Source organism: Bactrocera latifrons, unplaced genomic scaffold, assembly GCF_001853355.1.
Source record: "Bactrocera latifrons isolate USDA-ARS-PBARC rearing strain unplaced genomic scaffold, ASM185335v1 scaffold_116, whole genome shotgun sequence".
Classification (NCBI taxonomy): Eukaryota; Metazoa; Arthropoda; class Insecta; order Diptera; family Tephritidae; genus Bactrocera; species Bactrocera latifrons.
Genome location: NW_017534586.1, coordinates 1 through 72,089, shown reverse-complemented (window position 1 = coordinate 72,089; position 72,089 = coordinate 1). Strand labels below are relative to the sequence as shown.

General features: G+C 35.9%; 6 protein-coding genes across 12 annotated transcripts; 4 read left to right on the top strand and 2 right to left on the bottom strand.

The window, feature by feature from the left end:
• The first annotated feature begins 11,387 nt into the window (after positions 1 to 11,387).
• Positions 11,388 to 22,149, top strand: LOC108976897 (T-box transcription factor TBX6-like). Of its 2 annotated transcripts, XM_018946329.1 has the most exons (6): positions 11,388 to 11,849; positions 12,257 to 12,539; positions 15,136 to 15,292; positions 19,028 to 19,295; positions 19,482 to 19,619; positions 21,051 to 22,149. In XM_018946329.1, exons 2-6 carry the CDS (start codon positions 12,449 to 12,451, stop codon positions 22,029 to 22,031), a joined length of 1,635 nt encoding a protein of 544 aa, XP_018801874.1. In that variant the 5' UTR covers positions 11,388 to 11,849; positions 12,257 to 12,448; the 3' UTR covers positions 22,032 to 22,149. The 2 variants fall into 2 exon arrangements, with proteins under 2 accessions (XP_018801874.1, XP_018801868.1); XM_018946323.1 differs by having other exon boundaries at positions 11,388 to 12,539.
• An 8,484-nt stretch (positions 22,150 to 30,633) lies between these two features.
• Positions 30,634 to 35,255, bottom strand: LOC108976890 (ubiquitin-protein ligase E3B). Its single transcript, XM_018946311.1, has 12 exons — positions 34,948 to 35,255; positions 34,635 to 34,880; positions 34,509 to 34,579; positions 34,271 to 34,452; positions 33,914 to 34,198; positions 33,759 to 33,854; positions 33,266 to 33,698; positions 33,032 to 33,203; positions 32,853 to 32,971; positions 32,402 to 32,781; positions 31,538 to 32,335; positions 30,634 to 31,476 (listed from the first exon to the last, which is right to left on the bottom strand). The coding sequence occupies exons 1-12, from the start codon at positions 35,106 to 35,108 to the stop codon at positions 31,192 to 31,194; spliced, it is 3,228 nt and encodes a 1,075-aa protein (XP_018801856.1). The 5' UTR covers positions 35,109 to 35,255; the 3' UTR covers positions 30,634 to 31,191.
• A 563-nt stretch (positions 35,256 to 35,818) lies between these two features.
• LOC108977107 (protein Smaug) lies at positions 35,819 to 43,323 on the top strand. Of its 3 annotated transcripts, XM_018946642.1 has the most exons (7): positions 35,819 to 36,238; positions 37,882 to 38,627; positions 38,721 to 39,582; positions 39,645 to 40,356; positions 40,413 to 40,632; positions 40,706 to 41,408; positions 42,234 to 43,323. In XM_018946642.1, the coding sequence occupies exons 2-7, from the start codon at positions 37,963 to 37,965 to the stop codon at positions 42,273 to 42,275; spliced, it is 3,204 nt and encodes a 1,067-aa protein (XP_018802187.1). In that variant the 5' UTR covers positions 35,819 to 36,238; positions 37,882 to 37,962; the 3' UTR covers positions 42,276 to 43,323. The 3 variants fall into 3 exon arrangements, with proteins under 3 accessions (XP_018802187.1, XP_018802166.1, XP_018802176.1); XM_018946621.1 differs by lacking the exon at positions 42,234 to 43,323 and having other exon boundaries at positions 40,706 to 42,199; XM_018946631.1 differs by lacking the exons at positions 35,819 to 36,238; positions 42,234 to 43,323 and adding an exon at positions 36,536 to 36,976 and having other exon boundaries at positions 40,706 to 42,199.
• A 637-nt stretch (positions 43,324 to 43,960) lies between these two features.
• On the top strand, positions 43,961 to 45,619 carry LOC108977125 (UPF0193 protein EVG1 homolog). 3 transcript variants are annotated; one of them, XM_018946687.1, is made up of 5 exons: positions 43,961 to 44,092; positions 44,150 to 44,378; positions 44,455 to 44,829; positions 44,881 to 45,055; positions 45,555 to 45,619. In XM_018946687.1, exons 2-4 carry the CDS (start codon positions 44,204 to 44,206, stop codon positions 45,051 to 45,053), a joined length of 723 nt encoding a protein of 240 aa, XP_018802232.1. In that variant the 5' UTR covers positions 43,961 to 44,092; positions 44,150 to 44,203; the 3' UTR covers positions 45,054 to 45,055; positions 45,555 to 45,619. The 3 variants fall into 3 exon arrangements, with proteins under 3 accessions (XP_018802232.1, XP_018802223.1, XP_018802242.1); XM_018946678.1 differs by lacking the exon at positions 45,555 to 45,619 and having other exon boundaries at positions 43,963 to 44,092; positions 44,881 to 45,401; XM_018946697.1 differs by lacking the exons at positions 43,961 to 44,092; positions 45,555 to 45,619 and having other exon boundaries at positions 44,109 to 44,378; positions 44,881 to 45,401.
• LOC108977116 (protein phosphatase methylesterase 1) lies at positions 45,617 to 47,743 on the bottom strand. 2 transcript variants are annotated; one of them, XM_018946663.1, is made up of 8 exons: positions 47,640 to 47,743; positions 47,361 to 47,578; positions 47,081 to 47,279; positions 46,913 to 47,022; positions 46,549 to 46,860; positions 46,239 to 46,484; positions 46,023 to 46,180; positions 45,617 to 45,959 (listed from the first exon to the last, which is right to left on the bottom strand). In XM_018946663.1, exons 2-8 carry the CDS (start codon positions 47,432 to 47,434, stop codon positions 45,808 to 45,810), a joined length of 1,251 nt encoding a protein of 416 aa, XP_018802208.1. In that variant the 5' UTR covers positions 47,435 to 47,578; positions 47,640 to 47,743; the 3' UTR covers positions 45,617 to 45,807. The 2 variants fall into 2 exon arrangements, with proteins under 2 accessions (XP_018802208.1, XP_018802200.1); XM_018946655.1 differs by having other exon boundaries at positions 47,361 to 47,725.
• Positions 47,744 to 48,197: 454 nt separating this feature from the next.
• On the top strand, positions 48,198 to 65,775 carry LOC108976871 (the record flags this gene model as incomplete). The annotated part of the gene is made up of 4 exons (XM_018946255.1): positions 48,198 to 48,999; positions 59,449 to 60,312; positions 65,218 to 65,538; positions 65,614 to 65,775. Coding segments are annotated over exons 2-4 (1,263 nt in total), but the record flags the coding sequence as incomplete, so codon positions are not given.
• Positions 65,776 to 72,089: the final 6,314 nt, after the last annotated feature.

Sequence of the window (72,089 nt, the reverse complement as noted above, 5' to 3'; positions counted from 1 at the left end):
TCTTACTATGGATATTTCTTGAAGTAGTTAAGATAATTTTATTATTATGGCGTATTTCTCACTAATTCCATCAGCATATCGGACAGCAAATTATAGAAGAATAGTCGAATATTTAAAGACCAGTTGGTTCCTTCACTGCAGSGTAGCTACATAATCAAAGTGAGGTCAAACTTTGAAACATTGTTGAACTCTATTAAGSCAAGCTGAATTTATTGTTTACTATTGAATCCATTATTTGGTCAGCGACGTTACGACGAAACGAAAATTCGTCAGCATTTTTGCTTAAAGTGTGAAAATGCATTTGCATAATCAATAATCAACAATTTTGAATTCATAATTCAATGTTAAACAGCAATAATAACAAACAAGAACAAGCACTGAACCAACAGACCGACAGACCGACAGACCGATGATTTCGAGCACGGGCGCTGGCAGACAGTAATGACACCGCAAAAACTCATAAGGCTAAAGAGGTATTAGTGTTTATACTAGTGCTGTCGACGAAGTAACAACAAAAATTTACATAAAAAATTGGTAGTCACGAAACCGCGTCGCAGTAACGCAAATAGTACATCTTTCCAACGTAGAATAAAAATAATAGCCTCAGGCATATCTGCGCCCATTGCCCATTTAATGATGCGTCAATATGTCACAGTCGTTCAAATTGGTTTAACAAATAAAGCGTCTCGCAGAAGCCACAAAATAACACCAAGTGTGAATAAACAAGAAGAGAGATGCGATGCCACCGACCCGCAACCGCCAACTCGCGAATATAGCGCATATGGTAATAGAGTTGCCATATTCATTTATTTGTTATTCTACAAATTTATAGCGCTGATCGATCACCGTTACCACTAACATCAAAAAGTCAGGTTARGTTAAATCTCAGAATGTATTTTGAAAAGGAAAATAATTTTTCCTTCATTTATTCGGAAATATATGTCTGTACATATGTAAATGCGTAGACCATAAAACGAATGAGAAGCTCTACCAAGTGTCTTTAAAATATTTAAGAGAAATTTAAAGATAGAAGATAGAAATATGCTTACAATAAGAAGGACCGGACATACTTTACATTTGGATATGCCTCAAAAATGCTCCTACATAAACAAGATTGTTGAAACTCTTCAAATCCGATGTTTTTTTTTTAGAAAAGTATTTTGGTGGCAACTCTGCCCAAGACATCGAACTCCGATTTATGTTAATCCCCAGCGTTTTTTAAGTAAAAAATCACGAGATTCTGTTTACGTATCAATACTTTCTGGTTCCATTCGAAACAAGCTATTTAAAATAAATATTAAGCGGAACAAGTAAAGGAGGGCTAAGTTCGGGTGGAAGAATTTACAGAAGATTWTATATTCTTGCAACTTGTAAGAACCAAAGCTAGGAATATACCTTAAGGTGCAAAAARGGAACCAGAGCTTCGGAATMCAAGCAATTYTATATATRTATATCTATACCCTATATAACTSAWACACTGAGCGACATACATATKTATRTATTCTRAATAAGTTTCRTTAGAGAAATGAAAATCATTAAAYGTAGTAYGTGGGAGTTGGTMGACCCAATACCACTTACTAATAAAATGTTCTTTGGGTTTCCATAAGGTACATAGGTCAATCATTTGGAGTAAAGTCAGTCGGATGTTCGAAAATACTGATATTAGTTACATAGATATATGGGGGTTAGGTTAAGTTTTCACCCATTTTAGGCACAAAGATATACTGTTATGAGTAAACCACACTCTCTCATTTTCCCTGTGATAACTCGCACACTGGCTGTTATATGGAGTATAAAATACCCCGAAAGTTCGAAAATTTGTATATTAAGTACAAGTAAAAGAGAGCTAAGGAAAGTATTAACCCGATTTATTTTTTAAACATAGATACCATACCATTATTATAAACTGATTATAACTGAATTTCAATGGTAWACATATATCACACATTGACCAATATTTGCACGAAAAAGTCTATAAGTACTGAGGTCCGAATATTCGTATGTAGGGGCTTCAAAAGTTTTGGTTGGATTTGAACAATTCTTGGACATAAGATGGCATATTTTAAAGGAAAAACTGTTTCCTCGTTATATTAAACGCTTCTTKATTTGTACATTAGAAAGTGAAGGAATCAAATGGAATTTGAGATTGTGTTATATGGGAAGTAGGTGTAGTGCGTTTGGTTAAAACCGGACGAACAGGTTCCGTGATATGTGATTAGGGGCACTATTTTATCGGAATACATTGGTTGTGGAATACATTAACTGTGGTAGTTGTGCTTAAAAAAATTGTCCGAAGGGTTAGCCCTTAGGAGATATGAACAATAAACCTATTTGAGGGTGGGGCCACCCCACCGTTTAGGTGAAAATAAAATCCTTACCTCACGACCCACTAACATCACAGGTGCCCATCGCTACTTCGGTACATGTTATGCTACAGTTTTATAATATATCATAGTTCAGTGTTACTGCATTTTAGTAACGGAATTTTATAGCTTTTCGGTATTGTTACCGTCCATGCCGAGAATAATGAGTGACTTATAGAGTTTAGTGTTTGTTCGTCGAGAGAGGACTTTACTTCTCAACCTCAAGAGTTATATTGCGTTGGATTTCGAGGCTGTCAAAGATAGACGAAATTATCTTCGAAGTTATGACTGTCAAGAGATACTCGTCTTGCCCACGTTCACTAACAGACCAATTTGTTTTGCTCCTTATCCAGTCAGGGAAGAGCAGAACTAATCGCGCTGATGTTGAGGCCAATGATATCAATGTCATCGGCGTACGCCAGCAGCTAAACACTCTTATAGAAGAAGGTAACTTCTCTATTTAGTTCTGCAGCTCGAATTTTTTTCTCCAGGAGTAGATTGAAGAAGTCGCGCGATAGGGAGTCGCCTTGTCTGAAACCTCGTTTTATATCAAAAGGCTTGGATAGGTCCTTCCAATAGAGTATACCTACATATGTATATAGGAATGACCAGCATGGTGGACTGCGTCGATTTAGCCATGTTCGCATATACGTGAACAAGTCTCTCAGTTTTTAAGATATACTTATGTAGATATAAAATTTCGCAGACATTTTAATCTCCGAATAAATTGTTCAGATGRCTCTACTAWAGCATATAGCTGTCTTACTAACTGACCGATCAAAATCAAGTTTACGTACGGAAGTTTTTTTATTTGTGCAGGTTATTACGGGAGTGGGAAAAAGTGTCGTAGCAAAAAACCCTTTGATATCAAAATGTAAGATCAATTTATATATCAAAAACACGTGAACACRCAAACATTTGTAGTTACTTTTCCATTTGAATATGAGTACACCWGTGCATTGTGTTTATTTATAAATAAAATTAAATATATCGTTGTTATTTTTGAAGTGCCAATGCTTCCACGCTGTTTATTCAACATTAATGGAATTTTTATTCTATCTTGCACGAAATCCGATGAAATTTTCCATGTTGACGATAACACTTTAACCTATAAAGCTTAGGTGGATTTGAAATTTATTTATAATTTATATATTTGTATGTCTGTATATTGTAAAATAATAAGAATCTACATACTATAAATCGTATTGTGTTATTACACCTTCAAATCTATATTTAAGAGTGGAAATTTAAGTTATTTGTGAGCTAATTTGTGGTTCAAATTGTATATGAAAGATGTGTCGCAAAATTGATTTTACTTGATTGATCAAACTTAAACAGTATTAGAACTCCAAAAAGATACCAAAAAAATAAACAAAATAAATTATCACAATTTCCGAGAGACAGATGGCTTGAATATGCTATGCATATAGACTGTATACGCTTACGCTTATTCCTGTGAGCTACTGTGGACTTTGTGTGATGAGTACATGGCGGTGGAAGTAACGCTACATTAAGCAGGTTAATTAAACTAACTGAAAATAAGTGAAAGGCAAAGAGTTTTTTGTGATTTACAGTGTGACAAAAAAGTACCCGGAAATTGTAAATAAAACGCAAAATATTAAACTATTCRTAAATATTTATTTTGTCCCCTTCGCAGTAATCTCCAMCAGATGGTATACACTTATGTCAACAATTTTTCGAGTCCTCGAAACACTTTTCACAAGCACTTTTTGGGATGCCTTTCAATTTTTTCKGCGAATTTTGTTTTATCTCTTCGAACGATTTAAAACGGTTTCCACGGCAATTTCAGTTTGAGGARCAAGAAAAAATTGCACGGAACCAAATCTGGTGAACCACCGTAGATCGATAGTATTCATTGCGTTTTTGGCTATAAATTCGGTGACACACGTGATCCGATACGATGATGCATTACTATCCAAGAATTCTTCTTCCACAAATCCGGCCGTTTTCGACGAATGTTCTCACGCAAACGCCCCTATACGGCCAAATAGAACTCCTTATTGACCATCTGCCCCTCCGGAACAAATTCACGATGCACCGAACCAGGAATATCGAAAAAAGCATTGAGCATCACCTCGGCTTTTAAGTGRCTTTGGCGTGGCGTGGCCGGGTCGTCTTTTTTCCTCCACTCCGATGATTGTTGACTTGTKTATATGACATACTCATAAATCCATGTCTCATTGGCAGTTATAGAGACGAGTCGAGCAAGAACGCGTTACATGCCCAAAATATCCTAACAACATAGCAAAATATCACTTAGCCGGKGATTTTAATAACATTAATCAGTTTGTAACAACAAAAACCAAATATGAAAGGAGCTCAGAATGAAAAGACGACAAAACTTTTACTTGTATAATCTCTCCTATTGTTTGGAAGCCTAAAACATAGCGAAAACTCAAACTCAAACAAAAAAACGTTCCTTAGAAACTCAGAATGAATACGCAGTAATGTCCTTCATTAGTCTAATACAATGGCYCGATCAGACCATAACTTGGCCTTAAAAAGATAAGCTAATTTTCATTGCTTCATTTTTGAAGTTATCTTGAAATATTACATTGACGCTACATATATTCTTACAAATTGTCGGATTATCTAATTTTTGCTTCCACCCGAAGTAGGCACCACTTGCTCAATAACTGCGTGGTGAAATAATTAAATTTTGAGTTATTTTAAGGGGATATTAATATGAATGTACATAYGTACATATCAAAGTGTGGATTCAACGAATTGGGAGTATCTACATGTTTAATGTAACAACAAATGAAGTTAATAATATAAACAGCGGCAGGGTGAAAAGTGTGCTTCTGATTAGCACGGACCATGCCACGTGTTCAAAAAGTGTGTTTTAAGTGGAAAGCGAGGGTAGAGCGTTTAATTACTCTAACCAAATGAAACCCACAATCGCACCARCCATTTATATAAACATTYGAACACATGTACATACATATATTCTACACACATACGAGTACAATAAGCATAACAGTGCAACATGTTGCTGCGAGGGTATAATTTAAATTTGGATTAATGAAGTATATATGTATGTACATACAAGTAGTAGGGAGTTTTCAGTTACCGAAATTTTCTCCACATTTTTCAATTCTGTTGCTATTTATATTCAACACCAAATTTCGCTTTCATTTGTTTTGAACACAACTAAATGTTATGCTCACAACTAAATTTGACACACTTTCATTACAAAGTAAGGACGTTAAAAAAACTTTTCTAAGAACTGAATTATTTTTACAATGGCTGACTGCATCTTTAATCCCTGAAAAATAAACACTCCGAATATATTCTTTTACGATTCGCAGAACAGGTTCAATAGACTTGCTTTACATTTATCACCTGAACGGGGTATTCTAGCGTACGCCGATGAATATGATATCATTGGTCTCAACAACCGTGCCGTTAGTTCTGTATTCTCCAGAATGGATAAAGAAGCTAAGCGTATGGCTCTGGTTGTGAACAAGGACAAGACGAAATATGGATATCCTGTCATCAAACAAGCAGGCCGGATACGTCACTGTTGACAGTCATAACTTCGAAGTCATAGATAAAGTAAGTAAAGTGCTCTCGACGACCAAGCTCTGAAAGTATTCGACGCATTCAATACATGCCTCGTTTTGGATTTTGAATTTTCTTCGACTTCTTCAACTGGWGAAAATACTACTAAATTTGCATATCCTTCAATTGCTTGAAAATCGTTAGGAAAGTATTATAGAGATGGCAACAGAGCGCGACATATCTCGCGAGTCAGTTCGAATGATTTTGAGGAATATTTTGGGTATGARAAGCGTTCTTGCTCGACTCSTACCGTATAAACTGAATTTTTTTCAAAAAGAATGCCGTACACTGCTTAATCGGGCGAATTTCGAAGCCACATTGATGAAGAGCATTGCAACTGCCGATTCACTTGGATCATGGAGTCGCCAAACCGCATTCTGGCGACTGCTTCTCTGTCCATATACCGACGAGGGAATTGTGGGTGGGAAGAAGCCGTTCGAATAGAGGGGAAGTGAGCTACTTCGGGTCAAAGCTTAGGGGGAGGGTTGGTGGAGAGGTTTACTGTCAGGAGGTCTCTTTCAAGTCCACCTGCAGGCTTGCTGACTATTGCATTATCTTCCAAGCCGAGGTTGAAAGCACCAAAGTGCAGCAGCAGGCCAATAAAAATGCGTTCAGGGTTGGTCGAGTAGTGGCCTAACTCCGCTATCAATAACATCGAGTGCCTTTGTGACAGGAGTGGTATAGGTGCCAGGCCATAGCGGAATCACAGGAAACCGTAAAGTTGATGAACTAGCAAGAAAGGCACCCTAGAACCGCTATCGGTAAATTGGGAGCGGATCGGTGCTCCAGTATCCTCATGTGTTCTTTTATTTAGTAGGAAGCTTGGTAAGCGATGGGCCATCATGGAAACATGCGCTGTCGCAAATGCCTTTTGGCCCAAAGTCCTTTAAACATCCCACCGGCGGTAGTGGAAATTAAGCGTCTGTACAATTTTGTATTTGGCTTAACTTTCTTTCTATTTGTAGAAGATATTTTGAAAATGGTTATCTACAAAATAGTCGAAGTGAAGCTACCAATTAACTCTTGTGCAATATTCTTACATGGGGCATGTGTATGTATGTGGGTATGATAATTCTATAAATTTACAAATTGTGTAAATGCCTACGATAATAATATAGACAGTAAATACCGTTTTTGTTTTTAATAACAATCCTCAAGTGTTTCAATAATTTCTATGCACGAAGATGGTTGGTGAAAAAGCCAAGCAGTTGGTGGCACTTAAACATTACTTAAGTGACTCTCGACAGAGTAAAGCAAAGACTTACGCACTTAGCAGCGACGGCAGGACGGGACGACCTCCAGTAGTGATTTAGCACTTAATCTTCTCTTCAAGTGGTCAACGAAGATAACGACGGCCTCGTGGAATATGAAAATTTGCCATTTGGAACCGGTTCGTATTTGCCACCAATATACGCGCATATATTTATGTAAATATGTATGAATCTTACATACGTCCGATTTTAAAGGGTTTTACATTTAGAGCAAATTGTTGTTAAAACATAATAAAATAATAATATTCGGTTGACAAAAAAGTATTGCGGTATTTTCGCTGAGAGCGCGTAGTTCTAGTTTTATTCGTCGCATCGGGTCATGCTATACCTTTTTGGAAAGCTCATTTCACGCGCTAACACATGTTTGATTGATTGTCGTTTCTTTTAAGTCGTTCGTGAGTTATAGCGTCGCAAACAAGGAGCAAAATAAAGAGAAAATACGGCATATTTTACAGTGCTACTACGATAAAGGCAAAAATGCACCTCAAGCTGTCAATAAAATTTGTGCAGTTTATGGACCCGATTCAGTTTCCGTTTCCACCGCACAACGATGGTTTCAACGTTTTCGCTCTGGTGTAGAGGTGGTCGAAGATGCGCCACGCTCCGGAAATGCGTTAAAATCGCTGAATTGGTCGAAAGAGACCGGCTTAGTAGCAGCCGTAGCATCGGTCAAGAGCTAGGCATGAGTCATCAACAAAAATTTTATGAACAATTGAAAATTCAATAAAAATACCGCATGAAATACCGCAAGACTTTTTTGACAACCTAAAATGTTTTTATGAAACCCCCAAATATGCCTTTCATCGTTATTATGTTGTATAATTCGAGGCAAATGTATTTCATTCCTCTTACTGGAAAGGAATTTTAAAGCAGACATTCATATATAAAGCATTATGACAGTAGACCGATATTTATCCACTGTAATGAAAGACCCTGCGTGGCATTGAATATAGTGTAAAGAGCTGAGACAGTCAACATCAAAGAAGCAACATTGAACTTAACAACAGTATCAAGTAGCGCATTTTCGACTTTTACTATTTGTTTATGATAATTTGAGAGCGTGCATGGCCCTTGGTATTATCGACGTTAGCTATTTTGCCGGTCAGATATTCCCGCCATCAGAGCGAATGTTTATATGAAAATGCTCCTGGATTTATTTGTATGTGTACCTCATAAATAAAGTGAGCTGCGTGCGGTGTGCAGTTGAGCGGTAGTCATCGAAAGCATGAAAACACGATTGAACACCTCACAATTATTGGAGCCTGTTTATATGTAGGGCTGCATCTTAAGTATGTGAATCGAATTTGTAATTTCATATGCGTAAAGAGTTGAAGCTGTTAAGTGGCAGCAATTGGCGGAACGGTGGCAACAGTAATCTTTATGAACAATTGACCACACATTGTCATTAGCTGCTGCACACGACGCCGTATTTATTCTTTAACCCAAATGTACCTTTTAACTAAATTCATTACAAAGAATTATCAGAATGAACATTAATTTAAAGAGGTGTTCATAAAAGTATTGCTAATAAAAAATTTTAATGCTTAGTTTTCATAAGTTCGTAACATGTTGTTACAGAAGCCGTTATAACAGTTTTAACTTTCAGCAGTTACCGGGGGAAATAAAGCGGGAATATTTAAACGTATTTTAAATGCAATACCTTAATAGAGTTTGCAACTTCTCTCAGTTGAGCTGAAGTTGAAGCAATTAGATTTCAAATTAACACAACTCTTTTTTAGTATTAAGAACTTCAACTAGTTTCAGTCAAAGTCATTGGTGTTGCCAACGGATAAGATTTGACAGATAATTAAACAGGCAAAATTTTAAAATGATTAGCAAAAGAATTCAAAGCTCACGAAAGAATTAATAATTATTGATACCTAATATCAACTAAGACATAGTATTAATTGGATTTTCAATAACGTTTACTATCTCCTATCATCAAACAAACAATCGTCGCACCAGCGACTTAGCTCACACGTCACTGTTGACGGACACAACTTCGAAATCGTAAATAATTTCTTCTATCCAGTATTAACACCAACAACAGTGTCAACAGGTGCTACTTCGTACTGCGTAGGCAATTGAGAAGTAAAGACCAAACTCTACAAGTTACTCGTCATCCTCGCCCTACTATATGGTGTAGAGGCATGGAAGATGACATGATCTAAAGAGAGCTTTCGAGAGAAAGGTTCTGCGGAAGATTTGCGCATTGGCTACAACGAATACAGCACTCGATGTAACAATGAGCTGTACGAAATATACGATGACATTGGCATAGTTCACCGAATTAAGAGACAGCGGCTACGTTGGCTAAGTTATGTCGTCCGTATGGAAGAAAACGCTCCAGTTCTGAAAGTGCTGTAGCCACCGAGGGAAGCAGAGGAAAAGGAAGACCTTCACTGCATTGAAAAGACCAGTTGGAGAAGGACCTCACCACACTTGGAATCTCAAATTGGTTCCAAACAGTGAAAAGTAAGAACGACTGGCGCGCTGTTGTTAACTCGGCTATAATCGCAAAAGCGGTGCCTATGCTAGTAAAGAAGAAGAAGTAAGTGTTTCCCTGCTGGGTACTTCTACTGCAGTTAAATAGTTAGTAGGTATAACAAGACAACCAGCCAGGTAAAGCGAAAAAATGCGTTTCGTACATTCATGCAAACATATATAGTATAAATATCTAATATATATGTACATAAATACAAACAAAGAGGCACCTTTTATCTAATGCGGATATTTACTAGTCTGCCCGCACATTTATTACACTGATTGTCTTTGAGACGGGAGTGATTTGTTGTTAATTTCCTTGAATGGTTTCCGGGCGACACCGATTCAACACACATACATACATAAATATATATGTATATGCTACTTTTGTAGGTGCTCATATATACATATTTACGCATACCACCTACAGGCAACAAGGCGCACCACATAAACAATGCAATTCGTCAGCCGTACTAATTGTTCCGGATTTAACTATCTGCAGAGGTGGGTGTACTTCCGCTTGGCTGGATGTTCATGTCATGGATTTTGATTATTTTTTAATTCGTAATTATTTAAGGCTAACTGATCGTCCTCTTTTTGTTACATACAGACATGTACTGATCCTAAAGGATTTTAAATGGCCAATAACATTTGACTCAAAACAAGGAATATATTCAGTTTCCAGAACAATAATAGAAATACAGGTGAATTAACATAACTCGAACGTCCGTAACTCACTCGAACTCTCGAATTGGCCATAGAAGTCAAATTTCATACAAAATTTTTCCATGACTCGAAGACTCTCTAACTTGAGGCTTTTTTGTGCATTATGGTGATGCGTGTCAGGGAAGTTCAATAGTATGTAACTACATATAAAATTTCTTTATGACAATTAGGGTGTTGACATGAGCCTTTCACTAATTATAGACATTAAGCATCAGCATACAATTAATATGATGGAGAACCGTCGTTGGAAGGCAATTGTGACTATTTGAAAGATCTCTATTGCCTGTAGACATACATACATACATATGTAGTTAAGTATATACATATTCTTATATGTACATATGTGTAATTGTAAGGTGATACAGCCTKCTTGCTAATAAAAAACTGCAAAAAGAAATGCAATAACAGCTGTTGAAGAGGGAGGAGTCAGATAACGAAGATAGAGTGCTATTAAAAGAGGCAAACACGTAAAGCGTAACCGAGATGGGATTAACTACGGTGTCGGAAGTCAACAACTTCAAGCGTCAATATCACCACCAGCAGCAAGACGTGAATTTCAAAATGGCGACAGAAACAAGCCACCAAGCCAACTGCAGTTCGAACACAATGTTTCACGCGCACTCACAGTTATTCAATTTGAAGTCATAACAGCCAATCAGATCACTTTTCGTGMGCTCTCCGCAACGACACGTTCTCGAATCGCTCTCACACTTTTCAGTTTCACCGATCGTGTGAGCGTGCAGCGTTGTTAGTGGAGAAAACAAATATTGTGAAAAACAGCAGTTTACTTCTCGCTTCAAATGTATAGTATGTACATAAGTGACAACCTTTGCCTCTCAGCGTTTAAAAGTTGTGTAACGAAATGTGCCACTTCAGGTTGTGTTAAGATATTTGTACGCTCATTYGCACATTGTGGATTCATGTTCCCTTGATTGGAACCGGCTGTGAGCTACTACGACTCGACTCGACCTTCAGCAGCGTGGAAGCTCTTTAAGCGAGCATTGCATGCGAAAACTTACTTAGTAGTACTTACTCAGTTTTGAAGTCAACTTTGTTAGGGACGGGCACGAGTTTTTACCGGCGTAATAACACGTTATACACTTGTGTCATCGTGTATTGAATCGTTTGTGTATGTGTGCGTCACAGTATGTCCAAGAAAATCTCATACTAAGTCATTGGCGTTACAAATTGATTAACCAAGTGACACTGGCTATTTAAATTTGATTTCTCTAATTGTCATATAATTGCTTTATCTCGCGCGCTAAATATCTTGCAGACATTACTGGCCTGAAACTATGCTAAGAGCCACTGCAGCCAGCTAATTGAATTAACGCCCTCGCGCGATTGTCGAACTTCTCGTTGACATTTTTATTTATTTATGCGGTTATACTTATGTACATAGCAGAGCTTTCATTCAACGGTATTGTACACATTCGGTTGTATGTGCTTATAAAATACATAAACATGTGTTAATGTTTACCGTAATACGGCGAGTGTAAGAGGGTGCATAACTATTTACTGTGATACAGAAGACGCAAGCTGCACGATCTATTGCCAATAATATGAAGATCATTAACACGTTTTCAAATTAATATTGCAAAAGAGCAAAGCGTTTCGATAATTTAGCACCTGTTTCGCTAACGATAATGTTACACATGCGTATGCTTATATTATATATGGTACATATAAGATTTATCGCGCTAAAAATATCTTCCAAACAAAATGAGTACCGACGTGACTCTAAATCACTTGACATATTGCTCGTTTGAGAAAGTTGCGGAGAAGTGTTGTGAATCAATTTATGTATTTTTTTGTATTGTTTAACAGAAGCACTCACATAAAGTAACGAGACGTAATAGTATACAGTGATTAGAAAATATGTACGATTGAATTACATGAATTACAAGAAAAAACAAACTATTTTTTGTCAATTATTGCTGAGAACACATAATAATCGGAACAAACATCAAGGGATATTCAAACTGAATTAGACCCAATAAACGGTCGAAGGCRTACAAGATGATGACCATGAATGAATTTGTGGACCTGCGAATGCAGCAGCAAATCGCACATGAAATCTATCGCCAGCAAATTATGCAACGTATTCCAGGTAATATTTTCATTTTATTGAAGACGAAAGCTTTCATATTCATTTTTGTTTGTATACGTATCACAAAGGGCACAATAGACCTTAGGACGCGGTGCAATATTCAATATTCAAGATAAATATCTATATACACATGTACACATTAGCATTTAAATATCGTCGTGGTTTTTTAGAGCAGCCACAGAGTGCAGGCTATCCAACGGCATTATTCAACTTGTTCTTCTTCTTCTTTAATGGCGATGACGCCGCTTAAGCGGCTATAGCCGAGTTTACAACAGCGCGCCAGTCGTTATTGTTGTTCTGGTTGTAGCGGCAGAGTTCTGCCCAGCTGACAGTCCTTGACCGGATAAAAAATCCGGCTCCATTCCGGTTACGTAGGCTCGACTGTCGTAGGTACTCCCAGTAGTTCTTTCTTTTTGTTGTTCGGCCACCTGGTCTTTCCAACAAAGTGGAGGTCTTCCTCTTCCTCTGCTTACCCCGGCGGGTACATTGACCTGTGTTTGTGTTATCTATCAATCTCATTAAATTGATTATATAAAACGCCGGACCACGTGCKTGGAATTCATATAACAATTGAAAGAATCTTACGCACATTTCATATTCTTTACCAGTATGAGCAAAACATAGTAAGACTTTGTTCATAATATTAAAATTCTTAAGTTATTCTTAAAACTCAATGACATTCTCCTCATAGTAACACCCCTTGGCAATAATACACTTTCCCAACTATATGCCACGAAACAGTTGTTAAAGTAAATTTYCTTAATATCCCTCAATGTGATCTTCAATTAACTCAAAACGGTTTCCTCGGAGCGGTCGTTTCAGTTTGCTAAATAGCCAAAAGCCACACGGAGCTAAATCAGGCGAATAACTTGCGGCGATATATTGGTTGAAAATTTGGCGAAAAACTCACGAAAAATCAAATCCAAAATGCGACGGCGGTCAAACCAAGAGTTGTCGGCTCATAACTCCCGCCTCTTATTACGAATATCTTCGCGCAAACGACGCATAACACTCAAATAGTATTCCTTGTTGACAGTTTGTCCAGTCAGAAGAGATTCCGAGTGGACTACACCTCGTACTCCGAAGACAGCTGTCAATATAACCTTGATTTTGGGACTGCTTTGACGTGCTTTTTTCGGCACCTTTGCTACGATATTCTGCCGACTGATCATCTGTTTCCGAGTCRTAAGCATAGATCCAAGACTCATCGCGAGTAATAATACGTCTCATGAAACCCTGGTAGACTGAAAGCATTGTTTCACGGACGATGCTGTTTTTCGAAAAAATGGTGTGATTTTGGAACCATTTCTTTTCGGTATTCCAACGATGCCAGTAAAATCTCTGATTGTTACATGGCGATTCCCAAGCTCCAATTTCTATATTTTATTGACGTTTTGATCATCAGTTGATGTTGATGGCGGACCTGAACGTGGTTCGTCGCCTTTGAACAATTTGGACGAATCAAAAACACTTGCTCGCGACAAATAATTATCAGCAAATCTCCTCATATGGTGAGAATCTTGCTATTTATCGATGATCGTTTATTAGTGGTATTTGAGAAATGTTAGTTTATCGGCATACAAAAATACCGACAAGTCCGACCTAGTCTACACATTTTAAAGTATAAAATTACCAGGAGAATATCTTATTGGTTTATTACAACAAAACAAAATACAAAAAAAAAAGTTCAGACAACTACAAACTATTGAAAAACAGTATTGATCGAAAAAATTATTTATTTTTTGAAGAGTTCCAAGAAGATCCGACGTTTTCAATCCAAATTTTGATCAGCGATGAGGCCCATTTCTGGCTCAATGGGTATGTAAGCAAGCAAAATTGCCGCATTTGTCCCGAAGAGCAACCTGAAGAGATTCAAGAGCTGCCATTTCATYCAGAAAAAAGAACGGTTTGGTGTAGTTTGTGGCCGGTGGAATCATCCGTCCATATTTTTTTTTTTTTTAATGATGCCGGTGAGAACGTACCCGTCAATGGCGAACGTTACCGCGTCATGATAACCGACTATACGTGATGTCGGCGACATTTGGTTTCGACAAGCCGGCGCCACTTCGCGGATAACTTCACGTTATGGGCCGGTCGATTGGCTACCAAGATCGTGTGATATCACATCATTAGACTTTTTCCTTTGGTGATATGTAAAGTCTAAAGCCTATGCTTTGATTTGATTCAAGTCGAAATACTCGAACTGGTCATCAAGAATTGGACTCAASGGTTACAGCATCTGAGMYGTACCSGCGACCAAATGTTGGAAAAAGATAATCTTCAAAAAATAAATGTCAAAGCATGTTCTTTCGAATAATAATAAAAATCCCCCATTAAATTTGTAGTTTCTGTGTTTTTTCTTTAAAAAAGTGAGGAGCCTTGAAATGGATCACACTTTAAAATAATATTTTTAAACGCCAACAATTCGTTAAGTTATTAAATAATAATTAATTACAAATCGGGTGCACAAATATAATAGAATAGGAATATGCTGAGATGAATTTTTATACATTATGTCATATTTATTTTATATGTATGTTAATTGGTATATTTTTACACATGGGCGCATTTATTCATAGTTTCATTTATATAACAGATCCTTTCCCGCCTATGCTACCCATACCGTTACCTGGACACGTGATAATGCCACCCAGAATCTCTCTACCAGACGCAGAGGTAAAATTACAAAACGATCAGCTGTGGAAACAGTTTCATCAAATTGGCACYGAAATGATAATAACAAAAAGTGGCAGGTAAGAAGCTCTGCAAACGCAAAATTATTTACTTATCAAAATACGTCTGAGGCGCAACGCCACATATACAACTTAGGTACATACATATATTTACATAAATGTATATATTTATACTTATGTACGTCAGCCAATCGGTCAAAAACAGCTAACACATGTGTATTTCACCTTCTACCTTAACTTACTGTACATACATACATATGTATATATATGATATGTATATATGTAGATATGTACATATGTATGAATACACAGCCATGTATCATATTTATTTGTTCGACTTTAGCAAGTGCAGATGCCGACTTAACACTTCGTTTCGAAACTAGACTGTGAATGCATCGCACGCCGCCATGAGTAGACGCACTTTACGTTCCTCAACGGCGCGACGACATTAGTCAAAAATGCTGTTAAGTGGTCATCAAAGAATGGCGCCTGTGATGTGTTTACGTAGGCAACGCCGGCAACGGCGACAGCAACGGCGCGACAGCAATCTCTCACAAATAAATAAATGACGCGCGCATTCCCTATTATAACACAGAATACACGCAAAATATTTGAAAAAGTAAGACGGTATGAATGTGCATAAGGACCAAATACCTAGCTATAAGAAGAAGAGCTTGACAATTTGACTGCCTGAACTGGTTCCATACTAACACATTTGCATGATTCTAGCGGCTAATCAAACGAATGCAGGCATGTAAAGGCATATGCATTGATACATACATATATGTACATATGTACATTTGCATGTATGTATGTAAACGTTATTTATTTAAATAGTGTTCAGCGCCTCTGAAACACAGCTTCACCCCGATTTACTATCATTGATACTTCTTTTAGATAAGAGCGGARAATTGAATTTCAGTTATCAAAAGGCAAGGCTTCTATTGACACCTGCTTCTTACATTTGAGAAATATTCGAAAAAACTTAAGGTTAAAATGTGCATTTAACGTAATTAAATAGCCAATCGACTGTATGAGTTCGGTAGACCATTTTTTTCTGTTTTGGTCATCACCCATTTGTGACTACGGCGCCAGTAATGTGCCACTTGAACCTTCTGTCGCACATTTAAAAAATGACACGTTGACAATGTCCGCAGCGTGTCATCCATGGCCCGACAAATACTACTAGCAATTTCACACTTTCAACAAGCATTTTGATCGGACAGACGATAAGCAGGCGACTGCAACGCTTTTAAACGACTGAGCAGAGCAAAACAGACAGAAAAGAGTCGGACAGTAGCCAGACATCGTACTATCAGAGCCACTACGGTCCATTCAATTTTGGTCACTTTCAGCGGCGCAGCTCCCGTGCCGACGGCTTAACTGTGTTTCTGGTAGCTAGCTATTCAAGAATTAGCATAATTTGAAGTTGCCCAAAACCTCGGAGAGCTCTTTTTTCTCAYACAATCAACGCAACGAAAGAAAACAACACAGGCCTGCAGTATGGTAGGGAGCTCTGTATTCGGTTAGTATGAATTATTTATGAGTAGTAGCGAGTGGAGGAATCTCCATCTACTCACTTGTGCATATGCATGTATGTACATATGTTGTATATATGAATATGCATACTTGTGTGTATACAAAAGTGAGCAGTTCCAAATGCGTGGTGATGGTGTGCAGCAATAGCTTTTATTGCTGTTATTTGAATTTTTAATTGTTGGGCGCCAGTTGTCAGTAGGTAGAACCAAACTGCGTAATCGATACCTGTCCGCCGTATGACATGTGATGGCCACGATCTGAGCATAGATACGTATGTGCCAAGATTGTTGCTCCTTTAGACCACAAAATTGAAAATCACACGAAGGTTTACGTTTTCACCAAACTATAGACGWATGTACATATGTACATATGTATGTGCTCGTGCATTTGTAAATATGTCAGATACATGCGTCGGCTTGGCCAACCATTACGGGTATGTTATGTTCACACTCCGCTTYAATTTGTGTAGGTTTTGTTCGAAAATCAATTTCAACATTTAGCATACATAATAAMCAAAGGACCAAAGTTCATAATTAATCATCGTGAAATCAAGTATATACATATGTATGTATATATCTTATATTGATCTACTCACTCACATCTACCTAACATATACATATATAATATGTATGTATTTATGTACGTTGTCGCCTTGTATGCAGTGACACACAAATAAATTCACGAGCGGGCCGCTTGGTATACCGAATCATAACTGGCGCCAAGTGCTTGGCCACCTGCTGACCACACGCTGCATCCCTAGCTGTCGTTAAAAGCTATAGGCGCTAGGTACAAGTGGAGATGGATGTAAAATTGTGCGAATGATATTTTTGAATGTACAGATGTACATACATACGTACGTGTACAGTGTACACATTGGTCCTTTTCATTTTTATTCTCTTATGTCCGAAATAAATACACAAATAATAAATATATGTTTGCTTCTCATACAAGGCTTAARGAACCAGAGTGTGCGTCCCATCGGACGCATAAGTTAATATAAAAATTGTTTCAAGTAAATATTTGACACGCCCACTCGGGCGCTTTTCAACTCAAATGTTGTTTATTGTCATATACATATGTATGTACATACAAGTGCATACAAACGGGCAACACACCTATGTATATATAGTTATACATAAATTTATACAAGTAAGGAAGAGTTAAGTTCGGSTGTAGCCGATAATTTCATACTCATGCAGCTTGCATCAAAGACTAAGAATACCTTCAGGTGCTGGCGAAACTTTCTTTTAAAAATTTTGCTAAAGAGTTCAACATTTATTGTTCCATAAAATTGAATATGTTGTTTACGAGGTCTTGGGAAAGTTTTCACCCGATGGTTTAAGATTAAGCAAAAAGATGCACCTTTTTTAAGTAACTTACTCAAGTAAAGATAAGATATGAGATCAATAGGATAACTCCCATATTTGCCAATAGATGCAGTATAAAGTCAGCCGGAAATCTTTTCTATTAGGTACCATATATAAGAGATAAGAGAAATATTGATCCGTTTTTTGTCATACCCGCATAATATTATCAGCAAAAGATACACTCCGATTTTCTATAAAAAGTTCGTAGTATCGGCCACATATTCGGTATATAGCGGCTTGAACAATTTTGGTCCGTTTGGACAATTTTTGGTCAAAAGAYTTGCATAATGGAAAGGAAAGAGATGGGATATAAAATGGTGTTATATGTGAAGTGTAGCAGAGAACAATTTCACAGATTTTCGCCCCGCAATATTGGAGTGTCAGGATAATATTAAAAATACCAACCAAATTTGGATCGCGGGGATCAACACTCCGCATCGRTACAGTAGTTGCTACTCCACCACTATTCAATTCACGAGATGCCCACTTTTTAAAGAGTTGTCCGATTGCTTCCATTTTCGAACGCGTCCTTACTTTTTTACCAAGGGATATGTTGACCAAGTTTCATCAAAATATCTTAATTTTGACTCAAGTTACAGCTTGCACAAACAGACGGGCGGACAGACAGCCACTCGGATATTAACTCGTCTCGTCATGCTAATCATGTCCCTATACCAGTCTCGATTAGTTTTAGTTGACATAAACAACCGTTTGGTGAACAAAATTATTATACTTTGTAGCAAYAGGATGCCAGACTATCATACTATTTATATACTTATATTATTTATGAATATGTGACTTTGTAAGATTTGTCCCTGAACTGTAAAAACACGTTCTTCTACGCCTAAATATRAACTGAAATGGTATATTTTATTTTGTCTTTATGTAGACGAATGTTTCCTTCTATGCGTCTTTCGCTTTCCGGCCTGGAAGATGAATCTAATTACTGTGTTTTGTTGGAAATGGTACCAGTAGGTGATTGCCGTTATAAATTCTCCGGTTCGCAGTGGATGCCTGCCGGCGGTGCGGAACCACAAAGTCCACAAAGAATGTATTTGCATCCGGATAGCCCAGCGTCTGGGGCCCATTGGCAGGCGCAACCTATCCTATTTAATAAGGTTAAGCTGACCAATAACACACTGGATAGTAATGGACACGTAAGTATTTCATTTTCTCATTAACGTATRTAYGTAATATTGATATCTATGGACATAGAACTACCAATCAAATTGTAGCATCTCCACAATTCAATYCAAATACATATAATATAACACATTTAGTATTGAAAACCTTGTATTTGAAKTAATTAGTTAATAACAGTGTATACATATATTTGTTCCCAGATTGTTTTAGCCAGCATGCATAAGTATCAACCACGAATTCACGTGATACGGACTGCAGATCTAACGCAAATACCGTGGGCGCCTCAGCAAGCCTTCATATTCCCGGAAACGGAGTTTGTTGCCGTAACAGCTTATCAGGTTAGTGACATTTACATATATACATACATGTATATTACATGCAAATTCATATCACGTGCATTGGCAAGCAAAAATTAAAAGTGGTAAAATGAATAAAGATTGGCTTACGATTGATCAGCAAATGTCAGTTTCTGTTGACTTGATTGATTGGTTGATATACGAGGTACATATGCACCGCAACCTAAGTAAGGTCTATTGTGTCTTCTCCTAAATCACAAAGGCTCATCTAGCCCAAGCTATTGATAAAGCTAAGCGATGTGATCCCTATTTGGAAACATGAATATAGTCTGAGTTTATCCCTRGAAAGGTTKATTGCATATTTAAACCTGCTGTAGTTATAGCTCCCTATTAGCAAGGTGGCATATCRCTTTCATAGAAGACTTCAGTTTCTGGAGAGCAATTTTTAAAAATTTAAACATCGAGCTCACATACTTATGTATACATGTATGTACATATATATGCACACATTAGCCTATACAGACGCATACACATACAAACGGTAACGTACCATAATGCGCGCCGAGATCAAATTAGCATGTAACGCCTRCTACCAACCCAAAAATGTGCATGGTGCTTCCAGTCTCCTGAAGAGTTTTTGTCTACTCCGATGTTTGAATGGCTAATTTGATCGCTTGCTGTGTTTTTGTTCACAACTCCTTTGGCGCCAGTCTGAACACACCTAATTAACCAATTCAATGTCCACTTTATTTCCTAAACTGTTATGTCATGCTACATGTCGACCATTTTTCATCGTCTATTTAGTTAAGGAAATACATATATATATATACATACAAACATATGTATGTGTACTTGTACTTAACATAACCTTAAATATGTACATCAAGCTGTCACAGACCCTTTGTGTACGATGGGTAACTTATTTTGTAAGGCAGATTAAAACAATTGGCGGAACTATATAATTACAACGTTAGCTAATTAAAAATTAAGTGACGTGGTTTCTGCACTAAGATCATCGATATATGTACATACATTCATATGTTCATAGTTGTGATATGCGCATATGTATGTATGAATGTAAGTACATATCGTCACCTAAATTGCAAAATAAAGTCACATAGGTTTACATTCGAAGGAAAAACGATATAATAGAAACCGCTTATATTGAAACAAAGCTTGAGTTTTGGTTATAAAATGGTTATATATTAGGTTATGTATTGGGTATACATTGGTTATATATTGGTTATTTCCATTTTTTTGATGATAAGCTGTTTTGCATTTTAGGTGACGATATATAGTATCTAAGGGAATACTCAAGAATATCTTCTTTTCTACTTTATTGGCGTAGACACCGCTTACGGAGTTTTAGCTAACAATATACTATAATTTAATTCATACCTACTTACTTACTACTAAGGTTACCTACACATAGACAACTCATTTTATTTATATTTTCACATTTTATATTTTCAGAATGATCGCATCACTAAATTGAAGATAGACAATAATCCGTTCGCGAAGGGCTTTCGCGAAACTGGCCAATCTCGAAGTAAACGTAAAATGTCTTCATCGCCATCCGATGAGGATTCCGAGCAACTGCAACCACAACAACCAGCTGGGCGCCAATACGGSATAAGACCAATACAAACGCAACCGCAAACACATTCCCACAGTCAGCGCAACATTGTGTCGCCAACCATTTCAGCCTTGCCGCTGACCAGCGAGTCGGGATCATCAATTTGTTCAGATAAGACGACVATTCCGAACAACGGCGAAAATGACTTCGTGGACGTTGACAATGTTGCGGATGCCGACATCGATGGTGGCGGGCCACAAGTAAAGCGCTTGAGATCAAATAAGTTGGCCGATTCGATAGCATCGACAGCGCTCGAAGAGATGATCATTAATGCRCATGCGAATAGTGAGCGTGAACCTTTTTCTGTCGTTACTGAGGAGGCCAGTTCACAACAAGCATTACCCACACAACTACCGGATAACASTGTCGTGTCTGCTTTCGACAATGGTGGTCAATCGTCATTTATTTTCCATCATTTGCARCAAAACATGCAAACAATGCTCCGACCTTCATTGGTCGACTTAGCTTACACCTACTTTGGCCGATCTCAGCCCATTTACGTTCAACATATGCACCCACCTCATACAACTATCGGCGATCAAACCCTTTCCATGCCGATGCCATCAGTAGCCGAAGGCTCACAACTGGAGCGTATCGATTCATTGATACCTATTGGTGCTAGCGAAGTGCTATGTCGCTCGCTAGTGCCCGACGATGAGCACGTCCTTGCGACAACCGTTAACAATGACGAAGTTAAAAAGAATGCTACTTTGATATCGAATGATACACAGATACTGCAGTTGGAGAGCTTAATGGGTCATTCGCGACCAAAAAGAAAAGGTTTCAGCATTTCGGCTATTTTGGAAGGCAGCAGCTAGCAYGTACAAACATATTCACAAAACAAAAGCACACCACGTAGTTGCTGGAATATTCAAAAYTCACGTATGTAACGGTGTAATTGCACATGTTGCTACAATACAACAAATGTACATATGTATAAGCATTATATGAATAAACTAAGTACAAATACAAATCTGAGCACATCATTTATTGATCATATCTTAACGTAAAAATGGAAAGCTAAAGAGTGATCCATTTTGAGCTTCCCTACTTCTCTAAAGAAAATTCACAGAAAGTTCAAATTTACTGGAGAAAGTTTATTATCATTCCAAAGAATATTCTGTGGCATTAATTTTTTGACTCCATCCGTTGAGTCCAACTTTCGATGACTCGTTTGAGCATTTCGAGTGGTAATTGGCGAATGCCTCCCGTGATGTTTTGCTCCAAGGGGTCCGCCGTCCCGGGCACAACGTCTTGGGGGCGGCAAAACGATCTTCGCTGTTTTTTAATATTCAGAAAAATACTTCAACAATTTTTTTTTTTTTACAAAATTTATTATAAAAGATAAAGAGTTGTACACTCTAATCTGAATAACAATGAAAAATATTAATTTTTACTCAAATACTTTTCAGCCTTTGARYTTGYCTTATATCCCTTGGCTTATATCTTTCKTAAAAATAGTGATAGAACTTAAAGATGCACTTTTCTTTAAAAACTCCAATTCGGKCAAAAATTCCTGCAAATTGTGTCAAAAGTGTACAAGACATAGGGCGAAAATGGGTTTTATCTATGGCTTTTAATAAGTCGTTGTAATAAGAGTTTTGGAACTTCAGAATTTGCGTGGCTTCTAGTTCCTAAACTTTATATACAGTAAAACTTCGATAACTCKTATTTGCAAGGGACCACAATTTAAATACGAGTTATGGAGTTTTTCAAGTTATCAAGTTAGGCAACATACAGAATATACGAATTATAGAGTTTTTTTATTTATTTGTTCAATTTTACATAAAAAACAAGAAATGATTGTACATATTTAAATTTTAAAATATAAAGTACATATGTTATTCAATCAATATATGTATGTATGTATTTTGAAAAATTGTACAAAAAAATTAAGAAAAGTGTTCATTTGAAAAGAAATCCGTAATATGTTTTTGACGGACATTATTTTGGCGTATTTTATSTATGGCATTATCAATGTTTACAATAAATACGAGTTGTAGAGGCTTTTGATACACATTTTTCAATTTTTGTCTTAAGAAAAATACGAGTTATCAAAGGGACCGAAATACATGCATTTTTCGCGAATTTTTCTAGGGACCGAAGAAATACTATGAAATATCAAGGTTTTTCGCTTATCGAGGTTACGACTTATCGAAGTTTCACTGTACTTAACCTCGAAGATATTTTGTAAAAATCCACTTTTTTCGAACCACTTCATGAAACTTGTAGTTAGGTAGATAAAGGGGGGCGACAGAAGATCCTCGGCCCCTGGCGCCCGAAGTTGTAGCTACGCCACTGAGTCCAGACGCCAGTCCGACCCTCCATGATCGTACACTCTAAGCTATGGCTGCTATATTTCTTCACCGCGTACTGGACATGATCTATTCGGTCRAATATTATCGAATAATACATGCKGGATCTCATGTAGGGTAATGATSTTATGAATAGTGCGCTCATTAACCATAAGTTGAGCGCACATTTTTTACAGAACGTGAACTTTCGTAATAAAGTTCAGCGCTTTGTAACGGTGTTCGCTGCTCAAAACTTTTATATAGAGGTAGCTATATACATACATAAATATGTAAATAYACAATTAAATAAARAAATATTARTTYTGACAGAGATTCGTAAAAGAAAACCTTACAGCATACGAATAAARTGTATACCCACTTCTTTTGAAACCTTTGTTTGTGTGCGTCTAATTTTAAAAATGAACACATCACTTTTAATATATGAAATCTMATATTAATTTATGAATAAGTAGACGCAACACGCCATGTCAACAAGTACAACATCATCATTAGCGTCATTAAGGATTCTACTAATTAGTCAGGTTCTATGTACACCTGTATATACTATTTTACCATGAAATGCGGCGGCAACCCCTAATAGTACCTTTCACCGCGACATGCAATGATTGCTATCAGACTTCTGAAGACTGCTTTAAGCGATCTCTAGGGGTAAAATAGGCAATAATCTATTAAACCACAACAAAAAAAAAATACATAATTTCAATCAGGAGCCACCAAGAGAGAAATAATAAATGCCATAGATATGTATAAACGATCGAGCGTGTAAGTGCAAGCACAGACAATGCTAATATATGTATGTATGTATATGGTACATATGTATGTACATARACAGAGTAACTGAAGAAACTTATCACAATATGTAAGTGCCTACATACAAATATCAAAAGAAAATTATTGGTGAAAAGTAAATTAGCTGTTTGGTGTGCGCCGGTCCAGACGGAGGCAGGAAGCCGCCGAAGCCTCAAACCAACTTTACGATGACAAGCAGAACCGCCTCTCGTTTGTTGCATAGGAAACAATAAAAAATAAATAAATAACTGCATACCTATGTACATGTTGTATGTATGTGCGCCAAWTCAGTAAGTACAYATGCATGTACATATGTATGTAAGTATTTGGAAAAGTCTGCGACTAATACAGACGGCTGAAATCTGCGACGTCTGAACAAACCACAAMGTTGGCGACGTAAAATGAGTTGTAGGAGGACCAACACAAACAAACACTAAACGAAAAGGCACCGTGAACAAGAAAGAAAAACAAACATGAAATTTTATAAAGCATGAAATTGGCCATTACTGGGCGCCTTGACAGGTCATATCCAATTGCATAAACGCCGATGCCACCACGTATGTCGTCTTATAGCAATCCGGCAGAAGATTTCTTGGCGCTTGTTATTGTACTTAAAACGCGTGTATTTGCCGAAACCGTCGACAATTTACCGCATACATTTGACAGTTGAAGATGTCAAACGTAACGCGGCGTTGGTGTGGCATTTGCCGCATATGTTATTGCTGTTGTCAGCTGGCGATTGCTGCTGCTGCTGCTGCTGCTGCTGTTCTTTGATTGTTTACTTCTTTCTTTTAGTTTTTTTTTTATAGATAGTGTAACATATTAACATGAATTGCTGCTGAAATTAGAGATGTGMATAAAGGAGATGTTGAGTTGATAATTATAGAAAGGGGAGAAACTGTTGGAAGGAGGTAAAAATTAGTATATTTTTGGAAAGAGGAAGCATACTAAACATCTGAAATATCGGAAAATCAAGCTACGGAATGAGACAGATTTGTCATGCCGTCCTCATACCGATTGGTTCGTTGTTCAAAGAGTTTATTTAGGAATACAGAAGCACAATACCTTAATATGAAGAGATTTAAATATAGAAATAATAGCAGCCAAGTCAATTTTGTTGGAGAGATATCGCTCCAAAACACGACTAAAAGCACAAAAAAGAAGAGTAGAAGCGCATACCACAATACCTTCTGACAGCATATTTGAAGAATGTTTTCTGTGTCGAAGCTAACGTGAAGCCCCTTCAGGAGAAAAAATYCCCTGAAATCCCTAGCTTTATATAGGAAAAGAAAAATAAATCTCATGAGATTCTTGCTTGCTACTGCGCAGAGAGAACAAAATGACGTTAATCGATGGAAGCATCCACGGAGCTTAACCTGGCYAACATATTAGTGAAATGACAATTTGGAGGAGAAGATCAGCTCTATGTTCACACAATTAACAAACCTCTCTAGAATCTAAAGARAAAGCTACTAATCAGAATACTAATATTTGCGAGTTGGAAACAGTAACAATGAAGTATTTGCCAAAAAATTCCTCGGTTTCTTACATCCAAAAACTAAGAATTTTATATAAATTTGTTAGATCTCAAAGAAAATTCTTCTTTCATATACATATTTATATCTACATATATATATGTAGATGCACACACATACAAAGCAAAGCATATCCTTATCCAAACCCAATGAGTTTGACTGGCCAGCATTGTATGGTCGAGTGGTTTCTCAAAGCATATCTGTACTTTCTTAACGTACAATTATTTCTAAAGACCTTTTGTAAGCAAAGAAAGRCCCACAAGTGGTTACATTGTGCGTGCCTCTTACCAATGAAAAGAGATGCGTGCATTGTGATTTTGCGGTTAGCCGAGTCGGCGTTATTCGTGATCCTCTAAGTGTCTTCATTGTTTTCTCGAAGGACCGAAAAATTACACTTTCAGTAATTATMTTCGCAATTGTTTTGCTATTAGAATAAATTACGGATTTGCATAGCCACCTCTTAAATACAACATTTCATTCGCCACCAGGCTTTGTCACAAAGTATCCACTTCAGTTTCTAAGCTAATACCTCTCAGAATTACAATGTCCACTACAGTTAGTACAATGCATTTATTTACCATCGTAATATTGTAGACAGACATACTTAAATACATTTTATTTTATTCTAAACAATTAGGTTTTAGCCACTGTCAGTTGTGGTTGCCCAAATTGTAGTTTCAACAATAAGCGTTTCGAGAGCTGCATAAAGCAACCAAGCGACTTTTTTTGTGCTGATCGGTTTGTTTGTAATGGTTTGAATGGGCTGGTSGGCAATCGGTACGGTAGCCAACAACATGTGAGGCATTGCGAATGTCAGTTGCCTGACAAAAATACATTACAGGCGTACATTGTATGTAACGGGTGATCCAAGTAGAGATACTTTTTACAATAGCCTTTTTTGACAGATCACGCGTGAGTCGCATCAAGCCATGTCATGTTATTTTTGTTCAGTATTGTTTGGCGTTTCGTCATGGAACGACTTACGCCTGAATAGCGTTTCTTTAAAGAATGTGAAGAAAATAAAAGTTCCAAGAAGATCCGTATCCTCTAAGTGTCTTCTTTTTCTAGCCAATAGGTACGTAAAGAAGCAAAATTGCCGTATTTGGGACGGAAAACAATTTGAGGCTGCCATTTCATCCAGAAAACGGTTTGTTGTGGTTTGTGTGCCGGTGGAATTATCGATCCATAGTCTTCAAAAATGATGCCGGTGAGAACATAACCATCAATGGCGACCGTTATCGCGCCATAATAACCGACTACAAGTATGTAATGCCAGAAATTGAACCTCGTGATTTAGGCGACAMGACGGAACCACTTTCCATACATCGCAMCAATCAATAGATTTATTGAGAGATCACTTCGGTGAGCAAWTAATTTCACGTTTCGGGCCGGTCGATTGGCCACCAAGATCATGTTATATCACGCCGTTAGACTTTTCCTGTGGGGATATGTTAAGTGTATGCGAACAACCCCGCAGTCGAAATGCTCGAACGAGTCTTCGAAAATCGGACTCAACAACAAGATCATCTTAGACTTTGCCGAAAACATTTGAAAGAGTTAATTTTCAAAAAATGTATGCCAAAGAATACTCTTTGGAATGATAATAAACATTCCCCTTTAAATTCGAAGTTTCTCTGTTTATTCTTTAAAAAAGTAGGTAACTTCGAAGTGGATCACTCTTTAGGTGAAATTATTTCATGATGGTTGTGGTCTTGGAATTGTCTTGCAAATATGACCAAACATAAAAGTGAATTTGAAAGCCTAAGTGTGTTATCCCACTTACTTGACGAGTCTCCAACTTCTATAAATACACTGCGCAATTTAAGAGAATCGCGCCAGTAGCACTCCACTCAGCAACTATTTGTTAACAATTATTATGCCGGTGCATTCACAGTATGGTTCCATAGGTTAACTAGCGCTACAGCCAATGATAGATGATTATGGCATCCGACAAATGTTGGCACCTTTCTCACATACTACTTTGCAAAGTTTGCCAGTTTGCCAAAAGTAGTGCCGTTGAGCAGTTGCCAAAACATACAGTTTTGAACAATTTATACAATAGCTCAACTTCCAAAATTTAAATAGTTAAATTTTACAAAGATCTATGTATATATTCCTAAAAWGTTTAAGTTCAGCACAAAGAAATATCGTCTTATTATTGGTATGTGAATATGTAGAATCACATTCACATTCCTTGTTACACTGCTACTTTGTATTTACATCTAACAAACCACATTTACATATATAGTAAATGCATCAAGCCCTCGATTACCACTACTTATATATGTATGTACAACGATTTATTTTTGCTTCTTCTTTTATTTTTCAAATATCGTAATAGTTATGGCAACRCTGATATGCGAATGAAGAGTCACCAAAAAGCATCGAACAACATCCAATGGACAGAAACATCGACCGACAATGACACTACAATTGAGTCTCGCTACTGACTTTGGCGCCATCACTTAAGATGCGGCATTCTCTGATCTGCTGATAAGCGTGCATTCAAACACTATTTAGACTCACCTAACATATGCGCGTATGCAGTACGAGACATGTACCTGTATATATGTACATACAATACATGTATATGTGGATATATTTACCTATGCGCATATACATGTGKACATATTTATATATGTGTATGCGTACAAACTTGTTTCGCACGCCACTTCCGTATAAAGGGAGATAAATATTAATGTTTACATATATTTATATACATTTTTTACATACAGTGTTGAAAAAAAAAATAATAGAAACTAAACGCTTGAAACTAAGTAAACCCGCATTTTCTTTTTTTTAATTATCTTAACAAAATACATATTTAATATAATTTTTTTTTGTTTAACTGCTGAGTACTTACGCGGCATCAACTCTACTTTTATATTCAGAATGGGTTGCGGAGCGCCCTGTACAGCTCTAGAACGGAATACCATAAAAAAAAAAACCTTAAAAACGGTGGAAAAAATAAGGGAAGTTGCTAAATTGATGCACTGCTWTGTTAAAAATTTCTCTCTGAAGTTCGATTTAAAGACATAATTGGGCAGCCAGCGAGCCTCATATCTTGCAGGGATCAGTGTCCAGTCGGATAATACGGAATTGACAAGTTGAAATATTTTATTTTGACTTGAAGGCACATTCACCTAGGAAAGTTTCATTTCTATGCAAAAGGACTGCGCTCCAGATGACGTTAATATATTGCAGAAGGTGATGCTACAATATGGCGAGGAAAAAAATGGACTTAAAATAAGAGTTCATGCAGGAAAATGACCCCAAACATTCCTTTAAATTYCTTAAGGAATAGTTCCAGTACCAAAAAATTAATGTAAAGGTGAGACCTACCCTATCATCTGACCTAAATATGAATGAACACTTGTGTTGGATATTAAATTGGAGGCTTTAAAGCAAAAAATAAGGTTAAATTTTGGGGAAAAGTAAAATTCGAGTGGTATGCTTTTGATCTTTCAACTTGTGCAGATCTGGTTAATTCATAAAATTTATGACTTGTAGCTAAACTTACTTTAAAGTATAAAACCTTTTTACTGAACTAACAGAGAAAACTTKAAACATTCGGGAAATCGTGATTGTTTCTATATTTTTCCAGCTTTAACACGCAAATTTCGGARAATATAAATAGTGAAATCGATTATAAAAGGACAGTACGTTAAAGCATCGTTAACAGTATTTTATGCGCTACTGTTTTTATGTATATTAATTTCTTTCATAATTAACAATTTAGTTTTTGTACAGGAGTTGATGTTGTTTCTATTATTTTCTCCAACWGTGTATATGCATTGCTAGTGATGAACCAGCCAGTTTGAATAAATTTTTAATATTTCGCATACTGAAAACTCAGCACCATTGTTTCGAGATATAAAACATATCACAAAATTATGTTGGACTTGTATATTGGAAATATACATAAGAATATAGTTCAATTACGGGACAATCGACAAACGTGTAGGATTCAGTTAATTCCAAAAAAAACTAAATAAAATGTATTATTTTTTGAATAATTCAATTCTAAGAATGTATCATTTTATACCGACTTGGCTTAAATCTTCGGGTTTTCTAAGCGGCTCAAATTTATATAGAACTGTAAACTTCTAAGGATGTGTGGAGTAAGAGTAAATCAGTGACTCCGTGAAAACATATAAATAATGAAGTTTTAGTTTCGTGTTCATATACATACATATGTGTGTACACTCATGAATACGTATTTATATATTTAAAAAAAGGTTTATTCCACCTCCAAGTTTGAGCGATAAATTGCAATTGTCAGTAAATGGTTTTTTAATGCAAAGAACAACCTCCAAAACAATGGCGAACAGTAATGGAGGAAAGAGATGAAGGTACTCACAATTTCAAACAGCCAATCAAAAATTAAGTGTGATTACATCGAATATCTCCAGAGTTGCCGAGCTTATGAAAAACACGTACCGATTTCCTTTACATACAGAATTGAAAATAACGTTAAACATCCAGAAAACATTAATCCTAACTAGGCAGATATGTAAGTGATGAATGATTCGATTACGTAGTATTTGTCAACAGTAAATATTATTGAAACTCAAATTAGTTATCCTTTTTTGAATATAACATATACATATGACACTTTTGACAGAGATGTTTATTTGGAAAAAGAACAAAAATTTCGAATTTTTTTTTTTACTTTTTATGGTTTTATAAATATTTTGCCATTTTAAATAAATACACATACCTATTTATACATAAATTTCATTATATTAATAATATACAATACATATGTATGTGTAGAGAAAATGAATATTATGTAAATTTTTTATCACAGTTACCTGAAATTTTCAAACTCATTACAACTACTCATCAACTGTGAAAATAAAATTCTGCATAACGGATATATAAATGTTTCGAAAGTGAAATTGAACTAAATKGTTGCAGCAAATCTGTTGAACATCCAACTAGCGAGATCTCCGCTTAGTGTAAGWAAAAAATCGGCACTACCCAATTACGCAACACGCGAATTTACTTGGACTTCGTAGMATGGCGGACCCGGATCCGTATCGCACTAAGAGTTCTTTCACCAGGAAATTATTAAAAGATAAAACTTATGGGTTAACCTAATGAAGTTTAGCAGATACTATATACCTATACCATATAAACGCATAAGGTGAATATAATAAAAATTTCAATTCAAATACATATATCTTTTTATCGCAGAGAAACCATGCATTAACATTTTCTCTAATATCGCACTTTCAAAATCATTGCCTACTTATATGCAATTTATATTGGTGTAAACACTTATAGATACAGTTCAGTTGCATATTTAATTTAGACGTTAAATTTAGGTAATAAGTTTAGGACAACTCAAATCCGGTATTGCTGCTAACAGCGTAACGTAATTTGTCGCGCAACGTGGACTTCTTTTGGTAGTTTGGTAACTTCAATAAATTGAAGCAGGTCGATGATGTCGGCAAGCGATTGAGTGGATCCTTCTTGCGTATGGTGAAGAATCCACGTATAACACTACCAATTGTGTCACCAGTATCTTCGTCATCACTAACTTCAACACAACGAATTGAAAACGGTGGTTCGAGGTTTGCAAATCCAAGTAAAGGTGGTTTGGAACAACTAGTTACAAACTATAAAAAAGATGAAGAATCAATAAACGGCATTTATATATACAAAAYAAATATATCGTACCTTAAGAAATAGTTTGCGCTCTTCTTCTGTAAAGTCTTTGGCCAAGATATCCCATAACCAACCAACAACACGGTGCGAATCATGAAAGCCGCCATAATACTGTGTATGCTTACGTAGATCTCGCAAATCTAGCGGCACAGTATCGCCAGATATAAGGCGCTGTAATTCCGGAGGTGAAAATAGAGATAACCATTCTGGATTGACGATACTACGAAATCCACGATTAAAAGCCTGCGTTTGTTCCCGTATTTGCGTGTTCATATGGAAATAGGCCATATAATGTATATATACCAGCTTATTGCTGTCCGTAACAGCACGAGCTTTACCACCTGGATGCAATTCATGTGTAACAATCTTTCCCATTACATCTTGATCTACCGAAAATGTTAAATTCAAGTCGGCCACGTCTTGTTTATAGTGTTTAATGAATGTAAGACTGCGATAGAGCTCGTTGTCTAATGAGGGCAGCTCATCCATGCAAGAGTACAATGCCTGGTGTGTTTGTCCTAAGAGCTGCGACAGAAAGAAGGAAGCGAATGGTACATCCACAACTATACCTTCATATACTGCTTTTCCCAGCATACGACCCACAAACTCAAACAATTGTAAATGATTGTCCTGCACATATGATATAGGCGAAGGATATAAGCGTTGATCCGTAGTTGTTTTAAATAAATTTAGCGATGGATCAAATACTTTCTTAATAGTTTCCTCTAAAAACTCTTTGAAAACGCCGTCTTGATCAATACCGGCCTCATGCAAACCTTGTTGATTAATAAAACGCACACGAATCACACCCTAAACGTTGTTTTGATATGTGTTTCTAAATTAAATATAAATTCACTCATTTTCATAATTACTCACTTTTAGTGCATGAGGCCTAAGTGCAGCTAACTGTCGATAACCATCCTCCACAATTCGGTCACGATGCACAACGATTAAAGCAGATCGTGGCGATGCGCACGCACTTTCCGTTAAACCCATGACAGCCTTTTCGTTTTGCACGAACTTGCGAAACAATTTGACACGATCTTCATGGGGTATGATATGAGGCATTTTCTGTAATAGAATCACTGCGTGCCTTTTGGCTTTCTCCAAATCACTAATAAACGCCGAGGGCTTTACTTCGGGAATCAGCCAATGGTTATTCGGCGCAAATGCTCGACGACAATCGCGTCGGTACAGGCATAACAGCAACGTGTGCAGCGACACAAATACTGGGCATTGGGTGACATTTTTCGTACCTATTTAAGATTTCAATTCATTAATTACCAAATTTAACTGAAACTAATAACAATTTCAATATTATACTTGCCAAGTAAATTCTCGTTGATAAGTTTGTACAGTATATTRTTGAGAAAATAAGTAAGCATGACGTAGTCATTGAGGAGAAATGGCTTTTGTTCCGTATACATTTCATACTCATCTAAAATGCTACAAAATATATTTTATATTTCAATTTTTGTATGTTCATGTAATTCATGTTTTACATACGTAACATAATGGGTCATACTATCACAAAAGAGCATGAGCATTGTGACTTGGGGTTTTTGTAAAMCGTTGTCTTGCTTTAATAGCTCCATAAACTCTTTCATACCACAATTCGGCCCCAGCGAGGACAGAAGTAGCCAAAGGTCGTACAAAACATTATCATTGTAGCAAATACCTACAAATGTTAAAAATAAATATAATATATTAAAAATAATTTTTATTTATATTTTTTAATACCTGTTAAAATGTCAAGGCGAAGTTGTGAAAGCGTGTTTAATGCCGCATAAAACATGGCACATACTCGAGACACTTGCTCCACTTCTGTACAATCGAGCCTACGCCACGATCTATTACCTCTGATAAAAGTGCCGCGAGCTGATCCGCGATCCAGTGCCCTGCGTAGTAAGTTGCTTGTGGATGCTTGTGCCGGGGGCTGGAATTCTATGCGTTCATAATTAGCATTAATATCCCTAAGCAAATCAGCCAACAAAACTTTGATACATCGATGACCCCATAACAAATGGAATTGTTTTTTAATCAGTGCCACATTTTGATTTTGTGCTGAATCTAACGAGGGTGTATGCCATCCAAGTAGTTCATGCCATTGCGTGAATACTCCTTTGCTTGATACCGTGTTAGGAATATTTTCGAGCAGTATGGTGGTTGCATTCTATACAGAAATATCAGCAACAATTATTGTAATATTAACATACAAACTTCAAATAAATACCGTGAAAAGGGGATACGCGAGCTCTTTTGCTTCTACAAAGTTTTCGATTGTAAAAAGATTCACAACATTTCCCAACAATGCAAGTAATTTGGTCCCCTTAAGACAGCAAAATTCAAATACAAAGTGCGGCAAATTGTGTACTAATGTTAACTTACAGGCATATTGTTTGTAAATTCGGAAAACCAATTAGAATCTTCTGCTGATTGAACAAATCGCTTCAGGACATGCATGTTTGTGAGATTTTCCAAACACTSCGGTGTAACAATATTCAAATGAAACACCAGTGCTGGTACGGATAAAATTTCCGCGAAAAAATACGTCATCAAATTACGACTGAAATTCCCATCAATAAGCGGTCGTGTAGAAAGCGTCATGATAGCTTTAAGTGAAACCGGCTTAAGGGAAAGGTCCTCTCGTGCTGTGCCTTTCAATAGGATTGTCTGTTAATACATAACTTTGTTAATATTTAAAATAAAATTACAAAAAAGGATACATATGTTTAATATACTTACGCGCATAGTTTTGAAAAAATTATTTTGTACTAATTTTCCCTGAATGTTGCAGCATATTTTCTGAAATGCTGGTTGCATTTTTTCGAATTGTTTATTGCGCAGAATACCCCACGACTTTGGTGAAGTGAAAACTATTAAAGTATGCAGATACAGAGCCAAGGAAATGCTGTCGGTATGATTCTCTACAAATTTCGTTGATTACATTTCAATTTGGTTTTGGTTTGTTTATTATATCTACCTGGTTTAATATCGCCCAGCATTAAACAACATAAACTCAATAATGATTTGATATGTGCCAACCAAGGCAAGCTRAAATGCAGTAATCAATATAATATATTTCATATATTTGGAATTTATTACGCACCTCTTGTCTTTGTGCAGACAAAGAGCAGCGTACGACAATTTTGGTGTTTCCGATTCCATGGCTTTGTTTAAGTATCGACATAAACATTCAAACTTCTCCCGTAACGGTTTCACTACAGCGGGTGATCCATTTTTACATTCAAAATATGTGAGGAAGCGCCGAACAACCGGATACACRGTATTTGCTGCTAAAAGATCTACGTCCACATCAGCATTTTCCTTTATGAATATATTGTCAAAGTCATAGCTAAATTGACGAAAATTATTGTATTTACTAATAGATACCAAAGTTATAATCTCGCGCACATATTTACATTATCTTATTGTAATACTGTTTACGTGCTACGTATCCTTTCCATTGCGCTTGTATTCTCACAGCCGCCTCTTCCCGACGTTTTTCGTAGGCTCGTTCCTCTCGAGCAGCTTTAGTATGCTCCAAGAAACACTTTTTTTCCGAATCAGACGTAACAAACATTTTCTCTTTTATATTTATAATGAATTACACTTTGATCTATCACAACTGATTCTTCTGAACTCTTTACAAATACCTTTAACATTGTTTAAACAATTTCACATATTGGATTTTTTAATCTTTTTAGTTGTACATATTGTTTTGATTAGAATGTATTCTGTTTTATCGTGAATTAAAGTATAAGTAATTTTGTGGAAAATTTACCATACTTGACAGTCAAATAAAATAAAAGTTTGGCAGCACTATAAGTCGATGTTCACATCACATCGAAAAACACTAAAAATATTCACACAATTTCTAAAATTATTTGATGCATTTATATTTAAATGTAAATGTAGTAAAATTCTTTTATTCACTTGCTATAACTACTTTTAATGAATCAGGTATCAAATTTCCTATTTATAAAATACCAAACAATGTACATGCGATCGTTCATCGCTTTCTTACTCAGTTGGTTATTGAGTTGCAACGTGTATATGGATTAACTTCCAAGCKTGTGAATTAAATTATTGGAGTTTCTCGACTTTGGGATATTTRTAGGTATATGATAATAATAATAACATAAATACTTTTTATATAATATTCGTTTTCTGGTGATGGTCCATACAAAGAACGTATATCATATCAAATTTACGTTCTCTGTATCAACACTATAWATATGCAACTCTGTGTAAGTACGCGACCTAATGTCAAATTAGTAGATGTCTTTTTGTTGAACTTTCTATGAGTGTGAAAGAAAAATTTCATTAGTTCAGCTATAATTGCAATGTATAAATATGTTGAGGATTTKTAAAGAACAAGTACAAAATTGGAATAAATCAAGTGTTAAACGAATTATCTAGACATTTGTTTCTAGCGGTAATGATTGATTAAAAGTTTATTTTGTAAAGCAAAAGACATGCTGCCTATTTGACGACAGGGCGGATTAAACGGAATACATTGCAAAGAAAACACGATGAAATTCAAGGTTTTCTCCGAGTGCGTTTTGTACTGAAATTTTACGTTAACAAAGAAGTATTAAGTCATAACGTAAAGAAAGATAATATTCATAATTAAACCATAAGGAAACTTGAAAAAACTTTTGAGATGGGAAAAYGGATGGCAAATTCCTAAGGCAAATAACAACGACAGTGGTGAGTGAAATGATAAAGTAAATAGACTTTGCCAATTATGCATTAACCCCAACAACATAAGCATTTAGTATAGATTGAAGTATAGATGACTGCGCGCGCAGCTCTCCTTTGTACTGTTTTTTTTTTTTTTTTTATTGCATGATACTATTCCCCTCGGAAGCACTGTAATTTCTCTCCAGATGAATGTTAACGGTAACTTACTACCCGCAAAAGAATTGTGATGGACAGCATGCTTCGACGCTGAAGTCAACGTCTTATGAAAATCATGTAAATTAGCTTTAAGTACCTGCTTGCTAAAGAATCCATTTTAGAACATTTTTGGTAACTCGCTGATTCAAAAGTACCGTACACTTAAGTCGACTTCTAGAGGCCTTACTTATAGTTGCGCAATATCATTCCAAAGTTGAGAAAATAAAATCAGAAGACGCAAATTTTGTATAATTTTAAATGAGGACTGTTGATTTTGTATTAAATGTAGATTGTTCGCAATATTTCGTACGTTAAGTGATAATCAAACGATAGAAAATGCAAATATTGTTAGTATATGTGTTAATAAAATTTGCCAAATAGTCGTGTAAACAGCATAATTTGCGGGCAAAATCAGACTGTCGTGACTAGCGACATAAAAGAAAACTGTCACCATTTTTGAAAGTATTTTAAATGACAAATGACTWTAATTTCCAAACGAAATTAATTATCCTAAAACCTTAGCTCACTATATTATTCCCAATAATTTGTGTAAGTATATACATATTTTGAAACTAAATTCAAATTTTTATATTCCGGTTACACTGTTATCTAAATGTTTAATTATATCATATACGTATAAAATATTATAAAATCCTAATAAATATGAAATGCTATATAAGGATTTTCATGTTTCAAAGATGTTAAAAATTGTAAAAACAGGGCAGGACTTTTACAGTTTTGAACTTCTTTGACCTSTAGTTTATTTGTACTGTTGTAGTTTGTTTTTAACAATTGGCAAATAGAAAACACCACATGCAATCTGCATTTATTATAAAATTTCCTTTTAATTTTAATCGGTTAAAAAAGTTGAATTRAAAAAGTTGAATAAAAGAGATACAGTCAAAAGTACCACCACGATTAAGTGCTATCCCTGCATCTCACGCTTTTTTGCAAATACATATAAATTTTTCATTTGTCTACCATTCGCTTTGTACCACACAATTTTGTGTTTCTTTCAAAAATTTACATAAAAATTTCTCCCTCTATGTACCACTTTAAAAACTTTGAGAAAAAGTTAAAATTGTATKTAAGTTACATTACATTAAACTTGAATCGATATTTTCAGTGTCACTGGGTTAATCCAAATTTAATTTATAGATAATATGTAAAAAAAATATCTGCATATTTGTTTATGGCACTTAATCGGGATTATTACAGTCAATTATATTTAATTACAAAATTTAAACTACAAACAAAAATGTTTGCTACTTCTACACTCAAATTCCCAAAAATTATCAAATAAAATTTATGCACATACATATGTGTAATATACAATGTATACATATATAAAATGCCTAATAAAACTGTATCTGAAATTTAGTTGAATATCCTAATTATTAACGCCGCTTCATACTATTTTATTAATTTTATTTCCTTAACAATTTCTCATTTAGAAATTTGCAGCAGATTTTAAATAGAATATATCAAGAAAAAAATTAAATATATATACATATAAAAAAGTATAAATAGCCATCATGAAATATATTACTACCGAAAAGAGTGGCAATGGCCATAATTTGTTTGCTACGAATGACGACATTCACAAACGGAATGATTATAGCAGAAATAGTCCAATAACATTTGGTGAACAAGTTACAACAGTAACGAGTTTCTTTGAAAGTTGGAATAATTGCGAACGAACCGTAGTTATGTATGCTCTGCTGAAGCGTCTGAGATATCCTAATTTAAAGTTCTTACAATATGCTATTGATCATGCGCTAACACAAAGTTTTAGCTCAGAAACTAATCTGAGTAGCGTTCTCATCGACATGAATGCGAACAATCCTTCGTATTTGAAAAAACTCTTAAACGCCTACAAGACGTTGCATTTGAACGACGCAGTGGATGCTCTAACTGCGGGTACAATAGACAAGGACACCATGCCATGTTATGGTTCTGATTTTCAAATTACAAATTGCGATGAACGTAAATTGTATGATAAAAAGAAGGAGATATTGATTGAGGTTTTAAACATGCTACCCCTCTTAAAACCTGGAAATAATGACGCCAAATTAGTTTATTTGGCTCTAATTCCATCGACAGTGCGTGACACCATGAATCAGCGTGTGCCCACAGAGTTGGTTCAGCAAATATTTTCATACATGCTTATTCATCCTGCCATAAGCAACGAAGATCGAAGGTACGTTTTTTTTCTTACATAAAATATTTAATTAATATCTAACAGATCCAATGTAAATGTTGCTATATATTTTGCATATTTAATGTTCATCAGGTCAYTGAATGTTTGGCTGCGACACTTGGAGGATCATCTAATGGCTACTGATAAAYTGGTAGAACCAAAAAAACGAAACAATAGTAGCATAAATCAAAGTTTGGGTGTCAGTTCGGATGCGTCAATCTCATCTGTTTCGTCCCTTACATCGTCATCCATTTCCAATAATTCCATGTCATCTTCTGGGAGTTTTGCTCCAGGACATGGAATATCAYCATTCACAAAGAGTCGAAATGCTGATTGGCAAACAATTGCTCCTCCAAGCAAGAGTCATAATAATGTTCAACAAAACCCTAATTCACAACCGAATTCTCTACCTGACTGGACCAACTTCATGCGGAATGACAGCGGATTTGCTAACGGTGGTATGAATAATTTGAGTGAAATAAGTTCGAGTAGTAGCGGCAGTAGTTGTACAAATCGACGCAACAGTAGCATTACTGATCAACTCTGTGATAATTTCAATGGTATTAATCTAAACGAATTAGGATCTAGTCAAAATAAATTGGGTTTGTCTTTGAACATTGCGACAATAGGTGTTGATTCACATGCGGAGGAGTCGTCATTAGTGAATGGTGTAGCTGCAGCAGCAGCAGCCACCACAAATACAAACCCCGTAATATCTGGCCTCTTTAATAACAGTAACAACCCAATTATAAATATTTTGGGTAGCAATGGACATAATGAGAGCAATGTTTGCGAGAATAATAGCTATAGTAATTCCAACAACGACGAACACGATACATCGTTTTCAAAAAATGGCACAGAAATTATCGACTTTGAACCGCATATATCTATAAACGTTGATGATCAATGTATAAACGATTCTTCATCTTCCATTAATAATGATGCAAATCAAAAGGTAGTATACTCTTTTTAATTCATATGCTTTAATTTATATAAAAGTTTATTTTATTTATWCAGTCGCTACAGCCACAAATGGCCTACACTTCAATGCCAATAAGTAATATGAACAATTATGAGCAAACGGATATGACTCGMTGGAGTTTAGATAGCAAGTTGACAGCGCTAAAGACACGCCGATCTAACAGTCTCACAACGCAAACGTTATCCACGTCGTCATCATCTTCAAATTCCTCCGTAATTACGGTTAACGACAATTGCTCAAATTCAAATGAAAACTTGGCGCAATTTGCAAATAAACCGCGGAGCTTTTCACTTTCCATAGAACATCAGCGTGGGGGCTTAGCTAACAGTGGTTCCGATACTCGTCTGGATGACTTTAAACCAGGTTATATAAAATTTCAAAGCCGAAATTTGGGCATGTCAAATATTGGATTGTGGCTGAAATCTTTGCGTCTACATAAGTACATCGATCTWTTCAAAAATATGACATATGAAGATATGCTCTGTATCACTGAAGAATATTTACAAGGCTTGGGAGTAACCAAAGGTGCATCGCACAAATTAGCAATATGTATAGAAAAATTGAAAGAACGCACTAATCACCTGAGTAAATTGGAAGAGGATTTGGTAAATGGTCAAATAAAGCTACAAACTGTAGTGGAGGACTTGGCAAGCATGGTACTTTCCCCAATGAAACCATTCGAAACTGGTGATGGCGGCTCAAATGAAGACAATGTTGCTCATAAATTTTTGAAAATTTTGGATATAGGTAATAAATTTTTTTTTATTATATTGCGAAATCGTTTCAAAATAAGATATTTACAGTTGGCTCGATGGTGCAACGTGAAACTAACGCCGTTCAAGATGAAGAAAACATCAACGTTTTAATGTGGGTACTAGATCGTGCCATACACAGTGAGGCTTTTGTGAACCATTCAAATCAACTGAAAGAACTGAAATTCAAACTTTCAAAATATAAGATTTCAATTGGTCACAAGGCACACCACATCAAAAATGGAAGCTCCGGAAATTTAAATAAATCTAGGTAAGTATTCATTAAATTCTCTGGAACTAATACAGGCGTTTGTATTTATGCTTTGTTTAAATAAATCATACAGATGGAGTGGGAAATCTCGAAAATGTGATATAAAGAACGGAAGTAATGACCGCATTAACCACAGAAAAAATTCAAATGATATGCTTAACTTCTCTGGTAGTAGCATATCACAAAATCATCAACATCAGCATCACCTCCATGGTGGCAGCCAGACACAACCGGTTGACTACGGAAGTATAGGCAGCAGCARCAGTGGAAATAATGGTAGCGCACAGCATCAATACAAAAGTTCGTCATATCCAAACTTCATGAACAGCCAACAACACCAGGTCAAACAACCACATCACAATCATCATTCACAATTATCACAACAACAACCAGATCAAAATACTATTTTGCCCCAGCATAGCCACTTTCCAACTTTGCCCCCACATCAGCATCAGCAGCAGCAACAACAACAACAACATCGAAGATCTCTCAACAATTTAATATTAGTGTCAGGTGGAGCTCAACAACCCCAAAAAATGGTCTTTAAGCCTGGTCAAGGAATTGTACCCGCAGGGCCACCATCAAGCGATGGTCACTTGCGTCGAACTAGTATCACGGCAGCTATTGGCAACCAGAATACTATTAATGCCAATTTAACTTCTACATATAAGACGAGTCTAGCGAATGTAAACGGGAAGGCCGAACCATCACAGCAATCACAGAGCTTATCGCAGCAGACCCAGCAACCACAAAAGACAATGGCGGCAGTGGTTATGGTTAGTAGTGATGAAATTGGTGTGAGCGGTATGATTGGTCCCCAACAACCTCAACAGCCAAATTTATTAAACAATAACACTAGTATGTTAAATAATAACCTATTATGTCAACAGCAACAGCAAGAGTTGCAGCTACTTGCCGCAGCAGCAGCCGCAGTTGGCAATAGCTGTCGAAATAACAACATGTTAAATTGTTTGTGCGATGTGAATAGAAATAGTAGTAATACTTGTAGTTGTGGTGTAAAAACGGTGAAAAACTGTAGCAATATGTCGACGCCATTCAATGAGACTCATGGCGGTAAACAAAATGTACCCTTAGTACCCGCAACAACAATCCCTTCATTATCTAACATGAATTTACAAATAGTGGATAAAGTGCATATGAAAACTCCAGTGTCTAGCTCCGCTACCGTAGCCATGAACGACATTAATAGTTTAGATCAATTGGAGACGCTGTGCTTGCAGATGACCGAGCAAGCCATCAACTGAACTTGTTATATTTTATACTAGTTTGTTGAGTACTTCATTCAAAAATATTATATATGCAATTGTAGATGAAATTGTGCATAATATTGTATTTGTTGTATTTCGGTTAAAACTTGATATTTGTTGTAGATATTTGGATAGTTGGATTATAGCTTTCAATTCGGCTCTTACTAACATGAACGGGGTAGCGTATAATTTTGATTAATATTAGCAAATCGACAATATAAGATAAAAATTAATATTGTATGTAGTTATGTGAAAATATTGCTTTTGSCTAGTTACTCTTTAAACTACATTGACGGTAACTATTTGTTTTATTTATGTATTTCATTGATATAGGAAAATTTTTCAAAGTTCGAGCAACATTTCACATTATTCTAGAATGCGCATTGAGAAATTAAGTACAAGTCACATGGAACCACTGGAAAGCGACAGAAAACACAGTTCGGTGAATTTTGTGATTATGATGGCYGACCATGTTTTCGTTCGAAATAATGTAAATGTTTCAATTACAATTTACTAAATTAACCAAAATAGAGCCTATTAGGAAAAAATGCATCGCGACAATGAGACTGACTAAAATTACTTTCTGGTACTAAGATATAAACGATTAAAACGCTTATAAACACTATTGACGCTCAATTGTTGACATTTATTCAAATTGAATACACAGGAGTTTCATTAACTTCAGGCAAGTCTCTCGTACGGAATGTAATTGCTGAATTTAATTTTAATTAAAAAGTAAAAAAGTTAAATACTAAAATATTAGACAACTTTAGATGACACGATACACTTTGAATATTTTGTCTTATTAATAAACACTGTGCAAAGCTGAACTTTGATTTTAACACTAKGTATGTGTGCATATATTCGCTATACGACAGTAGTATGTAAGATATCAAATAGATTAAAAAAAAACTATTGTTAAGCTGAAATTATATTGGCCTACGGCAATATTTGTAAACTTCTTGTCCAGCATACCGACATAATGAAGTAATTTAAGAGTTGTCCTTATATACATATTATATATATATAATTATATATACTGTTATAAGCCTTATGATCCAATGAACTGTGAGCTAAACCTCACGCTAATGAATGCTGCGCAAGTTAGGCCAAATTTATATTTATAGAGACAAATCCCTCTTAAGGCCCGGGCTGCTGTTTATAATTTAATTTGTAAAATCAATTTATTTAGCAATTTTATTTGTTTATATTGTTATATTGTATCGTAATTGTATTTATATTTGTAATTGTATATACGTACATCATACATATGTTTGCCTTTTAAATGTATGTGACACTAGATAAATCATGAGAATTAGGAAGATCACCGAACAAAGAGTGTACACAAATACACTTTCGTCTGGCGGCTACACACGCGTTTATTTATGCCATTATGCCAAGCAACGCAWGATAAATTTATATACGAACTGAAATCGCCCTGCATAAAAACCAATTGACTTGAGTTTTTTCGTATTGGATAAAACTTGGATGCAAGTTGTGATCCACTGAGTACGCACTGTAGTAAAATTKTATAATTATTTTTATATGTTAGAAGAAATTTTTTCTATCCCTAGCTTACAGATWAGTTCGGCCGATACCTTCACTTTTTACTTATTGAGTGCATGTCATACATTTTTATAAAATATTAAAAAAAAATTACATTCGAAGGCAAGCGCAAATAGTAAAGAAATTCAGAGCAAAGGACGATAACACATGCTAAAGCTTGTAATTAATTAAGAACTATTGACAATTTGTGTTGAGAAAACTAAAATAAAAAAAATATCAGTCAGGTATATCATGTTAGTTAATTTGTTAATAATTTGTTTATTTATGAAACTGTATGTTAGATGAATAAGAAAAATTAAAATAACTAACGACATACGAATCTTGTATCTTTGTGTAGTACAATAACAAATTTAAACAGATTTAATATCTAATATCGACATAAATAAAGTCTATTTGGATAAGTATTCTGTGTTTTCCTTTCCTTCTCTATAACACCGCTATTTATCATGATAGGGAGCGCACAAAAAAATACCAAATACTTTACGCAATGCTTTAGTTACACAGAACCTGAGTGTTACCATGGCGTTAAAAACACTCTCCAAACAGTTTGGCTTATTTATCTACATGACAATTTATTGCGGATATGATAAAGTACTGCTACCTTATTTGAGCTACTGAAAATATAAGTATGATTTCAAAAAAATGTCAATTTGCGTAATTTTTATTTTTATACAAATTCGTAGATTGTTATAAATCTGTATTTGTTAAATAGACTGGTGTATACGTGGATATTTAAAATGGAAAAAACTCGGTGTGAGGACAAAATCACAGGGGGTCCTATGCAGGATAACGGAAGTATTCTAAGTACGGACAATAAAGCTATTATGTGGCCAAGTGAACGCATTGCCCAAGGAGGAATGTTTCACAGTCCTAAAATAGAGTACAGCAAAGAAACTGCGGATTTATTGAAAGGTTCTTAACCAAAGATTGTTCATATATAAGTACATTAAGTGTGCACTTATGGTATTTATATATTATGTTGCCTTAGAACTTATGGCTGAGTCCAAAATGTCAATGCTGATGCGGAAAAAGATCAACTATCACTTACGAAATGGGGAGCCATTGCCAAAACCTGAGCCACCACCTATAAACACAAAAGATCCAGAAGCTGGTGCGCTTGATATCCTGCAACGTGCTCATCTTGCTAAACGAAAGAGCCTTGAACAGATTTTAGCTAGTGACGCCTACAAGCTACCCTCTTACCGACCAAGGCCAACGAATAGGATGCCTACAGAAAAAGAGAAGAAACTACTGCAAGAAGCTATGTCAGGTATGCGGCTTRCAGAAACGTCAGTGAAGGCAAAACGTAAGCCACGAATCAGAACGGACTCCCAYGCCACAGAAGAAAATATAATTGATGAACGTAAATGTCTGACACATGTAAATTGGACAAATATTTTACATATTTTTATAGTTCTAGATCAGATTAATGAGCGCGCAAACTGGTTAGCTGAAATGGAAGAATTAGGTGAAGGCAAGCGTTTCCGGAATGAGGTTCGTGAACAAATAGCTGAACGACTTCGTCATATAAAGGCGCTTGAAACGAAAATTCAAATTAAAAAAAGTGGCATTCGGTTCGTGGAGTAAAGGTGCACATTTTTATTTTGTATACAAAATTAATTAAAATCAATACAAATTAACTGTGCCAGCTTTTAACTCGGTATTAAAGCGAAAGGCTAACTTCAGCRGTAAAACGTGGTTGGAAGCCGAGACAGAGTTTCATCCAATAACTAGCAGTAACTTACCTTAAATCAAAATCGAACTAAATAGTACATATATTTTCATATACACATAACTATATTCAGCACTTTGCAAGCACATTTCATTAGTTGACACTATATCCTTTTCATATTTAAATTTACCAAGATGTAAGATTATTGAGCGATCCTTTGTCCAATTATAAATATTTCTAAACATTAAAAAATTTATTGGAAATTTGTGTTTGCTGTTGAGCAACACAAAAGTGTATAGTCATACAGAGTAAATGTGAATCACCAAAATAGGTTAATCACCGAACTTTTTTCCTAATATTTGTGTCCATCACACATACACATTTAATCACAAGAAAATTTCTTTTTTCTATTAAAGGGCAAACGGAAGGTAGGAAGTTACCAATACACTAGGGCGCAAAACAGTAAAAACGATTATTGTTTAACTGCAATAAATAATTTATTAGTTATATTTTATTAGTAGCACATGCTTTAAATTTAAGTTTTTCGCATATATTTCTCGTTCTCTATGTGAAATATACTTTCCGAATTAAATCTTTGAATTTGATTGCATTCTCGATGAATCCTTTTTATAACCAATTTTTCTCTAATGCTAATTGGCACTGTAAAAATTAACATGATGGCAAATGAAAGTGAAATTCGCCAACTGCTTCTGCAAATCGATTGCGTATAAGATAGCCACTAATAACCTCCGCTACCTCATGTGGACGATCTTCATGCACAGCGTGTCCACAACGCGCCAGCACTTGCATTTGAAAACGCCCTGTGGAAAATATAACAACACTAAGCTCTTTTCCCCATTCAACATATGTATGTATGTATATACCTTGCATTTGACCAACAGTTAAAGCCTTATCCAAACCATCAATGCTGGCCAGTAAAAGTTGTTTCGGGACACGTAAATTTAAAAATTTTTCGCTTAAACCGGTAAACCAACCAACCCAGTACTTTTCTGATTTGGACAGATCAATGCGCCAAGTATACCTAATAAAAATGTAAAAATTGTACACAATATTTTTCTACGGAAAGTATGTACAAGTACCTTTTCGGAGATTCAACGTGTCCAATAAATGGTTTYTTAAAATCTGATGAATCCGAGCTACCATCATTTTCTCCCCCGAGTGCGGTACTAGCAGCTGAAGTAACGGAATCACCTCCATTATCGTTGCCCATTTCTTCATCTTCGGAAATACTGAAAGGATGTGTAAAGTTACTTGTTGAGGCACTGTCCTCGATTTCATCTTCAGACAATGGTAGTTCGTTTGTAGCTAGCTGCTGCGTTGCACAACTGAAAATACACACACACAGTGTTTATTTAATATTGGTCTAAACAAATAAATTTAAACTATTACTTAATGATTTGACCAGGCATTGAAACTTTGGCGCTCTCTACATTTCTTATTTGGCCACTTCTAATACACCATTCTATAGCATTTGGAATACTTTTAAAGTGAGTGGGACGCGAACGTAGAAAACTTTGCATGCTAGCCAAAGCTTCCATAGCGGTTCCCTCGACTACATCAATTACAGTTATACCAATTATACTTGGGACAATTGCCTTGTGCGCGAAATGAACAGCAATAGCACCTCCCATCGAATGACCAACAAGGTAGATGGGAGGAATATCTTCTTGGTAAAGCTGCAATACTAGGTCTCCTATATCCCTATAAAGAAAAGTATTTYTACATATATCTTTTGTTTGTATATTATGTATACTTTGCAAGTGTATCTGAGGAAAGATCGTCATCAAGTTCTGTCTTAGTGTCGCCATGACCTCGTAAATCGATTGCAAGACACTGGCAATGAATAATGCGGGTTATTTCCACCTTAAACAAATATAACTCCGATTAGTATAAAAATTTCACTGCATGTACATTAACTTACACAAAAATGCGACCATGTCAGACCAGAATAACCCCCTCCATGAAGAAGTAGTAAAATCGGCCCAGGTTTCTCWGGGGTTTTTGTACGATATATACGGAAAGTACGATTCTCGTCTAAGACCACGTCTTCTTTTTCAGCAAAGAACTCACTCCAGRGTGCCGGCTTGAAATCCCTAATTCGGGACTTTTTAAATGAGTCGCTATAACAAATTTTAATTTTACATATGTTTGGTAATAGCCGAATATGAAATACAAAGACGAGGAATAAAMTACTAGATTACCTTCTTCCAATCCGACCACCAGGTATTGTAGGCGGTAGTCTATTTTTGAGAATACTGCGTTGCAAATTTGACATTTTTAGGCTCTTACAAATGTTATGTCCGCAATTCTCATTTGGTTGAAAGAGTGCTTATTATATTTTTACTTGCAACTCAATGAAGCCTCTCCAGTTTATTCCTTTCTGTTATAATAAGACACTTCCTTTACGTGCTTCACAGGTCTTTATAAATTTTTAAACCGTATATAAGAGAGTTGAATCAACAATAATAAAACAATTTTACCAATAGTAATCTACTCTACGAATTTGTAGATTTTTCAACATCTGCTCGTTTTACATCTTCGACTGCAGGGATGCAAAAAATGGTTCTCTGCAGTTGTCAATACCAACTCCCTTTAGGGTGTTTCAAATAGTTTGAAAATAAAAATAAATATTTTGTTACAACTCCCTTTTCGATTGATTTAACTATCCTTAAAAATGTTTATACTTTTTCACCTTTAAATAAACAAACTTTTTTGTTGTTTCGACGAAATTCCCATATTCCTCCCATTAGGGAACTTCTGATAGAGATGAACGATTGAGCTTGATTTTCAAGCAAYAGAACTTTGATAACAATGTTTGGAGTTAAATATTTCAATCTTCGTCTACCGTAAATAAGTACTAAAAATGAAAACTGAAAATGTTGCAAACAATGGAAAGTTATCGGAACGGAACGAGAATGTTATTTATGGAGTTAGGCAACCCTGAGTCAGGGTTGCTTATAGAAACTTATTATCATTATTCTGTTCGGCTAATTGTAATTTGTATGTCCGGCATTTTAAAAACTAACTTCAGTGTTTCGTTTTCGCTTGTGTTGTGTGTTATAAATTAATTGAATAAAGTTTATTTCTATTAAAATTAATTCAATTAAAGAATAACTAAAGTATTCGTCTTTAGTTATGAAGGAAGAAAAATAAATTTACCAATAGTGTTATATATTTGCTTTAAATTCTTTGCAAAGTAATAGCAATTTCTTCGCTGAAGTAATAAGAAGTTGRTGGTGCAAAACGTACCGAAACCAAAGTGCATGAAAGAGCAGAAAATTAATAGAGATTGTATGGTTAGGTGTGTAAAGTTTAAGATAASTGCATTGAAAATGTGGCTAAAATAATTTACCAATGAAATAATGTATACAAATAATAAAAGGGCAATTTTAAACTGGTAGAGTGCAACAAAACAAATGTGACCAAAATTACTGTTTTTCTTTACTTTTGGTGATACATATGTGCATATGCACATATTAAGAATATGTGAATAACTGGTGAACGAAATTAATTAAAACACAGGGTTGATACAGTGAAAGAAACATATGTGCAAAGTCCAAGCAAACAAGAAGTAACAAATATGTTATGCCCACAAGACGTATGCAATGCTGAACAGTGTTTTCCTTGTAATAAGTGATCGTATTAAAGAACAGGTGTCCATGGTATAAAAATAAAATTTGAATGTTTTGGATATATTATATGGAGTTATACCCAATGTATCGCATGACTTCTTTCAATGAAAGAAAATAGCTTCATGCATATATTGTTCATAAATAAGTAAAACATATCAAGAGCACCGAAACGAGAAGCGATAACAAAAGATACCAACCCATCGTAAAGGTAATATCAGCAGATGTACTAGTTTAAAGTAAAGTAGWCTACGTATTTTCAATAATTTCTAAATACTTGGCTATTCACTATTATAGAACGCTAAAATTTTAAATAGTCGTCTGAGCTCTGAAGCTACTGACAACTGTAATATTCATCAATGTGATCAGCATTAAGTACTTACTGCATTATATTGGTACATGTGCTTRTACATATCCAATGTGCAGCTTGAACTAACCAAATATAGAGAAAAAATAGCATATTTTTAAAACGATATTATGACATGATCGTAAATCCCAAATGAGAACCAAGGCACAGCAATTGGTAGCATTAGGAGTATCATTTTTCGTATGCATTTACAATTGGTCAATTACGAAAAAACGAAGGGACAAAAGTATAATATTAAATCCCCACAATTTAACAGAAGAAAATGTGTTATTTTTACTTATACTATATTTAGGAGTCTTAAATTGTTTGTCTAATACATATTCTTGAGAGCTGGCGGTTGTGAATACCAATGCGTACATATGTCCATATGTTTATGGTAAAAAATGTTCGGTGCAAGGACTGGAAAATCCAAAATGCAGATAATTTCTTTCTCTCTTTCTATAGAACTTTTGTTGGATTCAGAAAATAAACATTGAACCATATTTCCGCTTTTGCATAAAAGAATTCATCAAGTGAATATGTTGTAGATGATTAGATGTTTATTGGTTTTTATACTTTTGCAACATGTTGCTACAGAGTATAATAGTTCTGTTCACCTAACGRTTGTATGGATATGCACAAAAATATATTTTTGCATTATCGAACTTACAATTTCTTCCTAAAAAGCTATACCTATTTAATAATAATTAGTTTAAAATATCCACTTTTGAATCGCTTATTAAGGCCGATTTTTTAAGAAGCCATGCAATTAAAATGAGAGCACATTGCCCATACAACATTATTGACCTCAATTTGTAATATGTACAATGTAAATGTAAACAAAATTTAAGTGAACACACATACAAGTGGCTGCTACGAAGTAAGAATGTTTACATACAATTTACATATAAATTATTGCAGTTTTGGGTGAGGATTCATGCGGAAAGTGTGAGAATGGGCAGGAAGGTGAAAATGATTAAAAATTTAAATTGTTTAACATTCCGTTAGGAAAACGTCATATACTTTTTGAATTGCAATCTAGCTTAATATTTATCCTTTTTTTTTTATATGGATGTGTACCACTTATAGAGTAGAGGTCTACACTGTAGCATATAAGCGTGTAAAAATATGTAAGGTCTTTGAATTCTTTGTATCTCCCTTTTGCGATCGGTGTGATTAAAATAGAAATAGCTGTCTGACACCAMCATAAGTTATTCGCTGGCTCATTAAAATCATGCCCATCCAGTCAATGCAAGAGAAGCTCTTTACGCTTTACGCATATGTATGTGTAGCTTTTAATCAAATTGGAAATGGGGAAATGAGCATTAGCTTTTTTTTGAGTGAGTGCACGTTACATAGATTTAAAAAAAACTTGTTATGGCGCATATTTATTTTCATACTTTCATATGTATGTATGTATGTATGTATGTCTATACATATATTTGCATACATAGAAATATGCGTGATCATATCTGCTTATTCTCGCAGTCAGTTTGGCAATTATCAGTAAAGAACATTGTGTGTGTTGAGATGCTTTTGATCATTTGTGCGAATACTCCAAATCAAAAATTTTATTTAAAAAATACAGTTTTTTAGAGTATTGAACGTGATGTCTCTGCGTGATCTCTATATCAAAATAGTAGAACACGATGTACCCCAAAATTCCTTCTTTAAATTCTTAATTACTATATGAAATTTTTTTCAATTCTTTATGTGGGTTTAAAAATAATTTTTTATATAAATTTTTACTACAATCGGGATTTAAAAAAGAAAATATTATGATGTAAAATCAATTATTTTTTATAAATTATTTGCAACCTTGTTTTAGACCAGATATGAGGAATACGGTGAATGCGAAACCAATTAGAATACCAATTCAGGTAACATTTTATGCAGCTATGACTTTTCTTATTGATTTGATATGCTTAGGACTTTAGATAGTATAGTAGTGTCACTTTCCACTAGAAATGTAATTACTTAATAATAAATGAATTAAGAGCTATTGATACAGTCTTACGTTGACCGACTATCGATAAACGTCAGTTACTTAAAGATTTCTCTCATTCGAGCTTGTATARTTTACAGTTTGAAGCGCAATTAGTTCGGTTACAGCGCCTATGTACAATTCTATGTTTTGTACATGTTTGCGGAAGGCTAGTAGATTACAGTTTTYGTTGGATACTGGAACAGGATTATTATTTGCGGCAATATGCAGATGCCAGTCACAATTCTGAGTATATGACCTTTCGTACAGAGCTCTGATGCTTTAAGGGGGGGGCCTGCTTTAGAAGGTTAAAAAAATTGAATTTTACTTCTGCTTAAATCTCTTTAAAAATGATCTAAGAATATGTCGCCAAAGTTATAGACGGGAATTCGAAATATTTTCGAACCCAGAAGGGAAATAGTGACCGAGTGTCTAGCAGATACATATATAGCGCTTGGGCAGAAAGCGAAAACTTTGACGCTAGATTTCTCGGTTTTTTATTTTTACGATTTTCCTTAATTGGCGGGCAGGATTGAGAGTAAAACTAAACGTCGTTGGAATTGGGGCAAAATTTATTATCTTTGGCATTCAATTATCTTTTATTTAAACTAAAAAACTAAGAAAAGTCAARATTGAACATATGTACATTACATATATTAAAATAAAAAAAGTACATATTTTTTGGTCAAAAACTACTTTTTTTTTTTCAATTTTTAAAAAATATATAAAAGTATACACTTTAATTTTGATTTTTTTTCGTTTAACTAGTAGATAAATTATTAAAAAAATATTTATTTTTGTTGTAATTGCGACCTGTACCTTGCCCAAAGGCAGATTATCAAAGATTTCGTATCCAAAAAATTTGTGAAAAATGTTTAAATACATATACATATATGTACCTATAAATCATAGAAATTTCGCTTTAATCAAATATTTCTTTCCCTCCCAAAAAGATGCTAAAAAAAATCGATTTTTTTTAAGCCTCTAAAGCAGGCTGCCCCCTTAGCTAGCGCTTTTTCATCGTTAAATACATCTCAAGACATTATGGAAATTGGGAATTAAATCGTAAGAAACAACTTTATTGAATATAATCTTACGTGTACTCAATAAAACGCTTTTGTAAAGTCACTGTAGAAATATTTAATTTAAAWTTTTTTTCGAAAACATAYATATATGAAGGGATTCTAGCTAAATTTGTTAAACCTCAAATGTACATAAAATTTGGAATGTGGCCCACTTACGCAACTGAAATTGGTGAATTTTCCTCATCAAAATGTGTGTTCCTGTGAATAGTATAAAACTGAAAAAGAAACTTGTTGTGGTGGAAATTGCACCTGATTTTACAGCTTACGAATTTAACTTGAGTGCGTCGCGACGACGTGACTTCTCCGTGCAGATGCCGCACCAAAGGCAGTCAACCAACCTGTTTGGCTGTCCTGACCAATGAAGTATTTTCGTCAGCAGCATAACAAGAAATAACAACAAAACACAACAATTTGGCTTGGGAGTGTCCTAATTCCCAGCCAAGCTATGCATATCAATGTCATTAAGAGATTTCATACATGCATATTTACAATATGAGTTAACATACMTATATGTTATGTATAAATAATTTAAATAAATATCCTCTTCTAAATAATAATATAAATAATCGCTGGCGTCTACACTCTACAACTTCAGAGAGCCCAAACGTAAGTTATGGGTGTTTATTGAAAGAAGAAAAAAAATTTAGTGTATATTTGCTCTGAAATCAAACTTCACGTATGACTATGAGCCTAAAGGCCACGACATCTGTACCATAATATATATTAATTCTGAAAATTATTGTATGGCGGTAGGAAGTCGCAGAAATTAGAGCATTTGATTAACGTATATAAGCCAAGGTATAGTCATTCAATGGAGMATCATGGAAAAAGTAGCATCTTGGATATAATATGTGCAAGCCGAGCACTGTGCTTTGAGACAGGGTTCAAACACAAGACGTTTTGTGGCTCATTAGACCACATTTACCCGCAAAGACCTCACCAATCCGAGCGCATCAATTTTAGTCTTATCACTTTTTATATATTTTTTTATACTTTCTTACTTAATTTTGTTGATTGTATGTATGTATGTACATGTGTAATCCGTTTTAACAATTTCGCTTGATTGCTCACTTGACCGGAATATTTTCAATAGAGTCAGTATTCTTTAAATGATTATGCATTCAAATGAAAATACAAAAAATGTTAAGTGCATCACATCGTGGCACTGAAGTTTAAAGTGCAATCACGCTGACTCTTATATTGTTTAGCGTGTATGGAGGAAAGTGAAGATAAACAAGTGAGTACGTGCGTATGTACTGCCCAAACGCACTAAAAGTGGCCAAGCAACATATTTGCATGTGTATATGTGTGTACATATGTGAAAAACTGCATGGGGAAGTGTGTTTGATTTTCTATTATCACTTCTTCTTGTTGGAGAAAATTTCAAAAATAAAATGGCAGGATATCGCTCGTTAACTGGCTTTTAAAATATGAGTAAATCGATCATGTCCAGAACATTGAACCATCACATCACTTCAGGCATCAGCCATTGCAATCTAGTAGAACCAGTTTAACTTACTCTGATTTTTTTTAAAGGAATCAATCATATAAGATATTCATATAAGATTTTATCGAGTACCGCTTACGTTGTTATAGTCGTTGAATAGTCTTAAGAACATAAAAAGACTATTTGTTTCGCAAATCATCAGAAAAAGTATATAAGCCTAACGGCAAAAGAAAACGTCTTTGAGGTCTCATTTGTTCTTGACACGCATTCCAGCAAAAATAGTACTGTTTAGCAATATGCCTCGATTTGATTAATAATCCACCCTAAGTCCAAACTTGGCATTGAATGAATTCTTTTTATTCTCGCACGAAAGAAGTAAACTAAGAGGTCAACTGTGAGAGATACCTAAATATGAGTGGCAAAAGAGCTTCCATAATTGGTTTAGACGCATGCAATAGTATATACATATATCTTAATTGAGAATATTTTGAAAACATTAAAGCTATTTTTGATTTTATTCTTTGTTTTAGTTTTCTAACCTCTAATATAAACGACAACCTTCGTACTACCACAATGATAAACGAATTGCCAAATTTATTGACATTTGCAATCAAGTTTGACTACACTGGTACTCATAAATATAGCACTTAATGCTAAAATTCGATAAGATAAATTACTCTGCACGTAACTAATTGGAAGATAATTTTATGTAAATGTTATATGTAGTACTATTAAAACTATATTTTTGTTAAGGTTTTAAGGTAAAAAAAAAAATACTTTTTTTTGCGAATTTGTTTCTTAAATGTGGATTGAGTAATTTTATTCGGAGCTTTTATACATTATTGATCATACTTTTGACAATCTAGGGTAAATTTATTTCGTCAAATAATACCCTAAAAATTTTTCGAAATCGCTTAACTTTTTAAAGACCTTATTACCGAATTTGTAGACCCTAGAGCCTATAGTCGACTTTTTACCGAAAATATCGGTCCATATTTAAGGTCTAGTATTGAAATTCKGAGTGAATTTATGTATGATAATAGCTTCCTCTTCGCGAAAAGTGGGTAAATTGGTCAATACTTGCCTTAGCCAAGTGTATGCATTGGATAATGGATAAAATCAGGGTAATAATTTCCTTAATTTAATATAAAGTTTTGCAACACCTGAGAGTATTTTCCCGCCTTTTATCTTTTCAAATTACGGATTATAAAGTTTTCGGTTACATCCGAACATAGCCCTTCCTAACTTGAGTAAGGAGTTGCTTTGCTCAAGTATAACTTAAGTGTAATGCTTAAATACATGCTAATGTTGGACTGCATGAGAACAGTTGAATCACTTTTCCCATTAAAAGTCTCAGTGAAATTAATCTAAGGTAATCGGACACTTAGTACAGTGCAATGAGTACGATTCGTTTGTTACCGTACATATATGTATGTATACAAAGGCATTGTATGATTTTAAGGCGTCATCGGAAGTTTTGAATTAGGTTTGGAGCAATGGGCTTGGTTACATATGCTATAGACATTTCAGGCTWTTAGGCAGCTGCTGGGTTTTTTCGCGGTTTAAGCCGAATGATATTATATTTAACTTACATACTTTATAGGTTATGGACTCACTTAGTTTTATTAAATTGAATGAAAAGAGAGGCTATATTAATAAAAGGCTGATATTGTTATTTAGGATGCGCCCACTAACCCTCTCTGATATCCCTATAGGTCCCACACTTATGAGTATCATAATAAAGCAAAGGTATCTAAGAGGAACAGCCAGAGCGGAATATTCAACCAATTTGCAAAAATGTAAACACAAACGCAGTTGGCACATGGCTAGTAGAGCGGCGACGGTACAATAGCGTCCATTCATAATAGTGGTATAAGTGATATCAGTTTTCAAGTCGCCAAGCCGTCACGTAGTACTACTTCTATTTTACCACGTGATTGTTTCGGATATATCATTTTTCGACTTAAAAATATTCAGAAAAAATTTATAATAAAATCCTAATTGCGCTTCGCCTCTTCGTATATGTAAGCTTTTATGGCATGACGTCATTGTTATTGAGAGAAAATATCGAAACTTTAGACTTCCGACCATATTCAATACATACAATTTACGTACGAGTATATACCGCATGTACAGCGGCCTATGTATAATCCCGAACACCAGTACAAGTGTACAATATAATGTTAGTATTTAGTTCCTGAGCAGAATAAATAAATGAAGTATATTGACTGCTGTCGGGTAAMCGCAACATATAAAACATTTTTTAATTTATATAGCGATGTCATGCAAAGCATTTATGCATTGAAACCCTGCTTTGCCGGAATATGCAATCCATTTGTTATTTATGAATGACAATAAAGTTATATTAATTTTACTGTCGCTGAGCCGGAAAGCTCTTGTTCATTGAAACTTATTTATTAGTTTTTCATGGTTAAATAAAAAATTCGACCATTCTGCGCGTTACTGAATATGGTTTTCTGTAAAGCTCAGCGTGAATTGGAGTTTTCTTAAGGCATTTTGTATTGTCAACATGGTCAGGTGATTTTAATATATGCCATATTAGTTAACTCTTTTTATTGGCAAATGTAATGTGAGGACAATTTCTGCCGACAGAACTTTTCTTTAGTTGACAATCTAGTTTTCCCTTTTTTGCGTTGGTGTGATTTTAGTGTTTCCATCATTATTTCGGGGTTTATAGTAATTGAGCAATTTCATGAAATGGCATAGTTTAAAATTCTTCCAATTTTTTTAAAAGCTAAGACTCGTGACAGGCCTTAATTTGTCCCTTTTCCTCAGCTAGTAATAATTTTCCTCGTGACCTTTTGGCAACTCTAAGAAAATTGTMTGAATAAAGGTTTCACGTTTCAATATTTTCACTTCAAAAATTCAAATTTACCCTTTTATCCAAAACGATTCACACAGTAATCAAATTTCTCTAAGTGAATGTATACGAACTGTCACACTTCGAAAACTAAAATACAATGAAGTTATTTCGCTGGTCTCTCAACACAATATGTAACAGTTCACGCGTCATTATTTACAGCTATACTTCTTCTTCTTCTTCTTTGGCTGTTTGGCGCCAATAGTAGATTCCAAGTGTAGCCWGGTCTCTTTSCACCTGGTCTTTACAACGTTTTCAACGAAGTGGGGTCCTTCCTTGCCTTCCAATATAGACGAAATTATCTACGACTTCGAAGTTATGATCGTTAACAGTGACGTGGGAGCCTAATCGCGAGTGTGACGACTRTTTGTTTGATGGCRGGAGATATTTCGTCTTGACCTCGTTCCAATTGCCTGTTATGCTTTCGTCCTACCTGTTGTCAATGCTAGATTTATAAGGTTGAACCAAGGAAACTTTTATTTATAAGTTAATAGTGCTGTAAACCAGTCGTTGATCTCGGCTTGGATTATTTATATATTTTCTACATATCCATGCATATGTTTACTTTAAAAGTATTTTTTAAATAACGAAATAAAAAATCTTCCTTATATTCATGCATACCTATCTATATGCATATATACAAATGAGTATACTATACCACAAACATTACCAATGACTGATCTTGTCCAATATTTTATATTCGCCGATAATCGCACAACTTCCTTTTTGAATTGTTAATTCTTATTCGTTCATCGTATTGGGCCGCACCTTAATTCTATGGCGAGAGCAAAGAGCGTGAATTCGTCAGTGCGGTAACCACATATTTGTTTGGGGTGCGTAGCCTTGGTATTCAGTTGGAAGACAACTATTGCGTTTGTCTGATTCTTTCCACTTTTTGTGCTGGCGCTGGATGATTCATCGCTTCCATATAGCCCTAAAAGAGCATTTGAGTTTTCGTTTTCCTGCAGAAAYGAATTGGCGACATATGTTCAAAATGAGGCAGAAATTACACATTTTTCTAGTCGGACTGCGTTCTCACTCAAAKTGAGTTGTGTTGTTGGCTAAATTTAGAACTGAAAGCACGCAGAGAGTTGTTGGTGAATGACGAGTTTAACGCTATCTACCAAATGTCAGAGACCGATATTCTTCTTAATATTGGACATGTTTATTTCCCGTCATCGATGGAGTGTACGACCACGATAAGATATCGGACTTAAAAGTAACAAAAAATTTTGGATGGGTTGAGGCTAATTCTGCTTGCTAGAAATGCGAACAAATTACAACAAAAACAAAATTTATTAAATTTAAAACAACTGCTAGTCTTTTAGAAAATAAAGAATGCTGCKTTAGACTTTGGTACTTTGCGTAAAATGTTTTCGATTTCAATGAAGTTAGCTCATTCGCATTTTTTAGTATAATATGTATAATCTTATTCAGGTTTATTATATTATGAGTTTATTATAACAAAATTAAATTTATAAAAAGTATTTATGGTAAAGACATTAATCAAACTTTATCGTAATTCTTTTACCCTAAATATACCCTGGATATATTAAGTTTACCATGAAGAAAATGGCGGAGGCCCTATAAAGAATATAGTATATAAATGATCAGAGTGACGAGCTGAGTTGATTTAGCCATGCCCGYCTGTTTATGTGTSTGTCTCTCTGYATATAGGCGAAATAGTCGCTCAGTGGCCTCCACYTTAAGAGCGCTATRTTCAGTTTATGGTCGTCAAAATCGTCCTGTCAGGTTAACAATTGAGCGTCTGGTGAAACAATTTGAATCTACAGGCACAGTACAAAATGTACCCGTGCCAGTGAGATAAAGAAATGTCCGTAGTGTCGAGAATATTGCTGCCGCTAGCGCATCAAWTRAGGAAGACCCAAATCAGTCTCCCATACGTCGTTCTCAAGCGTTGGGCATCTCTGTGACTTCGCTGTGGCGAATTTTGCCAAAATATCTTGGCCTACATCCTTACAAGACCAAATTGACGCAAGAACTGAAGCCGCTTGACCACTAGCATCGTCGTATGTTCGTGAATTGGGCTGAGCAACAACTTGAAAATGATCTGGATTTTCATCGAAAAATAATTTTTAGCGATGAGGCTCATTTCTGACTAAATTGACGAAACTATTTCAGCAAAATATGCGTTATTAGTCAGGCAGAGAGAGTCAGCCGAAAGCCTTTGATGCTAGCGCTGCGTACTTTAGTTTATATAATAATAATTTTTTTATTATGTAAGCTTTAATAAAATAAAATAAAAAATAGTCAGGCAGCAATCCACAAGTACTCCATGAGTCACCATTGCATACCGAAAAAGTTAGGGTTTGTTGCGGTTTATGAGCCGGCGGCGCCATTGGACGGTACTTCTTCGGTGATGATCAAGGCTGGCACGTTACTGTGAATGATAACCGCTATCGTTCAATGACAACCGAATATTTTTGATCCGAATCAGATGGTATGAACTTGGACAATATGTGGTTCCAACAGGACGGCGCCAGAAGCCACACAGCGAATGTCACAATCGATATATTGAAAACCAAGTTTGGTGAACGTGTTATCTCACGAAATGGCCCAGTCAATTGGAAGCCTCGGTTGTGCGTTTTGACTCCGTTAGACTATTTCSTGTAGGGCTTCGTTAAGTCTCGGTTTTTGATTTCCTGAATGAAAGAGTTTCTAGATATTCCCCCCAGGTATCTGTGCGTGTCAAAGGTTGGGGCATAGATAACCTCAACTTTGGTCTTGAATATGATTGTGTGAGTGTATTTTTAAAAGTTCTTATCATTGAAGCTCATGGAGCACTACACATAACCCATTTAAAATTAATAACTGGTATAATAACTGATATAACTAATCTAAATAATGGAAAATCATTAAGCAAAGACTAATACATACTTATCTTTTCTTTTTTTAGATAGTGACTGCAAATATACCTATTTCCTTTTTTGTGAAATCATCAGAGATATCAGCTAATTAATGTGGAAACTTAAGAACGAAAATGGATTCGCCGAAGAGGGAGAAGGTAAACTTTATGCAACCACAACACTACGAACAAACGTTAGATATACGAAATACAATTAATAATGCAAATACGTATACAAATTTAAATATAAACGAGCATGAAGTAAAGGGCACAAGCCAAAGTACTGACACTAGTGAAATTTGTCGGGATGAAGAATCGAATTTTTCACCAATAAAAACAATAACACCACCAATTAGCAAATCGGCAGGTGAGAATTTAACCGAAGCAGCGCCGAAAACGATTGCAGCTGCGGTTAACAATAACGAAGAGACTGAAAATGCGGCCATGGTGTATGTTGATGCTTCGCAGATGAGCACGGCAACACTCACAAACACAAATCCTATTTCGATACCGAAAACACTGGTAAATTTAGCAATTACAACTATTGAAAATCCGGAAAAGATGCAGCCCAACTCCAAAGTGGGCGAATTTGCAGTACCAGCCATACCCGATACGAAGGCAACCAACAAAAACGGTGTTGGTGGGGCTGGTACCAGCGCCAAAAAGAAACGCAATAAAAGCTCTAAGAAACGAGAAGACAATAAAGCACGCAACAAAGCAAACAGCAATAATATTGGCAAAGGCGCCACTGATGGGAATCGCTGCCAGCCTCCAATAAACGTCATCGCTTCCGGTACGGCCAATATGAAGGCCTCTGTTTCAATGACATCGCTGCCACCGGACGATGAGAAGTCTGAGGGTCGTGACGTAATTAAAGCAAAACTAAATGTCGAACGTCCATACAACAGTTTGAAAGTAAGTAAAGATATGTATATTGGTGCTGTAACTCATATTCTTAAATTATCAATTATCTATTATATCAATTGTCTATTTATGGATGTATATATCGTATATAGAGAAACTTACTAATCGGCTGCACCCGAACTCGAGCTTTCCTTGGTYATTTGAAGTGCGTTCCATAGAGAACGAAAGAGTTCGACCTATGTAAATCCCCGAATGGAGTATATTAAGTTTGCTACGAATTTCGTAGCACCAAAAAAAAAAAAACAAGAGAGGCCCTATAAGCAGGTCGAAGCTAGCCATGTTCATCTGTCTGTGCGTCTAATCCTTCAGCTTTTGAGATATCGATCTAGAAATTTGCACACGTGATTTTCTCTCCAAGAAACTGCTCAGAAACGCCGATATTGAACCACTATAGCATTTCATTAGTGCAATCTCCGAAGAAATTGTTCGGATCGGAAACTGACCAATCTGAATCAAATTCCTGTAAGGAATATTTTGTATTTTTCAGGTCCCTGCAGAGCAATTAGAACACAGTAGAGTGAAACAGACATTAATTTTGATATACATAAAGCCCACAAAATAAGGTGACATTGCGTTTATTTGAAAATTCTTTATTTATTCTTCCAAATCAATTTCATCCCCTTCAAAGTATTCCCCTCCCGATGCAATGCACATATGCACGGATTTTCCAATCTTCGAAACACTGGTTGTAGCCACTTTCCGGGATGGCCTTCAGTTCCGTCTTCGCTGCGGCTTGAATCTCCTCGTATAAAAGCGGTATCCCCGGAGCGGTCTTTTGAGCTTGCTGAACAGCCAGAAGTCGAACGGCGCCAGATCAGGTGAATACGGTGGTTGCGGAGCGTTATGAGTTCAGATTTTGGCGAATTGATCACGAATTACGAGGGCAGTATGGGATGGTGCATTATCGTGGTGCAAACACCAAGAATTGTCTTTCCACAATTTCGGCCTTTTTAGGTGGACAGCGTTACGCAAACGACGCATAACGTTCAAATAATATTCCTTGTTGACTGCTTGACCGGTTGGAAGGAATTCTTAATGCACAACACTACAATAATCGAAGAAAACAGTCAACGACTTTGGYGCGATTTTTTGGTCTCGGCTCTCTTTTGGCACGATATTCGCTCGATTGATCGGTTGTTTCGGGGTCGTAAGCATAGATCYAAGTCTCATCGCCAGTTATAAAGCGTTTCGYGACACCCTGGTAGTCGGAAAKCATCGTTTCACACACTTCAACGCGAYGCSTTTTTTTCCAAAAAATTCAATGTTTTCGGMACCAGTCGAGATTKGACGCGCTTRAGRCCCAAAACATCCTTCAAAATGGTATTGRCTGAGCCTTTCGATATGCCAACTTCATCAGCAAGGTCYCTAATTGTTAATCGACRSTTTTTCAACACCAAATCTTTGATTTGCTGAACGTGAGCTTCGTCGGTTGAGGTTGATGGTCGCCCTGGACRCTCTTCATTTTCGACACGTTCACGGCCTGCTTGCAACTCACTATACCACCTGTAAACATTTTTTTAGACATAGCCTCATCACCAAAGGCTTTCTGCACCATCCTCAACGTATCCGCAGCATAATATTGATTCCGTAACAAAATTTAATGCAAATTCTTTGCTCAACAAATTTCGACATCGCATAAAACGAAAAACTCACTTTTAGCAGCTCACGTCAAACGACACGTATCTCAAACATTAATGAATATTTTGATATGAAATTTGACATAAATGTGACTGACAGTACTACCAGCCTAAAAAAAATAATTCTCCAAATCCTTCGATGCGCGCAGTTTAAATTCAAATGCCACCTTATTTTTTGTTCTATATTAAATTAGCAATAGATATTTCCTAGATTTCCAACGACCTAGAAAACATGATACGAGCTGCAGGAAGCAACCGCAAATACACAAATTGCGGTCSAACAACAACAACTTTGAAGCTAAATGCAGTGCGGTCAGTCCAATCTGATAGGCTTTTAGAGAACTCGTCGTTCTAAAAGTCAAGCACTGCCTACCTGTTGATCATCTGAAATTGACGATCATAGTTTCAATAATGGGAGAGAGAAGTTGGGCGGAGAATGCCGAATTCAAGAAATTATGTCAATTAACAGTTGATCGTTAATTTGTTACTGGCATGCATTAACGTACATGTACATATGTATATTATGTCGAACATGAACATGTGTGTGCACATGTATATGTATATACATATATTGCATGCATAGAATAATGATTTTAGCCATTATTTGCAAGTTTCCAAGTGAGAGTTTGCATCTTTCTAACTCGTCTTTTCGACTAGGAATCGTTTTCATGGTGGCAAGTATTTCAAAGCGGGTTTGCGTTAGCTTGCTCTCTTGGTTATTTTGCAAATTATGCAACCGGCCATACTGCGTTATTCCTTATTTTGCCGTCTACCACTTCATCTGGGAAGAGAGTCCAGGGCTTGTTGACAACTTTGCATTCGAAGTGTGCGTGAAAATTAAGAATTTCCGATTCTCTATCGATGAAATGCAAACTGCATGAAAAAATTACTAATAGCCTTGGACTTTGATGACTAACAAAAAGTGCGACAAAATAATACTGGCAGCTGCTTTAGGTAGACAAAGCCGAATAAGAAGACTACGAGTTGAGAAATATTTGTACAACCAGTTTTGTGCTGAGCAAGTGTGTTTTCTTATTATTGTATTTGTGCGTTTGTGAGCGACTTATGACTGCTTAGGTTTTATTACTTGCCTTTTCGACCATAATGTAGGCTAATGCAATATTCATACACATACAATRTACATACTATTTATGTGTGTTGCAATTTTTATACTTACGTCATTGATACTCCATACATAATCTTATGAATGAATTATTTTGCCTGAAATGAACAATTCTGTTAACTTCTCTCAGAAATAGAAGAAATAGTTGCTCCATGCATCACGTCCCGTCCGGTGGTTGACAGTTTTTATTCAATTAGGGAAATTAAACCTTTCGCCATTTAATTTCAGCCAAAGGATATGTCAGAATGACAGCTTTGATTTCTGTGCTTTTCTCTGATAAAAATGGCGACTGTTGCTTAAAATGAGAGTTGCCAACATATTGCATGTAAATWCACTACTATTGTTTATGAACTAGTGTGAGTTTGCTAAAAGTGGCTCAGGTTTCAGCGTCTACTCTGCACGCACCCTAAGGCTGAGTTTAATCAGTTAATTTTTAACTGCTCCGCACAAGTTGCCTTATAAAAATATAAAAGCGTTTAWATTTTTTTTAATTGTGACACTTCTCATTACCAAGCGATATGTATGTATGCTTGTTCCAATGTATCTTTATAAATCACTTCAACTTTGGAATAACTATTTTTTCACTGTATTCACTCAGTATTTTAATTAGCGCAGACCTATGCTTCGCAATGCTAATTGTTTCAAAGATCAGTGTGTTACTTTGTATCATTACTCATTTAGCAGCTGACACAYAGTTAAAATATTGCCTGTTAAGTAACTTATATTAATCAAGTACGGAAGGRCTAAGTTCGGTTACCCCTGCAATTTGCAAAAATTAAAGTCTTGGAAATATTTAAACTACGCTATTAACTTTAATATCAATATTATTTTAGCGATATGAGATTTCGAGAAGTTGTTGGAAATCACTATGTCGATTATATTGGGACTAGAGAAAGATTTGTACAAATTGCTATAACGTTTGCCATTACTCAAGTTTACTTGAGAATATGTACCCAATTTTATGTAAACAACTTATAATGATGAAAAAGATTTTAGCTATGCGGGGCCTATTATATCCTTTTTTGACATAAGATAATACTAGTATAAGGAAAAGATTCTCCATGAATTTCGGTAATATACATATTTCCGAGCTTTTCAGAAAAATATTGGCTAGTCGAAAAAGTCTTTTCGTATCTCTAATCAAACTTCAACTTATTTTTTTTTTATTTATAATGAATTTTAATGTAACAAATATGTACCATTTTGGTCGACCACTTTTAGTCTTCTTTCCGCTAGAGCCATTATTTCACCAGTGTAAAGCTTTTCTGGGGTCTCGGCGAAAAGCTGCCACAAGTAATTTTCACAGGCTTCTTTTCAAGTTAACTTCACTTCATTCTGGGGGAGTTCTGCATTGACCGAAACAATTGGTAGTTCGATAGTGCAAGGTCAGGGCTATAAGGTGTATGCATCAAAACTTCCCAGCCAAGCTCTCCCAGTTTTTGCCRAGTCATCAAATATGTACATATGTGTGTGGTMTAGCGTTGTCCTGCTGGAAGACGAAGCTCATTCTGTTAATTAGTACTGGCCGTTTTTTTCGATTGTTTGCTTCAATCTCTTCAGTTGTTGACACTAAAATGTAAAATATTTCGTTCGACCAAGCTGGACCAGCTCATAGTGGAAAATTTCTTTCCAATTACACCAAAGACTCAGCATAGCCTTTCGAGGCGTCAATMCTGGCCTTGCGACCATTTGTTGAGCTTCGCCACGCTTGGACCATGATCTTTTTCGCTTCTTTTTGTAGCCAGCCTTTTTTAAATGTTTCAAAACCATTTGATGATGAATGTTAAGTTTYTTAGCGATTTCATGGCTGCTTATATGACGGTCCAGGTCAATCCTTTCCATAATTTCATCGACTTTTCAACGATAGGTCGATCAGAGCGATGTGCATCTTTCACATCGAAGTTTCATTACTGCTTTTAGCTTTACGCCCGAGATATTACATTAAAATTGAATCTAATCATATTCGGCATTTTATTGCTATAGGAAGTTACAATTGCCGTACGTTTTACTACGGAATCTTATAATCTAATCTAAATATGCTTTTGTTGAAACACCTATTGAAATATACATACATATACATATATGCGATAACAATAAAACTAAATATGAACTTGTGTTTACTGTTATATTTCATAGAAAAACATAGAACGCAATGCAGTCAACGCTACGTTGGGGGTAAGAGCTCACTGCTTTAGTCAAAGTCAAAGCAGTACTAGCAGTTTCGCAAACCACCGCTATTCTTGGGGCAGCGGATACAGTTATAGTTCGTCAAGCCTACAAAGCAGTGCCACGTTTGGGCTTGGCTCGGCTAAAGACGATCTTTGGGCTGCCATACAAACCAACTATAATTATATCATGGACACAAACCTTTTGGATACWTGCAAAGAGACAGAGCGACATCTTGCGGATCACAACGTAGCTAACGGTGTGGAATGTGAACAATCGCATTGCGCTGAGGTGAGTGTTCAAATCTGTGGTGAATTATGCTTTTATACTCGTTATGAATTGTTATCGYTTGACTTATAATTTCAGTTGTTGGGTGTAACACAGCGGCGCGAACTATCGTGGCACGATCCTAAAGAATTACGCAAGTGGCTGCGTGAAATGGAAGAGCGTCTTGAGTTGGCCCCCACTTTGTCGACAGTTACTACATTAACGAMAGCTGAATTGGAGCATTGTTTGGCAGAACATTCGGTAAGTAAAGCAGTTTCTGCAAGAATTATGTTTTGATTGCAAGTGAACGGAGTTGCAGGATAGTTTCCTGCCACTCATTTTTTTTATATCATTAGTTGAAAGCACTTAACCGCATTTACAAAAGTAAAAGTTTAAAATTTTCAAAAGACAAATCAACGGAATCGATATTATTGCATCGTTAGATCTGCTCAAAACACCTGTGGAAATTAATGTTGATKGTTCGGTGAAGTTGTAGAGAGATTACATTACTTTTTGCAATTATGATATTTTACAAATTCTTCATTTTTTAAAAGAGATCAGACCTTGTTACCTTATTGTTCGAATTTCATCAAAATATTTCAAATAATTGGAGTACTCCAAACTGTGGGAAACAATGTCACATCAAAATAATYCTTATTGTTTAGTATACGTTTGCCTTTCGGAAGAACATAAAGTGCATTCGGCGAGTTTTACGCGTTGAAGACGAACCATGTCTGTCATGATGTTATCAAACTTTGTTGCATAGRCTAGTGATTAAGAACAGTGTTGATAAACAGTTTTCTTTGGGGTAAGAAATAAGACAATGCGTTTGTCCCTATTATTTCTGCCACCAGTGTACGTATGTACCTAACCCTTTATACTTACATACTTTGATAATTTAATTTTATGGTGTTACAATGATTAAGTTAAKATGAAATTTAATTGTACATTTTTGACAAGGTTTTGCTAGACCTAAAATCCCCCTACTTGGATTTCAACTTGCAAGTAGCTCCGATAAGGCAACAATTTGTAATATATTAATATGAAAATATGTTATGTTAGCGTTGCTTTTTGTCTAGCATTCGTGGCTGTGGCTTAGAGTGAAAAAATGAAAAATACCATAAATCAAATGGAGTATGTATGTTGCGCAAAAGCAAGCCGTGGCCACTGGGTAATGCCAATTAGAGATGCGTCTTGAGCTAGCGGTGGATATGTAAACTTAATTATGTACATATGTATGTATGCAAGTATGATTAAAGACAAATGGCCTTTAAATACAAAATACAACCATTCAAGTGTGTTAAGTGTAATATAAATTGTGGCCGCACAACGAAAAACTAAGCTCTGTCAGTTCAGTCAACGGGTAAATATGAAAACGAAAACTGATGCGTTTTTGTCTTTATTTTAGAGAGTTTAGCACGTTTACCATCAAAACATCCGTTCATACTGGTCCAMATATATGTCTAACTACACATACATACATACACATAATCTTTAACAGAATTTCATTGTTTTTCTGCGACGATACTCAATGTGACATTCTATCATGAAACCGCAAAAGAAGTGAGGTCTCCAATTGATGTTCACTTTGAAGGAACTGAGAATGCCACGCTTTCGCTTGATCTTACTTGGGTGTATTTTTAAAATTGTTTGTGTTATGAATTTGCTGGAATATTTATAAATGTATGAGAACTGACATTTATAATGCAACGTAAAAACAAATTRCTTTAGATTAAGCAGTTTTTTGCAACTGCCTTGCGCTTGCTATAATTCMAGATTTGTACAATTTGCTGATTGCAGTTTGATGTGCTGAACACATTGATCACGACACGACATGGCAGCACGACAGTGAACTGAAAACGGCGTTGTTAATCCGTCTACATGAACATTTGTGAGAAGGCAGCAACATAACAATGGCCGGCATGTACACAARACAACACAGCTGTCCAATTTGCATGTACACAATTTGGACTGTGTCCATAAGAACGTGGCTATTTTAATATTTGACAGATGTCGCTTGCAGTCTGTCGCGCTCAATGTGTTCAGCACATGAGTTTCAAGTTARTTTTAGGGGGAGTTTAGTTTTAGCGGTTCCCTGACCACACACTCCATTATTTGCATATCGAAATACGTGATTGAATTAATTATTATGAGCAAGAGCAACATAATGTCGCTTCTGCGAAAGTTGCCAAATGCTCTATTGCCAAAAGTAGGCTGAGCCCACTGCCAAGAGTTCACAGCCCATGCAGCATTGTGCAAATGCTAATCGGGATAATAACACTGTGCAATTTGAGCAATTGTCTTATGCGAAATGTGATTGCAAACTCTAAGTACCGATTATAATATTTTTTTTTTTTAAGTTATGTCAGATTTTTCGGCACTTTCGCGTATGGAGGAATGCATTGACAAGGAAATACATACACAGAAACTCCTACAATACAACACCCGCGCGATGTTTCCTAAAACATAAAACAATAGTATCGCTGCGATTTAGCGTTCAGCTTTGCTAGAAAAGACATGACTGTATTGACTGGCGGTTGTTGTTGCTGTTTGTAAGTTGTAAGCGGGAGTAACGTACAAAATAAAGATACTTTAAATTATGATCACCATAAAAACACGATGTAACGAAACCGCCGCGGTGAGTAAAGGCAAGCGGCCATGCAACAATTTTATTATTACTTCCCTGCTGGTTGGCGGTGGCGCGTGCCAGAAAGGCTATAACGGATTTGTTGGCTTATTCAATTCATACAAATGTAATATAGGTATCTATTTATGTATGCATGTACAATAGCGGTGAAAATAATGCAGCACGTTAGTGGCATTGAACAACTTTAAATCTGTACTTTAGTTTATCACATTTAAATTTAGATACAGTTGCGAGCAATAAAATATTTGTGGGCAATTTTGCAAAATTATATATAGACCGGCCAAACCTTCAAAAAATGTGGAACAACTGGTCGGATGTTCAGCAGTCATAATCCGCAATGCAATAACAGAGATCCCAGAAGAATTTTTCCAAAGGTTACCAAACGAAATACTGTCAGGTATGCCAAAACTCGACCAATAATAGCTCTTCTAGAGTTCCGGAACGAATTAACTGCTGTTTGTAAATAGAAGGTTACATCGTAAGGCTACTTTAACAACTGACCTGCCCACCTAGAAAAATGTATGACCATTCTTTGGACTGAAAGGTCGAAAATTTTTCTTTATGGCCGGAAAGAGTTTCTGTGATGTTCCACTAATACAGAATATGACCGCGATACACCACGAAAGCTTTAAAAAATAGTGGGACTAGTATGATGGTATAGTAATGTTTCTCGTACAGAGGCTTGGTCCGATCAATCTAATTGAAGGCATCAAGAGTCATTACGCATATACCAGAAATACTGCAAAATGTTCTACTGCCATTTGCAGAAGATAACGTGTCCCTAAAATTGGTATACCACCAAGATACTGACTCAAAACAGCAGTAAGCTGGCACAGGAATGGTTCCGGGTCAATGGAATTGAGTATTTGGGCCAGCCAGCTAGTTCTTCTGTTCTCATAGTGCTAAAATAACAACATGCTCCATAATTAAGGCTACAGCGAACTATAAAAAATTATTAACAATTGATAGATATTTATAGTGGTCATATCGACTACTATTTCATAGCTCGCGACTGTATATTCTTTTTTTTTATTGGATTGAGAGGAGATCATTATTTTCCCCTGCTGGAGTGTTTCCAGAGCAGCCGCTGTCTCTAAATTCGCTGAACTATAACTATTTTCTCCAACAATGGATTGACGTAGGGACTCACCTTGTCTGAATTCTCGCTTGGTATCGAACCGCTCGGAGAGGTCCTTCCCGGTCCTGATGGAGCTCTTGGTGCTGCTCAAAATTAGCTTACACAGATTTCAAGTTCAAATATGGCGGTGTAGAGGCAGTTTCTTCTCGTGCTGTAAAAAATTTCACACAGACGATCTCTTAAAGAGGGTAAATCTACGGTAATTGCCGCTAATTGTGGGGTCCCCCTTTTAGTGGATTTGGCAGAGCGTACTTGGGTTTCAATCGTCGGGTATGCTTTCATCCGACCATATCTTGGAAAGAAGCTGAAAAAAAGAAAATCCATCTCAGGTTTCTGAGGACACGGATTCGGTCAATGACCTATAATGATTCGGAAGGTTTCAGTGAAATTCGGCGTATTGACATTGTTTATGCGTCCACGACGTAAAATTTTAAATTATAGGAAATGTTATTGTTATGCGATATTGCTCCTCTCCAAGTTGAGAAAAAACTTTGTGAGAAAATCCTTCATTTGGTTCATCATCAACCAAAAAGCGATCTCTTACTTAAAGAAGATTTTTTGAGGTTATTTCGATAATAAGGTTTCAGTAGTGATTGAAAAGATAATAGCATGTTTACCAAATTCCGCCAATATCCACCCGCGCCTATTGACACTCCCTTAATTGTTGGCGCGTGCAATATGACTTGGATTAGGAAGTCGTTCAATGGAAGTGTGAAACAAACAGTTGCGCTTTTAGGTAGCTTTTTGCAAGGCGACACAGGTGTCTAGYTAACGGGCGCTTATCGTTCCTTGGGCGACTTCATCTCGCCACCACGCAAGCGGCGCGGGCCAGTTGATTTGCCATTTTCAAATAAAATAAAATAAATTGCAAAGCGCTTTTGGCAGTTTGCCTTGTTGCCTTTCCAAGTCGCTTCGGCAATGCTGTCTCAATTACCTTCTGGCTTAGGCGCAAAACCATTGTCACTAGCCGGACGGTGCAAGTACCTTCACTTCGCNGCAATAACAGAGATCCCAGAAGAATTTTTCCAAAGGTTACCAAACGAAATACTGTCAGGTATGCCAAAACTCGACCAATAATAGCTCTTCTAGAGTTCCGGAACGAATTAACTGCTGTTTGTAAATAGAAGGTTACATCGTAAGGCTACTTTAACAACTGACCTGCCCACCTAGAAAAATGTATGACCATTCTTTGGACTGAAAGGTCGAAAATTTTTCTTTATGGCCGGAAAGAGTTTCTGTGATGTTCCACTAATACAGAATATGACCGCGATACACCACGAAAGCTTTAAAAAATAGTGGGACTAGTATGATGGTATAGTAATGTTTCTCGTACAGAGGCTTGGTCCGATCAATCTAATTGAAGGCATCAAGAGTCATTACGCATATACCAGAAATACTGCAAAATGTTCTACTGCCATTTGCAGAAGATAACGTGTCCCTAAAATTGGTATACCACCAAGATACTGACTCAAAACAGCAGTAAGCTGGCACAGGAATGGTTCCGGGTCAATGGAATTGAGTATTTGGGCCAGCCAGCTAGTTCTTCTGTTCTCATAGTGCTAAAATAACAACATGCTCCATAATTAAGGCTACAGCGAACTATAAAAAATTATTAACAATTGATAGATATTTATAGTGGTCATATCGACTACTATTTCATAGCTCGCGACTGTATATTCTTTTTTTTTATTGGATTGAGAGGAGATCATTATTTTCCCCTGCTGGAGTGTTTCCAGAGCAGCCGCTGTCTCTAAATTCGCTGAACTATAACTATTTTCTCCAACAATGGATTGACGTAGGGACTCACCTTGTCTGAATTCTCGCTTGGTATCGAACCGCTCGGAGAGGTCCTTCCCGGTCCTGATGGAACTCTTGGTGCTGCTCAAAATTAGCTTACACAGATTTCAAGTTCAAATATAGCGGTGTAGAGGCAGTTTCTTCTCGTGCTGTCAAAAATTTCACACAGACGATCTCTTAAAGAGGGTAAATCTACGGTAATTGCCCCTAATTGTGGGGTCCCCCTTTTAGTGGATTTGGCAGAGCGCACTTGGGTTTCAATCGTCGGGCATGCTTTCATCCGACCATATCTGGGAAAGAAGCTGAAAAAAAGAAAATCCATCTCATGTTTCTGAGGACACGGATTCGGTCAATGACCTATAATGATTCGGAAGGTTTCAGTGAAATTCGGCGTATTGACATTGTTTATGCGTCCACGACGTAAAATTTTAAATTATAGGAAATGTTATTGTTATGCGATATTGCTCCTCTCCAAGTTGAGAAAAAACTTTGTGAGAAAATCCTTCATTTGGTTCATCATCAACCAAAAAGCGATCTCTTACTTAAAGAAGATTTTTTGAGGTTATTTCGATAATAAGGTTTCAGTAGTGATTGAAAAGATAATAGCATGTTTACCAAATTCCGCCAATATCCACCCGCGCCTATTGACACTCCCTTAATTGTTGGCGCGTGCAATATGACTTGGATTAGGAAGTCGTTCAATGGAAGTGTGAAACAAACAGTTGCGCTTTTAGGTAGCTTTTTGCAAGGCGACACAGGTGTCTAGYTAACGGGCGCTTATCGTTCCTTGGGCGACTTCATCTCGCCACCACGCAAGCGGCGCGGGCCAGTTGATTTGCCATTTTCAAATAAAATAAAATAAATTGCAAAGCGCTTTTGGCAGTTTGCCTTGTTGCCTTTCCAAGTCGCTTCGGCAATGCTGTCTCAATTACCTTCTGGCTTAGGCGCAAAACCATTGTCACTAGCCGGACGGTGCAAGTACCTTCACTTCGC